At 45.9% G+C, this 71413-nt stretch overlaps 2 protein-coding genes, 1 long non-coding RNA gene and 1 other non-coding gene across 4 annotated transcripts; 1 reads left to right on the top strand and 3 right to left on the bottom strand.

Annotated features, from left to right (window-relative positions):
* Nucleotides 1–8734: 8734 nt before the first annotated feature.
* Nucleotides 8735–9627, bottom strand: LOC115083211 (zinc finger protein 84-like). The gene is made up of 2 exons (XM_029587017.1): nucleotides 9565–9627; nucleotides 8735–9436 (listed from the first exon to the last, which is right to left on the bottom strand). Exons 1-2 carry the CDS (start codon nucleotides 9625–9627, stop codon nucleotides 8735–8737), a joined length of 765 nt encoding a protein of 254 aa, XP_029442877.1.
* Nucleotides 9628–25659: 16032 nt separating this feature from the next.
* Nucleotides 25660–25794, bottom strand: LOC115086377. The gene has a single exon (XR_003855257.1). It is a non-coding gene; the product is annotated as a small nucleolar RNA SNORA50 (small nucleolar RNA).
* Nucleotides 25795–25827: 33 nt separating this feature from the next.
* On the bottom strand, nucleotides 25828–30228 carry LOC115083967. The gene is made up of 4 exons (XR_003854433.1): nucleotides 30072–30228; nucleotides 28595–28825; nucleotides 26851–26883; nucleotides 25828–25985 (listed from the first exon to the last, which is right to left on the bottom strand). It is a non-coding gene; the product is annotated as an uncharacterized LOC115083967 (long non-coding RNA).
* Nucleotides 30229–32790: 2562 nt separating this feature from the next.
* LOC115083962 (gastrula zinc finger protein XlCGF26.1-like) lies at nucleotides 32791–56722 on the top strand. Its single transcript, XM_029588145.1, has 3 exons — nucleotides 32791–33020; nucleotides 39268–39363; nucleotides 52741–56722. The coding sequence occupies exons 2-3, from the start codon at nucleotides 39291–39293 to the stop codon at nucleotides 54084–54086; spliced, it is 1419 nt and encodes a 472-aa protein (XP_029444005.1). The 5' UTR covers nucleotides 32791–33020; nucleotides 39268–39290; the 3' UTR covers nucleotides 54087–56722.
* Nucleotides 56723–71413: the final 14691 nt, after the last annotated feature.

Below are 71413 nucleotides of genomic sequence, written 5' to 3'. Positions count from 1 at the left end.
TGGCTGTGCGTGCATTAGGAAAACAAGCACTCAATACGAGGGCCCATTTTAATGCATCAGCCCCTGTGAGTTCTCTGGGGATAGGGAAATATCTACAGTACCTGAAAGTAGTCTGCTTTGAAGAAGCTGAAAGGTGGAATATAAATCAAAAAAAAATTGTAAGGGTCTATATGTGGCTGAGGTGAGGTTTAGTAAAGTGTAGTTTCTGCATAGGGCTTTCCACTTTCCCAATAGGTGGTGTACTAGATATGCAGTATGGTGTGTTTTTTTTTGCAGGGTATTTTGTTACTTCACAGAGTGCTTGGTAATGAGAGAAAATGCTCCGTTTTCAATTCATTGGCACCTATTAACCCATCTTTGAGAATTATTTGTTTTCTGTTATTCTCCACAAATACTAATTTGTCTTGTCTGCTCCTTGGAGCAGCTGTCTCTTATGTGCATCTGTAAAGTGCTGCATATCTCTTAGCATTATATACGGTAACTTTAACAGTATGTAATTCTGCAGTGTTGCCTTTTCGGGGGTAGAATTGTTCCTTTGTTACTTCATTAAGTGCCTGGTAATGTTGCTGAATGTTGGAGTGGCATCTGTAGGTCATAGTGGTACAGTGATGGCTGCTCCAGGGGTGGGAGAACTGATTCAGCTGACCATAGGGAACAAGAGAGAGAGATGGTGCTGCAAACATCAGGGCTGCCTGGGCTGTTAGCCTGTCCTCACCTGTCCAGGATAATGAGGTAAGAGAAGACTGCATTGAAGACTCCCTAAATGATTACTGTCAAGGAGATATTGAAGGCCATTCTCAAATTAGACCTAGCAGTATCTTCTAGAGTCCAACATATTTCCACTTCTCTGTAGTTAATGGAGACCAAGACCGATGGACAGACTCAAATTCTGGAGGATCTTTCCAAAAGGATTTCAGGGTCTGAAGGGTAGGTATCTACCTTGCAAACTGTAAATAAAATTATTATCAAAGATAAATCTCATTCTCCACCATCAGATCGAAAAGCTGAAAAATGCAGTGAAAAGGAAAAACCTCCAATTTCTTGTTTTTGCTAGTCCATATCAAAGTGTTATTTATTGTAGATTCAACTACTGCCTAAAGAAGCTACTCCTCTCAGCTCACATGTATTTTTGCCGTCGGAGTTGATAGCGGATTTCGCAAGATGTAATCTGGGACCCAACCGAGGAGTTGCCAGAAGCTGGAAAGATTACGGTATTGGACAGAAATCAATTACTTTTTTTCATAAAAAAGACTGTGTTTATGGGACAAAAGATTTACAATTTTTCTTGATGTTTCATGCATTGCTCAAGCCAAGCATAAAAGGTTTTGAACCTTTGCCAGCAGGCAGGCAGTGTAATTAGGTGCTGATTTTGTGAGGTTAGTATCCTTGTAAATAAATGCCTGCTAAAATAACAGAGAAAACAGTCACCTCCTTTTTAATCATAACCAGCTTTCAGCTTTCCTAAAGGAGAAAATAAACAAAGGTAGAGTCCTTTAATGAGTGCCACACCCCTTTGCTGGTAACTTAAATTTGGGATTCTACATTCTAAATATTTTGCTGGTTCTTTGTTTTACATATTTAAAAGATTTATAGCCCACTAAAATCAGTTGTAATGTAAACCTGTCCAATGATGTGGAGTTCTTTGAGATTTCTGAGCGCAGACATCTTGCTTACTCTTGGGTTTGATTTTCTCATGGGTTTCTTTGTTGTAGACTTTTAGGCAAGAGGAAGAACAATGACTTTTTTTTTTTCAAAAATGACGGTGGGGGAAAAAAGAGCATGTACGAAGGTAGAGTCACTCCCTGACCTCCCCCAGGAACTCCCCTTTTTCTCCACTGAGAATAGACACCACATGTACTGGGCCCAGCGGGCAACGCATACTTTTACCAGCAGAGATACCGGACATGAGCTTGGTCTGCATGCACACACATGCACACCCACGGGAAATGCCTTGAAAGTGAAACACATTTTAATTTAATTGGCATTTCAGGAAACCCCCTTACCTGGCTGAAATCATACCTCAACAACAGAAACTACAAAGTCAAAATAGGGAATAGAGACTCCAAATCTATCAACCTATCCAGAGGCGTTCCCCAAGGCTCTTTACTCTCCTTCACACTCTTTAACATCTATCTTCTCCCCCTCTGCCAACTCCTCTCCGATCTTGGTCTCACCCACTTCATTTACGCGGATGATGTCCAAATACTCATCCCCATCACTAATTCATTATCCAACTCTCTCAAAACCTGGGAAAACGCTCTCTCTCCGCAATCAATGATCTCCTTACCAACCTCCACCTCGACTCAATGCATCCAAGACTGAACTCCTCATCATCTCGCCCCAACACAACTCTACTACCATCTCCGTTATAAACGCACATCCCACCTCAACAGCCATATCGCAACATGTACATGACCTTGGAGTCACCATAGACAGTCATCTAAACCTCAAAAAATGTATCAGCTCAACCCTGAGAGTGTTTTTTCAAACTAAACACTCTCAAAAAACTAAGACCCCTTTTATACCCTAATGACTTCCGCCCGGTCCTGCAAGCCACCATTTTCACCAAACTTGATTACTGCAACACCCTATTACTAGGCCTCCCCAAGGCTTCCATCAAACCACTCCAAATGCTCCAAAACTCTGCAGCTAGAATCCTTACCAATACATTACATCTATCCTCAGAGACCTCCACTGGCTCCCGATCTCCTTCAGAATCCTCCACAAAACCCTCACAATCATTCATAAAACCCTTCATAACCAGGACATACACTGGCTCCACGGCTCCTTAGTTTCACACCAACAGACCAACCAGATCCAACTACAAAGGAACCCTCCGCTCACCCTCCCCCAACCTCACCTCCACTGCCTCCAGAAATTAAAAAAAAAAGCTAAAAACCTGGCTCTTCAAGCAGGTTTTCGCATAATCCCTCCTCCTTTCTCTCCTTTCTCTCCTCGCTCTTTAACCTCAAATCCCCTTCTCCCTCCCCCCCTTCGCCTGCTGCACCTCCTTTCCACCTGCCCTCTATGTATCTGTAAACAGCTGTAAATAATTCCACCCCTATTTGATATATTATACTGTTATCTCCTTTTCCCTCCCTGCTCTTGTTTTAAGCTTTACGGTTCAATGTAATTCTATCTCTTTGTTAATTTGTTCTGTGTAAACCAATATAATGTGAAAACAAATATCGGTATAGAAAAAATTCTAAATAAATACATTTGAATTTCTTTTTTAATTAAGAATCCTAAGGGGCAATTTGGGAGAGATGCCGAGAAACAGTCGATGATTAAAGCTCTCAAAAAGGCAGTGCATGCAAATGTTTGGGGGGTTTTTTGAGCGTGATAAGACACACACTGAGACAGGGTCGCATTTGGGCATGAAACAGAGGCAAGTGCCAGGAGTGCCAAATTCTGAAGGCTCCCAAAACCTGGGCCTGTCCCGCTACTCTTTCATTTCCAAGGGTGAAATCCTCCACCCAGTATTCTTCCTATGGGCACCATAGTCTTAAATCCAGTCCTGAAGAGAGGTCAATATTCAGCGAGCCGGTGAGTGGGAATGTTACCAGGATAGTCTGCTGACCTTACCCGGATAAATGTTCCACTGAATAGACCTGGATAAAGTTATCTGGATAACTTTAGGACAGGTGTTTTTTTTTCACTGAATATCAACATCCACCAGCTGACATTTACCTCTGGAATACCTCCACCACTGTCCCTTTGCAGCCAGCTAAATTTTGGGCTAGTAATGAGTTACCCAGACAAAAATTTAGTCTGTCAGCGATGGAGGGGAATATTCAACTGTCCGGTTTTGTCTGACTCCATAGGTTGGTGGGACAAAGCCTGTGAACATCAGCTTCACAGTGACCAACACACAGGCATAGCAGGTTACATACAGACAGACTTCTGTATTTTGTTCATTCTTTATTTACAGGCTCACACCCCTACTGCTGTTTTCAAAACTGTGTCTTGGAACACGTATTCCAAAATTTCAATAAATAACAAGAAAAAAAACCAAAGTGCAATGTCTTGACTCCCATTTTTTTTTTTTTTTTAGAAGTTCAGCCTCCTGCGTTGCTGGGAGGGAATCGGCATAGGCCAAGACACCTTTCAGAGCAGCTGCAATAGAAATCCGTCGTCACCGCCTACGAAAGGCGTCAGCTGCCTCCGGGACCAGTACAGCGGCTTGAGCTCTCCCCACCATCATTCTAATGAAGAAATCTCACCTGTGATATATCACCCTCGAAAGGAGAATTCTGAATCAAATCCACAGTGCTAATACCTTCCTAAAGCCCAAGAAACAAATAGAAGACTCCACACACCGCTCGTCTGACCTTTCCTCCTGCCATGTAACATCAGCATCGTTTTCAATATAATGTTGTATTTTCAGACCTTTATATTTCTTCAGCTCTGTTCTTTTCTGTTCCTTTCTCCTGATCTTTTCTGTATTCTTTTATTTACATTTCATAGCTTCATATTTCTCTTTCCCATATTTATCCATTTTCCTGTTTTTAACATTTCTTCTCCCTTCTGATTTTCTATTTTTTCCTCTTGCCCATTCTATTCTCTCAGTCTTTTGTATTTTTCGGTCCTGATGGCCTTTTCTTCTCTTGCTGATCATTCTTGAGTCCCATTTCTGTTGTTTCTCTTTATCCAACCTTGTGGTATTTCGTCGACTCTTCTCTTCTCCATCCTTCTCTCCCTCCTCATACACTGCGTTCCCTTTTTCCCTCCCACACATCCATTTCTTCCCTCCATCATCTTCTCCACCCATCCTCTCATCTGTCACCTTCTCTGCTCCCCGCCCGCCTTTCAGCCCTCACCTCCTCCCCTCAGCGGCCCTCCCACCTGTGCGGCAGTACTGGTCCCCATTTGTCCCCTCCTCCTCCTATCCATTTGCTTCTGCTCTGAGCAAGAAGCGCACAGGTAGAGGGAGGAAGGTGACTGCAGGGTCAGGCAAGTCCAGGCATGCTTAGATTCCCGGCAAACCCTACTGCTGTTCCCAGCCTGTGGGCTTGGACAAAAACGAGAAGAGGGTTTTCAACTGGCCCCTGCCGCATCCCAGCCCCAGTCTTCCCACATCTGGCAGGAGTTTCCCCAGGAAGAGAGTCACCCAAAAGTGTGAGACTGCCATCTCATGCAGGAGACTTGACAGGTCTGGACAAAGCCAGAGCATCTTCAGCGATGGAGTAGAGAGCAAAACCGAGATCAAGTAAGGTCTACGGGATTGTGACAGATAAGGAAAATAGCAAATGAAAAGGGGCCTTGCAGTCTATCACAGTATTTCTATGTTCAGCCCAGTGGTTCCTAACCCAGCCAAGACATTCTAAATCTTTCTGCCACCTTTTCCCTGCTGCTGACTCCTCTGTAATTAAGCATAGTTGCTTACCCGTAACAGGTGTTTCTCCGTGGACAGCAACACAAACAGCCATACAAGTGGGCTCATCATCCAACTGCACTGGAGTTTGGGCAGGACTTTCCATAGCTGCTCAGAAGCTTCTAGAGTCTCGTTCTGAGAAGCACTTACCTTTCCGCTCCACGTCACCGCGCACGAGCACGTCCGTTCTGATCCAAGACGTAACATCGTAGCTTTCCGGGATTGCGGGGAGCGGGAGGAATTGTTATGGCTGTTTGCATTGCTGTTCACGGATGAACAACCTGTTAACGTGTAAGCAACTTTGCTTTCTCCATGGACAGGCATGCAATACAGTCACACATAGTGAGACTTCCTAGCTTGGGTGTGCTTTTTCTTTTCAGCCACCCAAAAGACTTTGCAGAAAGCTTCACTCTTCTTTTAAGATTATTTGGAATACTGCTCTTCCGAAAGAAGCATTTGTATTTATGCATCTGCCAAGGCAGTAATGATTTATGAAAGTGTCCTTGCTTGTCCATGTTGTAGCTGCAAAATATCCAATACTGATAAACTGTGCTGCTGAGGTAGCCATGGCCCTTAGATGATGTGGTGTTACTGGATGAGGCAGTGTAAGGTCTTTTTGATCTGCAGCAGTATTGCGTACACTGGGTTAACCATCTTGATACGGTTTATCTGGTTATGCTCTGACCTTTTCTTTGTTCTGTATAAGATATGAATAGTTGATTGGGTTTCTGATAACTCTGCGTTCTTTGGGGTACTATAGTAGTGTTCCTTTACAGTCCAGTATGTGATAAGTTTTTGCTTCCTTGGTGTGTGTGGTTTTGGGAAGAATGATCTGATAGAGGTGAAATTCTGATACTACCCTGGGCATATAAACTTGGGATGAGTCCTTAGTAACACCCTGTTGCCATAAAAAAAAAAACAGTGAACAGTCTGAAAGTGACTAATGCTTGTAATTCGCTATTACTGTGATTAGGAACAAAACTTTCCATGTTACAAACCGCAATGGCGCATCTGCTAATGGTTCGGATGGGGACTTGGTTAGTTGTTTTAGAAGTCCCACGTTGGTGCTGGAAGATTTATATTGTTCAGACCCTTCGTGAATTTTTGCATTTCTAGATCTTGAGAAGTTGGTTTGAGTGGCGATCTATCATGGAATGCCGATTATAGGTGTGATTCTTTTGAAGTTTATTATGAGCCCTAACCTGTGAAGAGAGTGGTCAAACAAGGAAAATTTCAAAATGCATTCCCTACAAACAATAATCCCCCTGCTCCAAAGAAAAGACTGGTTAACGAGCATCGCTCTCAAGGACCCTTACACACATAGCCCAATAAGAGAAGATCATCAGGAATATCTCAGATTCACATTCCAACGACATCACTATCAATACAAAGTACTGCCCCTTTTGGGCTAACATCAGCTCCCAGGGTATTAAAAGTACTCGGGGTAGTACAGCAGCGTGTGTGAGAGAGAGAGAAATAATGGTATTCCCATATCTAGACAACTGGCTCATAGCTTCCACATTGAAGCAATCTATTCTCAGTTACAAAATCTTAATTCTTTCAACTTGAGGATTGGTCATAAGGCCCCTGTTTTATTTTGTTTTTTAATTAGAAAGTATTTTGAATAAAATCTAGTCCTTTGTTGAGATATCAGTACTTTTTTGATTGCGTTTGACTGGATTAATGTCCATATTTATTCTTGGAGTTTTAGCTGATTTTATTTGGTATGTTTCTTGTTTTTTGGTATATTTTAAAATATCCTTCTTGAATTATGCTTAAAACCCATTTGTACGTTGTTACCGTGTTCCAGTAAGTATAAATATTCTGGATTCTGCCTCCTGTTGGTAACTGGGAATCAGTTTGATCTATGATTATTGTCAAAAACTTGGTTGTGGCCTCTGTTGAGCTTATCTGGATTGCCCTCTACTTGGATGTTCTAGTTTGTTTGATCCTTTGTTGTTGAACATTTTGTTGTGGAGGATTCGGATAAGATTGTTACTGTCATCTGTAGTAATTATATGGTTGGTATTTTCTTCTGTAGCCTGAGGAGTAATAAGGCCTTCTGTATGGATAAGAACCCTGACGTCTGCTTTGATACTGAGCTGCTGTCGAAGATGTTGACAGGGACTGGAGTGCCATATTTTGGGGGGTTTTAATAGCTTCCACTTTGTTTGCAAAACAGATTTTCTCCTTTGCAGGGCCACATCTGCTAATTTTTCATGCACATCCTCGTGTACATTAGAAGCTCTTAACCAAGCCAGTCTCCTAGTGGCTATGGCTGTTGCTGATGTCCTGGAGGCTACATCAAAGGCATTTTGCACCGCTCAGGTCACATGTTTAGTGCAATCTTCTGCATCTTTAAGCAATTGATTGAATTCTTGTTTTTCTTGTCTCTGGAACACAGAAGTTGTATTCCTTACATTTTGAATAGTATTCTAGAGGACTTAGACAATGTGTATCTGGTGAGCCCTCTATTATAAGGTTGAAGAGGATTTGCTTTGACAATACTTTTACCTATTTTGTATCTACATTTTTCACATCTTTGCCCCGGTGGAGCACTTAATATAATTGATTTCTTTTCTTTCTTTATGGTGGATTCCATTTATAATGACTCATGGGCAGTTGTTACCTTGGTGTGGCCTCTTCATTGCTTAATGTATTTTATTGCTAGAAAATCCTTCCTTCTTTCTGAGTGGCTTTAGCCAATCCAGATAGATCCTGACTAAGTCGCCTAGAAGAAACTGAAATTCATTCAGTTTTTGAATACGATTTCTCTAGTGACTTATGATCACTATGATTTTTAATTTTTCGGTCGAAGATTTCAAATTTAACTCACGGTAAACTCTCGCCCTTGGAGACAGATTTCCACAAGGCTTACAGTTGCGGAATCATGATGAAGTCCCAGGCATCGCAGACAGAATAGGTACGAGGTCTCTGCTTGCCATCTTTCTCTGGCATTTTTGCAAAAGTCTGAAGTGGATTTCCCCTTTTTTAGACATGCTGAAATGCAAGTTCCTTCACCCATCTGGTCGCATTAGCCAGACAAGTAAAAACTGACGTTCGCAGTGGACTGTTGAGCAAGAAGATGCGCGCGTACTCAGAACAAGACTCTGGAAGCTTCTGAGCATATATGGAGAGTCTTGCCCGAACTCAGCTCCATCTGATGACAATCACTCACTTGTGTGGCTGTATTGCATGCATGTCCACGGAGAACATGCTGGTAAAGGAACAGTTGCATGAAAGTGATCCATCTGGTGAGCAAGTCTGTGTTTTGTTTTTTTTTTAGTCTGTTTGACTGTTAAAGCATCTTGCCTGGGTTCAGGTTGCCAAGCCAGGTTTGTCTGGGCACCTGCTGCAACCTCAGCCTTGACCCAGGGACTCTCCTGCATGGATTTTCTGGTGTTTCACGAGGCGGTACTTGCTGCTGAAGCTCTCCTCACATTCGGGACAGGTAAAAGGCAGCCCGCGAGCGTGGATCCTCAGGTGCTTGGCGAGGCTCCCTTTCTGCCTGAAGCTCTTCCTGCATTCTCCGCAGCTGAATGGTCTCTCGCCTGTGTGAATCCTGTGGTGCTGGAGCAGCAGAGACTCCAGGTCAAAGCTCTTCTTGCAGATGATGCAGATGAACGGTTTCTTCTCCCTGTGGACGCGCAGGTGCCTGGCAAAATGTGCCTTCTTGCGAAAGCTCTGCTCGCAGTGCCTGCACTCGTAGGGGACTCCTGTGTGGACTCGCTGGTGCTCCAGGAGACCAGACTTCTGAGTGTAGCTCTTTTCACACTCACTGCACCGAAACGGCTTCTCGCCTCGGTGCGTGCGCCGGTGAACGAGGAGGGCCGACCTGGACAGGAACCGCTTCTCACATTCAGGACACGGGAACGGCCTCTCTCCGGTGTGGATCTTGCAGTGGTTTATCAGCGACGACTTGTAGGTGAAGCACTTCCCGCCACTCCAGCACTCGTAGGGCTTCTCGCCGGTGTGGGTCCTCTGGTGGTTGACCAGCTCGGAGACGCGGAACGAAGGTTTTCTCGCACTCGCTGCACTTGTGGGGTCTTTCTGGCCTGTGGGCTCTCCGGTGGCCCATAGCGTTATCAACAAGCCCTTTCCTCGCAATCATCATCTTTGTGGAGCCTCTCTCCTCGTGTGCTTCCTTTGGTGGGCAACGAGTTCGGAGCTGGTGATATAGCTTTTCTTACATTCCGGGCACTGGTAAGGCCTCTCCCCGTGTGGATTCTTAGGTGATAAATCAGGCCCGTCATTTGGCTAATATCCCGGTCACACTCCGAACATTTGTACGGTTCTCTCCTGTGTGGACTCGCTGGTGTATTGCAAGCCTGCGGCCTGTGTCGGAAGGCATTTCCCGCATTCGCCGCGCAGGGGTACGGCCTCGTCCCCCGTGTGAATTTTCTGGTGCCGCACGAGGGTGCTGGCGGTGCATGAAATCCTTCCCGCACACGGGGCACGCAAAGGGCCTCTCTCCCGTGTGGATTCGGAGGTGCGCCTGGAGGTTGAGCTTCGAGTGAAGCTCTTTCCCACATTCCCGGCACGGGAAGGGCTTCTCCGGCTCATGGATTTCCTGGTGGTATATAGGTCGTACTGGAAGGCGAAAACCGTCCCGCCCTCGCATTCCTCGCAGGCAAACGGCTTCCCCGGCGTCTCTTCCCAGGGTTTTTCACGCCCGGTGGCGTCTCCCACCTCCCGGGGTCGGAACAGCACCGGCCTGCGCGTTTTCCTCCCTCACCGGGACATTTGCGAAGCCTCTGGAGCAGCTTCTTGCTCTTCCGGTTGCAGAGGACATCCCTCGTCGCGCTTCTCTCCACCATTCACCGGCCCGATCACCTGCTCAATATAAAAAAAAATAAAAAATCCACGTATTATTCCACAAGCTGCTAATGTGCAACAGTTTATTCACTATCAGGCACCAGCAGCGTGCCCAGCATTGGTCTCATTAACAATTACAAACATGTTGCTTGTCGCTTCAGGTATTTTTGGAACATCGCTGTGTTGTCAGGATACAGCTGTGTATACGTTAAGATCATACCCCAATTTTTACTGTTAAAGCACATGGGGATAAGGGTACCCTGACAACCCCCCCCCCCCACCCAGGTTTGCCACGATTCTAAAGGAACTCTGCCGCAGGATTTGCCTTCGCTGCAGACATCACGACATGCATTGCCCTCTCCCCGCCACTCCTTGGCTATGACTCCATCCTTTCCCGTGCTGCTTCCCTACCCGCCATGCTGCTGCTGCCGCCGCCGCCACTGCTGTCTCCTCTCTCCTAAACACTGCAGTGCTGGCCTGCTGAAAAGGTCGCAATAAGGACCCGGTGCAGGTGACGGTAGGGAAGCAGAAACAGGAGCAGCCAGAAGGGAAGAGACCCACAGGAGAATTAGGAAGAGAAGAACCTGTGGTAGGAGAGGAAGGGCTGAGACGCCAGAGGAGTAGGAGCCTGACGTGTTGCTCTGGGGAGGAAGATTTGGGAGCAAAGACCGGGGGCATCTCCTAAATCACCTCCCTACCCCTGTAGGCGAGGTTACAGTCGGGGCTGTCACTGGACAAAACGGGGCCCAGGCCAAGGGTTGCTTTCAGCACTCTTTTTTTTTTTCCCTTTTTTGAGCTCACCGGCTCTCATCAAGACTCACAGACTGATAAGGATAAGGCCCGTGGCCCCTCAACGCCTACCAGCTTGCTTTCCAGGAAGTCTTCCTGCTTGTGCGCCCCCCCCCCCCCCCCCCGGCGGCCCCCGGTTACGGTATCCCCTGCAATTATTCTCCTCTTTTCCTTATTGTTCACTTCACACAGAAGGAGTTTCATGTTCTCTCAGAACATCCTTTGATTGTCATTTCAGTGTTAGTTAAAACCCGCTTCCTTTGGGGGGTTTTCTCCCCTGGAGATAAAGGTGGGAGGTGAGGGGGCACCTTTGCCGTCAGGCAGGAGAAGAAGAGAGACAACCTTCTGGATGGGATAGGTTAGAGCAGGGGTGGGCAATTCCAGTCCTCGAGGGCCACAAACCTGTCTGTTTTAGGATATCCTAATGAATATGCATGACATAGATTTGCATACAACTGAGGCAGAGTGCATGCAAATCTCTCTCATGCATATTCATTAGGATATCCTGAAAACCAGACTGGTTTGTGGCCCTCGAGGACCGGAACCGCCCACCCCTGGATTAGAGGGAGAGGCAAGAGAAGAGGACAAGAAAAAAAACCACAAAAGCGACAAGAAAAAACACATATATGTATGCAGGAGACACCTTTCAGGCTGTCTTGCCAGGTCCGTCAGTACTAATTTGGAGCCTTAATATAAGTAATCTCTGGTTGTTTTTTTTTTAATGCCTACCTCGGGGCTCCTCTGATTATAGGCTGAAGCTTGGGTGCAGACTCCTGGGTTTTCTCGGGCAGAGGGAGAGATCCTTATGACAGGCTGGGGGAAAAGGCTGCCGTGTCAGTCCACTTGAAGGCACAGAAATAAAAATGATTTCTTTACAGCCCCTAGTAGATAACTGTGCACGGACACTCCACAGACGAACTGTGGGAGAAACAGACACCTAGTGGGGAAAAATGGGACAAATGTATTTGAGCGAAGTCCCTTAAAGTGCTCCCTTACTACAGGAATGCGCAGTCAGTATCTCCTGGCTCTTGTTATATTAGATCAAACTAAGGCCAAAGCAAAATGTGAAAAACCAAAGACTTTGAAGATTTTATGTCCTTTACTGGGGGATGGGTGGGGGGGGGGGGGGAGGATTCTGTGTTGTGAGAAAGCCCCAGATTCCCCGCCACTCTCACCTCAGACTGTAAACTCTTCACGACAAGGAGCTCCCTGTTGTTTAAATTTTCCTTTGTGTGTTTCTTGTTAGAGGAGTGCCCAGGCTGTCCTCCCTCTAGTAAAAACGCCTGCAGGCTTTCTAAGTGCCGGGCAGGGAGTGGCACACACTCTCTTCTTCTCAAGGCCGATGCTGGGTTAAGGAAGCACCACACTCCCAGGTCCTCCTCCCCATGAAATGGAATATGATGGTAGATAAGGACCATCCAGTCTGCTTCACTTTGTAGTGTCATAGACTCCACTTGGCCTCTGGCTTTCCTGTTACTTCTCCACAACTAAGGATAGTCTGTTGTTATCCCAGACTTCCTTGAATTCTGTTCCTCTTTTTGCCTCCACCACCTACCCTGGGTGGCCATTCCATGCACCAACCAGCTGATAGTACTCCTGCCTCCAAGCCCTCTTCTTGCTCAAGACCTTCCATTCCAGTGAAAAAGATTTGCTCCTTGTGCATTATTTATATCTTTGAGGCAGTTGAAGGAAAGGCCTTTGCTGGAGAGGTCAGCACCCCGGATGAGAGTGGTCATTGGCACTTCCACCCCCATGGGCTGACTGGGCCACTACTGGCCAGCCCAGAGAGAGTTTGCAGTGGGGGAGGGCTACAGGTGGAGGCCAGCGGTGCAGGACTCACCCAACCTTACTCTGCCACCTGCACCTCTTCAGCTTGCTACCCTGGGCAGGTGTCTGTCTTATTCACCCTTAGCGATGGACCTATCTAAAGGTTTCTATCGCATCCTCTCCTCTCCGCTATACATATTTTTAGGTCCATAAATCAAATCTTATAGGGTTTTTGGTACAAGCCATACATCTTGGTAACTTCTCTCTAGACCTCCACCCTGTCACTATTCTTTCAGGGTTCGGCTGCTAGGGTGGCACACATGGCAGCCCCCAGCCATCATTTATATCCAGAGATCATCACAGCATGGCCGGACTCTCTGAACCAGGGCTGGGCATCCTCACAGAAATCCATTCATCATGGAGAGAGGAGATCGTGGCAGCATCTGAGAGAATGATAGGGGGGGAGGGGGATGGCTGGGAAATTATTGAAATGCATTAGCGAGAGGGAAGGGAGGTTTGAAAAGGAGAAGGAAGAAAAATAGCATTTGACTTCTTTTACTTTAAAATGACCAGTTTTGCTCCCGTAAGAGAACTAGTGTATATAGGGCACTAAACTGCAGGCTTCCCCACGGGCTGTGACAGAAAGGCTGTGCCTTACCCGAGCAGACAGCGCCCCCTGCAGGCATCCTCCAGCCTCTCCCCTCTCTCTTTATGGATCGCGTTCTCCTGCTGCAGATAATTCGGTTTTCCTCACTGCAGGCAGTCGAGGTGAGGGCTGAGCCGGTTCCCTGGAGCTGATACAGCCTAACAGTTTCTTCCGATTGCGTGCAGGAAATATACAGTGCAACCTCCAAGCTCCCGTGCCCGTTGCCTAAAGAAAGATTTTCTGATTTGTTGCCTGGTCCTGCCTCCCTCTGTCTATCTAATGAATGAGAGGGATTCTGGGTACAGGGGCGGGAAATGGGAATGGGGAGGGGAGGGGATTGGGTGCAGAAGTAACTATCTCACCCTTTATTCCTCTATATGAAGGGCTACAGGGAATCAGTCTGAACTGTGCTGCTTTCAGGGTTAAATCTCACCCGCTTTCTGTGAATCAGTGCCGGGACTCCCCAAATCTGTTCTGGACCCGGTTGGTCACCACCTACACTAAATCGAGTTTTCACAGTTCTATATGCATGAGATTAAAACGTGCATGCATTAGAGAGCCTGCAAATGTAAATTGTTCTTATGCCTATTCATGTCCTGAAATCCTACATAAGAACATGACATACTGGGGCAGACCAAGGGACCATCAAGCCCAGCATGCTGTTTCCAACAGTGGCCAATCCAGGCCATAAGAACCTGGCAAGTACCCAAAAACTAAGTCTATTTCATATTACCGTTGCTAGTAATAGCAGTGGCTGTTGTCTAAGTCAACTTAATTGACACTGGCTATCAGGAAGGGCCATCAGGACAAGGCTGGGATGTCCTGGATTAGTGGGAGCTGCTGACCTGGCACTTGTCCAGTTTTTTCCTTTCTTGTCCTAGGGAATCTAAAACTACAGCTCCCATCAGCACCTGGGGCTAGTATTACATTACTTGCATATCTTTTACGATTTGCCTCCTTGCCTTCCTAGTTTCCAAGCTGTAATTGAACAATTTGTCTCTGACTTTTATAAATATTATTAACCTGCTTATTTAGACGTTTGCTGTTCCTTAGTTATTTATTTATTTATTTATTTTAAGTTTTTCTATACCGGCATTCGCGATGGGTATCGCATCATGTCGGTTTACAATTAACAAGTGAAGAGGTAACAAGAGGTCATAAATAACAATAAATAACAAAAATTAAAAAAGGTAGTAGTAATAGTAACAATATACAAGTGAAAGTTAAGGGTTGCAGTTACAATAAAACAGGGTAGTAATAACTTGGAACAGAGAAAAGAAGCTGGGGTTTTTAACTAGATACATATGATACATATATGCATATCAATGCATTTGAGGTAATAACGAATTACCCTAATGCTGTGGAGTTCACAGTTACTGTTCCATGTAAAGGCAATGCCTAAAAGTTTTTAGTTATCTGTAAACCGATACGATGTGCAAACGGTTGTCGGTATATAAAAGTTTCTAAATAAATAAATTACAGTTGTTCTTGCTTTACACTGGGATTTGCACCCATAACTTGATGTTTATGGTTGATAATGGTTCCCTGGGCACCAGCTGTGCCATAAGTACATCTAGACACTCTAGCAGGGGTGCCAAGAGAGACAGCACAGGCTCCGGCACTGGCATGGGGACCGGTGCCGACAGCGGCTCGATAGCCCTCAGGTCTCAGAGCACCGCCTGCTGAACCCTGTGGTCCAACTCCTCCTGAAAATCTGCTGTAGTTAAAATGGATGGAGGAGGAAGAAGAGGAGGCATCACCAGAGCTTCCTTGGAGCCCCCGAGGCGGCTAGATGCCCATCACCGCAACCAGTGGGGAAAGCCTTGGACTCCCGGGTCTGATAAAGGATGGTGCCTCTTCCCTATGGGGTCGCTTCGGTGGCAGCACGGCAGCCGCCGATGCTGCACCGGTCCCAGAGCCGTGTGTCGACGGCTACTGGTGATGATGCTTGCAGGACTTCCCTCGGTGCATGGCCCTGTCTTTCCCCAGAGCCGTGGAAGATGAAGATCCTGACGTCCTTGAGTGTGACGACATCGGAGACAGCCTATCACCAGCTCCTCTCTCACGAGAGGGACCTGCCGGAGGGGTAAAGAGGGACGGCGTATCTAACGGTCTAGGTGTCGACACCCCCGATGCTGGAGTAGATGGATCACACTTTCTGGCAAAAAAGTTTTCCATCTTATCCAGCCGGGCACGAAGGCCTTTTGGGGGTCATTTGGTCACACAGTTGGCACCCTCGGACGTTGTGTGAACCCCCAGGCAGAGGATACAGACCTCAAGCGGATCAGTAATCAACATGATCCGCGGGCACTGGGGGTATCGGCGAAAACCGGGCGATGCCATGAAAAATAGCCGCTGAGCAGTCAATGACTGTCAGTCACTGAGAGGCAATTCGCCAGGAATCGACCCCATGAAGGGAAAATTTAAACACCTACCGCACGCCGGATGGTACTGACCGAAGAAGAGGGACCCGGCGCCGAGAACATCGAAAATGACCAGGAAAATACTTTGAAAAGGATGAGCTAAAAGCAGAGCTCCGCTACCGCAAGCCAACTACTTCGCGGAAAAGAAGAGACTGAAGAGAGACCCTGTGTGGATGCATGGATAGTGGCAAGCTGGGCATACTCAGTGTGCCAAAGCTCTAGAAACTTTGAAAAAAGTGTTCTCTGCCAGGCATGTCACCCATCTGTGAGGACTAACATCCTGCTTGTGCTAGGAGAACCTTACTAGTCACACAGGCACGGAGCGTCCATCACATAAGACCACACCATCATTCTATCTTGCACACATGGCATTCTCTCACAGTGTTCATGATAAAACACTCACACAGGTTCAAACCAGCCAATCACAGTGACAGACCAACTTAAAGCTATTCACCCCTCAATTTAATGCTAATAAAAATTAAAGGAATACTCCCCATTTGATTTTATTATTCAAACCAGCAGGACTGACAGCAGGGATTTGCAATTCCCATCCTCGAGGGTTGCAAACCTATCTGGTTTTCAGGATATCCCTAATGAATATGCATAAGAGATTTTCATGCATTCTTCCTCAGTTGTATGCAAATCTATTTCATGCATATTCATTAGGGATATCCTGAAAACCCGATTAGATGAAAGCTATGATAGCGCAAAAGACTATTCCTATCTGTGGGTTTGGTATACAATAGTGGCTCCCTACCCTGTCCTGGTGACCCCCAAGCCAGTCGGGCTTTCAGGATATTTACAATGAATATGCATGAGAGAAAATTTGCATGCACTGCCTCCATAACATGCACATTTTCTCTCGTGCATATTCATTGCGGATAGCCTGAAAACCCGACTGGCTGGGGGGGGTGGTCCCAAGGACCTTGTAAAACACCTATCCCCCACACTGACCCACATATCCAAAGAAGAGACTTGCCTGTCCATTATGTATGTAAATGTTAAATTTGGATAACTACTATTTAGCATATTTTATTTTATTTATTTGGATGTTTTTTTATACTGAAGTTTGGTGTCAGCCTTCACTCCGGTTTACAATTATAACAACGATTTACATTGAAAACATCAGAGAACCAATTAATGTTAGGTAACAAAGGAGGTTGCTAGATAACATTGCTAACAGAAGAACATTGAGTAACATTGAGGTTGATTGATAAATAATATATAAATAATAATAAATAATAATCATTAACATTGAATGACATTGAAGGTTGAGTGATAAGTTAGGTAGTATTTTATGGGCAGTTTAGTTATAGGCGATAGTTATCAAATAGGTTTTCCCGGATAGGTTTAGGAATACATTGAGGGTGATATACATGTGGTGGGTTACTGGTTACAATGAGGATGGAATGTTAAAATGGTAGGGTTGATGTGTAGTGATAGTTATTAGGTGGCTGGTTGTCTAGCGGGGCTTATTGTCTTTAAGGGGGTATTGTCATCTTGATTGGTTTATCCTATCTCATCCTTGTAGGCTTGTTTGAAAAGCCATGTTTTTAGTAGCTTTTTTAATATTTTTGTGTTGCTTTTTAGTCTTAAGACTGTCAGGTAGGGTGTTCCAAAGATGTGGTCCAGCTATTGAGAATGCTCTTTTTCTTACAGTGGTAAGTTTGGCGGTTGTGACTGATGGGTATGAAATATGGCATATGAAAGAATAATCTAAAATGTCACTTCCAAATGGAAGAATTGGTTGAATGATGCTTTCAAATAATTTTAATGGTGGTTTTACTGGGTGGTGGAAACTGGCCCAGGGATTTCTTTATTACAGAGAGGACCATGACAACTTCTTGTAGTGTTTTTCCTAGCCAGTTTAAAGGCAGGGGGCTCTGCTGGGTTGCTGTGATGTGTGGATTTAAATATCATTTTGGCTTCTCCCCCTCTATACTTGCCCCCCGCCATCACCTCCTCAAATAATTCTGTCTAGAAAATCCACTTTGCTGCTGTTTCTTGGGTGGGGGATGGGGAGGGCAGGCATTGGGAAACTGCTGATACTACCATTTTTACTGTAAACATGATAGAAAACCCCTTGGATAATGGGTACGATGTTAATTAAATTAATTAACATAGTGCTGACAGTACCTCAGCAGTGGCAAACAGCAGATTCATAGAATACTCCTTTAAATGCGCTTTATTTTATGGGGGGGGGGGGGGGGCGGGTGTCATTATTTACTTCCTGTTTGATATGTTTATCTTGAAAATATTTTGCAAATAAATAAATATTATTTGGGGGGTTTCATCAGGGGGAGAGGGCACTTTGATCTTGTGTATTCCTTGAGATGCCTAAAACACATATGATAGCTGTCACTGAGACCTCCACGGCTCAGACGGCTGTGATTATGACCCGGCTACGCTCCCAAAATTTATGAATTGCCCCACAATCCCAGAGGCAATGTAATAGGGGAGCATTATTACCTTGACATTGTGCGGATTCTATTGGTACAAGCCATACATCTTGGTAACTTCTCTCTAGACCTCCACCCTGACACTATTCTTCAGGGTACGGCTGTAGAACGGAACAGTTGTGTAGATGGGAAGACTAGATAGGCTGTGTGCTCCTGTTCTGCTGTCAGGTTTCTACCTAATTCCTCTTCTCAAGTCACTGAATTGGCTTTATCTGCTTCCGCATACAATTCAAGCACCTCTTATTCACCTCCAAGTACATTCACGCTGCAGCTCCTCATCTCTCTTCACTTCTCTCTCCTTACAGCTTTCCCAATCAGGCAAGTCGCTCTTAATCTGTGGCCCTCTCTCCCACCACCAATTCCTGACTCTGTACTTTCCACCTTGCTGCACTATATGCCTGGAATAGACTCCCCGAGGCAATCCGTCCTGCTTCTTCTCTGGCCAAATTCAAATCCAGTCTAACAGTACTGGAGGCTGCTTTTGACACCTAACAAATTCTCTACGATAAATACAGATTCCATTGATGCTCGTTTTGACAAGTAGATAGTAAGCTCTGTTATGTATATGGGTATAGTGCTGTGCATGTCTTATAGTGCTTCATAAATAATAATGGAAAAGAGAGACTGAAGGTACACAAAATAAAGTGGATTAAAGTAGGAAAGATGACACTGGGGAGTTGGGCAAGAATGGGGTTAGAGGGACACATACAGGTCGATCCAGTAAGGCCGCGGCAGTGTCAGGCGCACCCTTCCTCCCCGCACCCACAGTTCTCTTCACTAACTCCCCGATACTCTCCTCTAATCGCATGCAAATGCATGCCGCGGCTTTAAAGCGGTAGGGAAGGGTTATGGCCGCGTAACCCATTTTACTGTATAGGCGCTTAATACAGCGCCTATACAGTAACCAGGGTGCAACGGTACCTGTCATTTCAAATGTCATTTGGAATGACAGGAACCAGGAAGTGTAAAAAAACACGAAAAGTCTTTGTTGCTTCGTCGCTGTGTCTCTCCTCCCGGAGCAGGGCGCGAAAGCAGCCTTGCTCCGGGAGGAGGTGAGGCACAGCGGCGAAGACAGACGGGAGAGGAGAAAAAGCAGAGCCGAGCAAAGCGAAAGCGTGCAGCAAGCTGGCGAAATAGACCTGCGAGCAGAGGCAATAGCAGCGGTTCGGTAAGCCTGGCACCCTCCTTGATGTAGTACGTCCCGGATGCCCCCCCCTCCCCAGCGCGCCCGCCACTACCCCTTTCATCAGCTGCATCCACTGCGACCCGGCAGTCCCGTGAGGCCTACAAAAAAAAAAAAAAATCCCCAGCTCCCGCGCCCCCGCACTGGCCCGACTCTACCCCCCCTCCTCCCGATCGGGCAGGTAGGCGGCGGCGACGAAAACCAAAGCAATTTTTTTTTTTTTTCAAAAAGCAACATCACACATTGCATAAAATAATTTCTCCAGCCTTAAAGCGACTTACTTTTGGGATCTGTCAAGTAAGTCGCAAAAGTAACTTACTTTTCTGAAGCCATCACGATCGTAGCTCAAGACGAAGATGGCCGCCTGCACGGGGGAAAGCGTGCAATTGGCCGCTGAAGACGTGACGTGACGTCACGTCTTCAGCGGCCAATTGCACGCTTTCCCCGTGCAGGCGACCATCTTCGTCTTCGTCCGGAGGAGCTAAGATCGTGTTCCTGATGGCTTCAGAAAAGTAAGTTACTTTTGCGACTTACTTTTGGGATCTTGACAGATCCCAAAAGTAAGTCGCTTTAAGGCTGGAGAAATTATTTTATGCAATGTGTGATGTCGCTTTTTGAAAAAAAAAAATTGCTTTGGTTTTCGTCGCCGCCACCGCCTACCTGCCCGATCGGGAGGAGAGGGGGGGTAGAGTCGGCGGGCCAGTGCGGGGGCGCGGGAGCCGGGGATTTTTTTTTTTTGTAGGCCTCACGGGACTGCCGGGTCGCAGTGGATGCAGCTGATGAAAGGGGTAGTGGCGGGCGCACTGGGGAGGGGGGGGCATCCGGGACGTACTACATCAAGGAGGGTGCCAGGCTTACCGAACCGCTGCTATTGCCTCTGCTCGCAGGTCTATTTCGCCGGCTTGCTGCACGCTTTCGCTTTGCTCGGCTCTGCTTTTTCTCCTCTCCCGTCTGTCTTCGCCGCTGTGCCTCACCTCCTCCGGGTCGCAGTGGTAGCATGGCGCTGTGAGGGGGGCGAAAGGGTATATACCCATGAACGGATTTGAGTGGGAGCGCTCTGTGAAGCGGGACATGCCCATGAGGGGCATAATGGGTGGATGCAGCTGATGAAAGGGGTAGTGGCGGGCACGCTGGGGAGGTGGGGGGGGGGCATCCGGGACGTACTACATCAAGGAAGGTGCCAGGCTTATTGTTTTATTGTGTTTGAGTATCTTAAGCGGTGTCGATGGATTTGTTGCACAGTCCTAACTCCTACTAGGGGGAGGCGGTAAACTAACAGGTTAAGGCCGCGGCAAAACAGCACGTTCCTAAGGAGATAATATCAGCGCCCGTTACAGTATCGGAGGGGAATAGCTAATTCCTTCATTATACAGCTTTTTCGTTCATTTACATGCTGGGTGCGGAAAGGGTTAGGTGTTTATTTTAGGAAGCGCTAAGGACGCGTGAAACTGGAGACTGTATGGCTGGATGGCCTTACTCGCCTGTATTGTGCGCTCCCAGCACGTTACAGACGGGCAATCTTTAACTGCACGTTACTGGATCGACCTGATAGTTTGAAAGAGAAAACATGAACTGCTTCCTTCTCCACTCAAAGAATGATGGGTAGCGAACTGCAGCAAAGGGGTAGTGGACAGTTCATATGTTCTCTCACTCCAAGTTATTGATTTCCTTGTTATATGTAACTGCTTTTCTGCACTATTGTTCAAATTGTAAAGTTTTATTATAACTGCACCCCTGTTTCTTGTGAACCAGCATGATGGGACTACTGTCTTGAATGTTGGTATATAAAAAACTTAAATAAATAAAAATAAATAAATAATTCAGGTAGAAGTCCCTGCCCCAAAGAGCTTACAATCTAAGTAGGTACCTAAAGCAATGGATGATAAAGCTACATGCCCAAAGTCACAAGCAGCAGTAGGAAAAGCAGGATTTGAACCACTAAGACACACCTCCCGTTCATTGGTGTGTATTTGGCGGGATCTAGGATATAATGGGGTGAATTTTAAGAGTTGCTCATGTTAAAAAGCATCTATATGAGTATATGGGTTGAGCGCAACATGCGTCTACGAGTAACAGAACGCACGAAAAAAGGGGTGGATTTGGGGCTGGGCTGTTACCAGCATTTATGCATGTAAATCCCAATTTTAAAATCTGCAAATGCAGCATGTATCAAGCAGCCACCTGTGCATAGTTACTTGTTTTTAAGTCTGAATAAAACGTGTTATAGCCAAAAAGTGACTGGGGGAGGGGTCTGGGTAAACTGGGGGGGGGGGGGGGGGGGGGCATGCAGGCTGAAAGGCCAGAAGGGGCTTGATGACCTAGAGCAGGGCTTCCCAAACCTGTCCTGGGGACCCCCACAGCTAGTTGGGCTCTCAGGATATCCACAATGAATATGCATGAGGTAAATTTGTATATACTGAGTCTCCATGGTATGCAAGTGTATCTCATGCATATTCATTGTGGATATCCTGAAAACCCGACTGGCTGTGGGGGTCCCCAGGACAGGTTTGGGAAGCCCTGACCTAGAGATAGACTGGGCAAACTGGTTATTTCCTTCACACACAGGTTTTAAAAAGTACTCACTTGCGCATATAAAAGCCAAATCCTGAGGACGCGCTAATATTTCCTCACATAACTGCTTAAAATTGCAAGCATGCCTAGGCACAATAGGCTTATTTTAAATAAGTGTAACATGGCAGGAGGGAATACCGTGAAGTAGCTGACACCCATGTGGCAGGCAGGGCAAGAGTGGTCCAGACAAGGTCAGAGTCTTGTCCAAGGTCAGCCATCGAAGACCAAAGCCAAGGCAAGAGGCACTGGGCGGTGGTACTGAGCTTTCTTATATACTAGAGCAGTGACAGGGAAAAGGCCAGCACCGTTTTGGAGAACACCCACTGGCCTGGAGCTGGGGGGCACTGAGCCACCACTGGATCACCAGTGTACCTTTTAAAGGGGGGGGGGGGGGCGCACTAGATTACCAGGGAATGCTTTGTGTATATATGGGCTGGGGGGTGTTCAAGTGGGTGGGCATCACCATAGGATACAAATAGGAATTTAAAAAAAATATATATATTTTTTAATCATTGGTGCCACCTCTATAGGCATTGGGTGGGGTCTTCTCCCACTTCCAGGAAGAGGGGATGCTTTGTTAGGCTACACGGCTGCTAGAAAATGGCAACACCATGTAAAGTGGGATGCTATCATGCATTTTTTGCCTTTTCCCACAATATATTTTCTGAGGTTTTTTTAGAAGAAAAAAAATAGTTAAAACCACCCCCCTATTTCTCCCTTCCCACCGTAAAATATCACAGCAATGCAAGGTGAAGTGACTTCAAAAGCAACGCAACACTGATTTTTAAAATGAGATCCAGGGCTGAACTGCCAAATTACAGCCCTGTGAGCCCATCTCTGCCAGGCAAACCAGTAGGAGCCATTCTTAAAAACAAAGTCACTGGCCCTATCTAGCAGAGACAGCTTTGGCAAAGGGAAGTCTGGGCTTGCCTCTCTTTTAGAATATTTTGAAGATATACACTTGTAGGTAAAGGTGGGCCAGTTACGTTAGTGTAGCTGGATTTCCAGAGGCATCTAATCAAAGCCCCCATGAGAGACTCCTCAGGAAATTTCAAAATCAGAGGCTAGGAGGCAGTGTTCTATTATGGACTAGTAAATAGTTAAACGGCTGCAAACCAGGGGTAGGACTACATGATCAGTTTTTTCCAAATGGAGGAAGGTCATTAGCAGCACACCACAGCGCTCAGTACTAGGACCCGTGCTGTTTAACACATCCATCAATGAGCTGGAAACGAGACATGCAAGATAATCAAATTTGTAGACAACACAATTATTCAAAGCTGTTAAAACAGCAGTGGATTGCAAGGAACCACAGCAGGAGCCCGTGAGAGACTAGGAGACCGGGCACGTGAATGACAGATTGAAATTTTAGATGGAAAATTAATCCCAACTACCGGTATACAATGCTGGCCTCTGCAGTGGGAGGCACCTCCCAGCCAAAGGACCTTGGAGTCCGTGTGGACAACACCGTGAAAGCGGAGCTTGGGGTGGAGCAGTGGCTCAGAAAACAAACAGTATCAGGCCGGTGGAGCGCACTGTTAACCCGCGATTGACGCGCTAGCTTCACACCTTATTCAGTAAGGGGTAATAGCGCATCAAAAACACACATCCAGCCCCCCCACCACACCTAATAGCACCCACAACATGCAAATGCATGTTGATGGCCGTATTAGCTATTCCCACGCGATTCAGAAAGCAAAATGTGCAACCAAGCTGCACATTTTACTTTCAGAAGTTAGCATCTACCCAAAAGCTAGGCATTAATTTCTCAGGGGCTGGGAAAGTGCACAGCAAAGCAGTAAGAAACTGCTTTTCTGTGCACCCTCCCACTTAATACCATGGTGATATTAAGTCAGTGGTCCCGAAAGTTTACTAGAACAGGTGCAGAGGAGGGTAAGGAAAATGATAAAGGGGACAGAACTCCTCTCTCTCCTACGATGGGAGGCTAGGCAGGGTAGAGGTCTTCAGGTTGGAAAAGAGGCTGCTGCGAGGGGACATGCTATATAAAGGCATGAGACGTGTGGAATAGGTAACTAAAAGATAGTTATTTAGCCTGTCACCTAATACCAAAACAAGGGGACACTCCCTGAAACCAGTAAATTCAAAACAAATCCAACTTTATTCACTCAGCACCTTATCAAGCTGTAGAATCTGTTTAAGTACATACTAGAGAAAAATTGTGGATGTAGATTGTGATGTGCATCCAGATTTGTTTTTTTACATTAACCAATTAAATTACACCTTTATTTTTAAGCACCAATGAGAATATTGTTGCAACACTAAGGAGGAACCATAGAGGACAGAAATTTTTAATTTATCATGAACTCTTGACTCAACATCAACTCCAGGGCTAGAGTTAAGTTTGCCATGTTAAAAAGTGTGTTGGGCACCTGGCTATTTTCTGCAAGGGGGGGGGGGGGGGGGGGGGAGTAGTTAATAGCCTCATCTACAGGACATTCACATAAGCACCATCAGATCAGCTATACAGTTATTCAGGCACACCGTTTAGATGAGCTTATCTCTTTACTGGCTTGAGTACTAGTCTGGCACATCCAAACACACCTCTTCCAACTGCACATAAACCTCCAACAAGGATGACGTGTCAAAGCGTGGCCTACAAGGCAAGAAAGGAATAGCAGCCCGAAGCATCAAGTCATTCTTTTCAGCTAACTGAGCAGCCAAAAAGATCCACTGCTTCCTATACAAATATTGACTGCATCAGATGAGCAGAGGCTCTATCCCAATAGTTTGTTGGGACAGAATAAAAACTTGATTTACATCCCCTCCACACCATGATTACACCTCTCCAAAGCACTCTTCTCCCTACCCACTCCTTCTAGGGATTGTGTTTAAAAGTAGTGCTGCATACCATTCACTGTTTGTGAAGTTAAGAGTACAAAAATCAAATTGCCAGACTGTTAAAGTAAAAATAATCCTCCATTGGCAAAAGCAGCATTGTGCACTAGAGCTTAATGCTGTTTACTTACTGTAGGGAAGAAAACAGATCTGTCCTGTATAATTTTTTTTTCACATTAAGTCAGATTGCAAGCTTTGCACCTCCACAATCTGCTGGAGACAAATACTGAGGGACTGCAGGTGGCACCTTAGCGTGAGCAACAGTGTCCATAAAACTGTCTCCACCTGCTGGAGGAGAAGCAAGAAGCAGGAGTCTGGACTGACCTGGGTATGTTCAGGGAAAAATTATTTTGTTACAGAATGAGGAAGCTTTAACCTTCCAGCACTGCTTTTAACTTAAGACCACCCATGGTACTTTCTACTAGAAAGTAAAGCTATGCTTAAGCAGTAGTTTTCAAAGGAGTTACATGAATGTAACATACAAACATAGCAATGTTCAGAGAGCCATTTCCACAAACTATACTTGCACATTTAAAATGCAGGTTTGAGCATGTAAATGCTTTTGAAAATTATACCCCTGATGTGCAAACCAATGCAACCTTAAATAGACAGGGCATGATTTAATTAACTGATGTAATGTCATTGTGTTGACTTTACATTTAAAGTACTCCCCATAGTATAGGATTAGTTTATGCAATAGTCACTACATTAATCCTTAACTGGAATTTCTTTAACATCTTACAACGTACCCTACAGGTTGTTTGCAGGAGAATATCACATGTAACTTGTTTTTAAAAGAACAGCTAAGTTTGACTTAGAAGTTCCAGTTATAAACAAGCTGATACTCTTGCACTGGTGCTTGGCCACTAAAGTCATGGACTAGACAGTTCAGAGGTTCAAAGCCAGTGCTCATAAAACACAAGAATCTCACACAGAAGGCAAAAACCATTTAAAACCACAACTTCTCCCGTTTATTTAGGTCACCACCAGAAGCATAGCTGTTTCAATACTAAAAACAATCGTATTCCTTTCTTTCCAAAGCTGGAATCCCACGTGTCTCACTGCTCCAATGTGAACTTGCTCTGACACTGTAGCTCAGACTCTGAAAATGAAGAGGATAGTGTCACTTCAATATTGTCTTTCATCCACTTGAAACCATGGAGAGCCACCTGCAGATCAGCTTTACAAGTTTCACTAGTGCTTTTCAGAAACTATTATCTACACTGTTCCAGGTTTATAAGGCTCACTTATTTTCGTTTGATATGGCACCTGTTCCTCCTAGAAGAGGCACAAGGTGGTTACGAGGATGTGAACTGCAGTACATGTGGTAGGGGACAAAACCCTAAGTGGGAACTGAACAATGCAAAAAACTAGATAGGTAGCAACACTGCACACTGTCACAGGATAGGGAGGAGAGCTAGCAATAAGATTAGCAGAAATCCCTGCCAGCCTCACTGCTATGTTTTGCAAGAGTTAAGTGCTTGACACAGGAACACTGGCAAGTCAATGCAGATCTTTTTTTCTGAAGTTCAGCCTGCTAAAGAGTACTAGGACTTGGGCAGCAGGTGTAGTCAGCCTCAGCTTCTCACCACTTCTCTACCAGAATCAGAAAGGAAATACAGAAAGTTACAAGGCAGTGGGGCAGTTGAGTTGACCGACACTACCTTTCATTAAGAGATTCTGATCCAAACCACCCTTTTACATTTTTAAAGTTATCAGCTAAATCATTGAAATTTATTCTTACCCTAAAATATATATGCATTAGGAGAGGAAAGGTATGCAATGTTTTCCAATACAAGTTTAGCAGTGGAAGCTTGATTTTTAAACTTCATTTTGGAAAAGTGCCAGAGAACTTGCCCTACCAAGAACAGTTTACTGCTCTCAAAACTAGTGCATACAAGTAGACATTTTCTAGTTTTAAAGCCTCTTATTGGTAAAGAATTAAAAAAAAAAAGCCACAAACTTACCAAATGGAGTTCTATTAGAAACCACTTTTCTTTCTGCATATTGGGGGGGTAAGAAGAAAAAAAAAAAGAGGTTATATGCTGCAGTAAAGAATGTTCAAAATTTAACAGGACATGCTGTCCTGGCGAGCCAATCAGATTCTGGAGTGACTTCATCAGCTTCAGAAGTCTAACGCACAAAGAATCATCATAATGTGGCAATGCCAAGACCTCTTCCATGCAGAGTTAAGCACAGGTTTTGTATCTGTAGCAGTGTAAAATCCCAGCACAAAAAAAAAAAAGGGGGGTGGACATGTTAGTGACATCAAGACACCAACTGAAAGCATGACAACTAAAATCGGATACTCGAGCTTTTTCTAATCTGCATTAGCAATGTGTTAAATGTCAAATTCAAGATCCAATGCAAGAGTGTTATCAGCACCATTTGTGCATATATAAAAAGGCAGCTCAACACCAAGAAAAATGTTAAAGAGTTATGTTGCACACAAATGCTAGCGATGCAGCTCATTAAGAGTACCCATGGATCACGCTGATCAAGTCCTGGGGCAGGAGTGAAGGAAAATGGTTCAACCCAAGCAGCACCGTCATCCTCCACTGCCTCAGGTACAGATTTAGAGTAAGCCCTCTGGGAATGAGAAGATACTGCTGTACCTGAATGTAACTCACCTCAACTACAAATGAAAAGCCAGAGCTAAAAAAAAAATGGCACCCCCCTTTTCCCCCTTCACAGGGGGTCTCAGATTAGCTAGCACCACTTTGAATGGCACCAGCAGTGCAGGAGCAATCCAGTACAGAGGCTTTGTACTTTCCTTTATCTCCAAAGTAGGGACACTTTTTTTTGGGGGGGGGGGGGGGGGGAAGGGGAAGAACCTCTCAACCATTATGGAAAGCCAGTGCGAACACTACCTTACACACAGGCCGATACAGTACAGTGCGCTCCAACAGAGCACACTGTTAACCTGCCCTTAGACACTAAGTCGGAGGGTGCTTTTCTGTGCACCCTCTGACTTAATATCATGGCGATATTAAGTCAGGTACCAAAGGGTAAAAAAAAGTAAAAAAAAAATTTAAAATGGGCCCGTGGCTGCTGGGCTGAAAACCGGATGCTCAATTTTGCCGGCGTCCGGTTTCCGAGCCCGTGGCTGTCAGCGGGCTCAAGAACCGGACGCCGGGAAAATTGAGCATCTGTCAAACCCGCTACTCTGGGTCGAGGCAGCTAGGAACGTGCTAGTGTCCCTAGTGCTTCCTTTTGCCCGTTTTTACCACACCACCTAATTTAAATACAGAATTGCACGCACAGTTGAGTGGCCTGTGCGCACGCCAGGAGAGCGGGCGTTCATCCGCTCTCCCGCAGACTTTACTGAATTGGCCCGTAAGTGTGCCTGCCAGACAGGGCCAGCTGTTCCCACATAATCAAGTCTGAAACTTGAGATTTAATACAAAACACCATTAAAAAAACAGTCAGGCTTGCAGTGTGACAGTGGTTGAAGTTGTTAACTCCAGATTAGATTTCAGTTCACCATTTATAATGTCTATTCTGACCCCACTTACTAGTCAACTGCATCAGACCAGGGTAAAGCAAAGAGGCATTACATAAAATGCTGTAGATCAGAAGCAATTTATTTGAACTCCTAGCACAACAGACACATGATAGTCTCAGGATTCAGTATCTTTTTGTAGTTGCTCTACAAAAAAAACCCACACAGCTGTGCAATCCACCATGGTAAAATACTGCAGCAGATCTTACCAGGATGGCTCAAGACCGACAAATAGTGGGCGGGACACATTCCCTAGGTGCTTGGGTCCACTGCACTAAGGGACCAGACCACAGGACAAGAACCAGTACTCATTCTCTGTCCCACATAAAGAGTCACATAGCTGAAGGCTGCTGAAGGCTGCAGCAGTCCTGCCACAATTCTCCTCATGCCTCCCTCTCCAGCTCATTCTCCAGAGGCCAAGCCCATCAGGGCTGCCAGATCTGAAATATAAAGACATGGTACCCTCAATCATTGTTTAACAAAATATAATCACAGATACAGAAAAGTGTGCTTTACTAACAGTTGAGACAGAAAAATAAGACAAGTCTAGGACTACAAAGCAATTTTTAAAGCGTGCTTTTAATGAAAGGGTTTGGATTAATACTGTTCGTTTGTGCAGATGGGAGTCCTGGTTCAAATGGGAAACTGGTGCAGCCACAAACCTGGCCTTGCTCCTGTCCTTCAACTCAAGTCTTAAAATTTAAACACACCAAAGTTTCTTTTTTTTTTTCCATAAGACACACTTAAGATGCCATAGTTATACACGTTTGTTACTTTTTCAGAGTTGTGAATTCTTTGCTCTCCCTTTTCCTCCTGCTTCTGGTCCCACCTTCTTGGAAAACGAGTCTTCCCCTCCTTAAGCCTTCATCTCTCCCTCCAGCTTTGAAGATTGTTAGGACAGAGTGCTAAACTCTATGGCTCCTGGAACTAGCAACACCGATTTCTGGCATAGGATTAAGGCGGTGTCACAAAGAGCAGCATTAGGATGACAGCAGTGCTTTCTTCAAGAGAACCACGTCTGCAAAACTGCGAAGAAACCATCGACTTCTGTTTGCTTGCTTAGGGCCTGCTTTACTAAGGCTTTTCTCCCTCTCTGTGTCTATGGGAATGGGAAAAATGCATTGTAAGAAGCCCTTACTCTGATCTATTTTTATTCAAAAGATTTCTATGTGGTGCTCATAGCACCTCCCTTAACACTGCTACACTTATTTTTGTTTGCTTTATATTTTTACTTTGTTATCTCAAAGCGAATTACGTTCAGGTATTGTAGGTACCTGAATTTAAAGAAAAACCACGACATTGCCTACTTGGTAGAATCCTCTTCTTTTCGTCCCTTAACCCACAAGTTAGACTAATGACAGCGTTAACTTTCGTTTCTGTATATTAATAACGCAGTCCGCGTCTGCCCGAGCCCTTCCTACATGTTGCTGAAAATACTGGCCTAATCCCGATTTAGTTCATAAACCAATTCGAGCTACCTTTGTTTTCACTGCTTTCATTTGGTTTCATTGCCTATGATGTCGGGCCTCCAAGCCTTTTATTACAATATTATTTTGCTAATTTCCAGCAATTCGTGCAGCTCCCTTAAGTTTAACTGCACTCTAAAATAATAGTTATAAAAAAAAAAAAAAAGCAACCCTTAAATTCAAACATTAAAGCCATAGGTATGCCCAGTGCTGTACTGACCTGACCAAGGGAGCCAACCCGAAAGACTAGGTGATCCCCGCTGCCGTGCGGCCATGCTGCCTGACCCACGCGCTCACACGCACCACCCCAGGAAACGCAGGACAAAGAGAGCCGCCCTCCGGCGCCCAGGCTTTTAAGCGCCTACAGGGGTGGGAGGCTGTAGTCCCGCCCACAAAAAAGCCGATTGGCCCGCTGAGAGCCGCGAGAAACCCCCCTCCCCTCCCCTCCAAGGGAGCCGCAGGGCCTGTCGGGAGTACGCGAGGTTGTTCTTCTTTAATCTTTTCCCTTCGCCATTTTGTTCAGGAACCCGGTAAAGATAGAAAAATACATTTAACGACGGGCAGGGTTCAAAAGGATCCCACGAAACCATTTGCGCAGCTGCTGCTGCTGCCCGCGCGATCCCTGCTGCTTCCGTTCTGCAGGCTGTTGGCAGGAGACTTCCTTCCCTGCCCCATTCTTTTCTTTCAGCCAAGTCAGCAGACAGGGAACCCCCCTTTTTTTTTTTTAATGAATAAAATGACATCCGATAATTCAAATTTTTAAAAAAAATAACAAAAAATATTTCAAAACAACAGGCACATCAAATAAAATCCAATAATTACAACAAATAGGAGTAAGAACCCCCCCCCCCCCCCCCAAGCTCTCCAGACCTGAGAACTTTTACATTTCCGGTCACCCTGAGATTGTCATGGATTAGTGGGTGAGAGGGAAGGTGCACTCTTTCAGGCAGATCTAATAAAGCCGTGAGGAAAACGGGCGTTCAGTGTTGAGTGTTTCCTAACGCCGCTCAGCCACCTCTCCTGGGCGCGCAATTAAATATAAGTGAGGGGGGGTCGCGCTGCCAAGGAGGCGCTAGGGACAAATGTGCACTCCTAGCACCTCCTCGGCAGCGGGCGCCCAGGAGAGGTGGCTGCCAGCACCAGCACCTTCTGAAATGTTTAAAAAAACCTTTTGGTTCCTCCGATTTAATATTGCCACAATATTAAGTTGGAGGAAAAGCAGTATGTTCTGCTTTTCTGTACACTTTTTTGGGCTGCTCAGAAATTAACGCCTACTCTGGGCAGGTGTTAATTTCTGAGTGTAAAAATGTGAGTCGGGTGCATTTTCTTTTTTTTTTGAACTGGGGAGAATAGCTAATAGCCTCATCAGCATGTATTTGCAAGTAATAAGCGTTATTAGTTTCGCGAGGAGGTTGGACACTCGTTTTGGATGCGCTAATGCCCTTATGGAATAAGGGGTGGTGGACGCACGTCCAAAATCCGCATCCAACCGAGGGCCAAACAGTGCGCTTGGCTGAGAGCACTGTATTGGATTGGCCTGTATATCTTCTCGCTCATATACACAAACTCCCAAACAAACAGATATTCCTTCTCTCTCACACATGTTCACTCTCATGCACATTCCCTATTTCTCATACACACAAACACACAGGCTCTCTCACACTCACTGACTCTCCCTCCCTCACACACACTGAATCGCTCCCACTCCCCCTCATACACACACACAGGCTCTCTCACACTCACTGTCTCTCTCTTTCCCTCCCTCATACACACACACACAGGCTCTCTCTCCTTCTCTCACATTCACACACTCTCTCCCTCATACACACACACAGGCTCTCACACACTCACTGGTTCTCCCTCCTTCACACACATACACTGGCTCTCATACACTGAGTGGCTCTCTCTCACACCCACACACACACACACACACACACACACGCAGGCTCTCTTCCCCCCCCCCCCCCAATGGTCTCTCATACTCCAGGGCTCTGTTTCAGCATGCCAGCAGCCTCGCTTGGCCTCTTCTTCTTGCTATGGATGGGAAGAAAGATGCTGAAGGCCTAGCTGAGCCTCTTGCTGTTGCATCATGGCAGGAAGGGAGATGTAGACAGCCTTGCTGGGCCTGTTCTTGTACCGTGGATAGGAGGGTGTCCCTAACAGCAGGGAGAGGGGGCATGTACTGGCAACTTTCCGGTAGTTAAACCTCAGTTCCTTCAGGCTAGGTTTTGAGATGCATCTGCTGGTGGGTGTAAACATAGCTGCTGTGCTGGGCCAGAGAGTTAAAATCCGGACACTGGCTTTAGAGTATGCCTATGTGTGTGTCTGTGTGTCAAGCTTACCTTGCTGCTGCCCATGTTATACCTATTCAGGGATGAGGCACTGCTTCTTGTGTGGTGGGGCACTGTGTATGTCAGAGTCAGAAGCTTACCCTGCTGCTGCTGCTGCTGTACTTGTTTTTTGGCTAGAGGACTTTGGATGCTAGTTCTCGTTCAAAACACTAAATTCAAAAGGAACATTTTGGAATTAAAAGGTATTAGAAGGTATGAAGAACCACAAGACCTTTTTTTTTTTTTTTAAGAGATACAATCCCGGAGAAAGCGGAGTCACTTCTAGCTGCAAATACTGCTTGAGAAGTGACATCAAATCAATTTAGTGGAGAATTACTCAGAGGGCTTGACAGTGGATTTCTTCCAACTGGTGATAGGAAACTGAATATAACCCTGAGAAACATAGTACCCCCCATCCATTTCAGAAAAGACTTCATCTCCCAGCCTGCAGTGGTGGGAAGAGGGAGAGAGAGAAACCAAACAGATCCTCCAAGAACTGCAGTGGAGTTTCTGGCTCTTTTTGCAGGTTGGGTGAGAACTTTTATTTGTTTATTTGTGAGGGTCCCTCCTTCAGACAGAGACGGATGCGGACTACTACGGTACTAGAGCCGCGCCCTGCAAAGCTTGGTGCATCCGTGGGTGGCTGGCGGCCGCCTGGGGTAGGAATCGTAATGTGGAGGCAGACATCCGAGCTCCCCCTCCCTCCTCCCTCCTCCCTCGTCCCTCCCCCTGTATCACATCACAGAGTCCCTCCCAGTCAAAGGAGACGGCGGAGAAGAAAAACTCTGCAGGGCCCAGAGGCCTTGGATCTCGCAGTATCCGCAGGAGAGCGCGCTCAGGTACCTTATGGGAATTTTCTCTTTATGTATCTAAGAGCGCGCTAACACAGGGATGCCGCGCCTTCTGGGCATACTAATACGATACAGCCTAGGGAGTTCCCAGCCCCCATGAGCTTACAGTCTAGGTGGGCATGAATGGAGAGGAACGGGAGGTGTGAGAGAGTGGGGGCAGTTGCAGTTAAGGGGAAAAGATGGTAGGAGAAACCGGAGGAGAATGTGACAGCAGATAAAACCCAGCAAGGCCCATCTCGCCCTTTCTGCTGCTCTACCACAGAGGCTGCCCCCCTCCCCATCATCGCCGAGGGTCCCCAGTGCTTGTGTAATGGAAGGATTGCTGGACCTGGTGGAAGAGTTGCGTTTCCAGGCAGGAACTGCTTTGCAACCAATATTCTCTCTGCATTGATAACGTGCACAGCTCCCTCTCTCTCTCAAAGGCTCCCTGTACCCTGACTTATCTACGTTCATTCTGTCCCTGGTTTGTCAGCTCTCTCTTAACTGGAGGGCCCTATATGCAGCATGACAAAAACGGAGCCCTGGTGCTCCTCACCTCTTCCTTAGCTGGCCTCTCTCTCTCCTCGGTGACAGATTTGGCCAGATGTTGTCCCCTGGGTACTGTCAGTGCTGATGCCATCCCCCCCCCCCCCCCCCCCCCCCCCCGTCAGTTCCAGCCATGCAGTCTTCAGATTGCAGTGAGCTGGAGTCGGTGCCTGCATTCACAGGTCACACCAAACCCATCCCTAACACACACACTCAGATAACTTTATTGGCATGACAGTTTTATGTGTTGAAAAAGTAATATACAGAATAATTAAAATAAAAGGCTGGAAAAGAAAGGAAAACATTACAAAATGATAATAAGCCAAGAAAAGATATATGTTATGGAAAGTACAGCATCAGGGACATGTCTCAGGTTCTGCTGCTGGGCGGTGTTGTCCCTGGTCAGGTTTCATTTCTGGCCTGGAGGCAGGATACCACATATTTTGCTGCTGTAGCTGCGGTTTCTCCTTTTCCCCCCAGGAAGATAACAGTGGTTTTCCTGCTCATTCTTGTGTAGGAAGTCTTTGATTTTCTGTGTCAGCTTTGGGAAATGTGCATTTCTGATCTCTTTGAATTTTGCACAGCACAGGAGGAAATGCATTTCTGTTTCTCTTTCACCAGTGTTGCACTACATGCAGAATCTGGTTTCTTGAGGTTTCCAGTTCAGTTTTCATTTGAATCTTTCCATTTCTAATCTGTGATCACGTACAGTATCCTGCATTTGGTAAGGGTCTATTTGGTTTTTTTTAAATCTGTGACTGAGGTAAGGTATTCTGCTATCATATATTTTCTGTGTAGGGATCTGTAGCAATCCAACTTGTTCTGTTTTTTCAAAAGGAAGTGTATTAGTGTTCTAGGGCACATTCCAATATTTGAATTGCTGACTTTTTGAATGCCGGGTGGTAGTTGTTTTGAGTTCCGGTAATAGTGCTGGATTGGCATGGCAGGTTTGCTGCCTCAGTGTTGAATGTCTTTTTTTCCAGGGTTTTGTGTTACTTTAGAGAGCCTGGAGGTGGAGGGAGTTTGTGTCGCTGTTGTTGAGATAACACCAGAAGCTAAATATTCATTTTTGCATGGTAAGTAGTAAGGGAAATAGGCCTAATTCTGCTCTGCACCCATCATTAGGGGAGGTTTCTGTGGACTTGGAGCATCTGCAGAACTGGAGGTGTAGGATTTCTATCGGGGTCTTATCCCATTCTGTATAGTTTGAGGTTAATGATAGGCCCCAGACCTTACTCTCACCGTATCTCCTTGAAGTTTCCAATAAGATCCTCCCCTGACTCACCAATCGTTTATACTTGTTTTCTGCGTTCCTAGGCCTTTTCTCTTCCAGCAGTCTATGCCTCCAAGTTTTATTTTCCTTGTTGAATGTAACTTTGGTTTTTTCCTGTTTTATACTATTGTCTTCGGTTCAGTCCCCCAGTTCGATGTAAACCGATCTGATATGGTCTTTTAACCTTGAAGGTCGGTATAGAAAAGTGTTAAATAAATAAATAAATAATAGGACTGGTTGAATGATGCTATCAAATAATATTAATAGTAGTTTTTACTGAGGGGGCTGCATTTGTCTAGAGGGTTCTGTGTTGCATATAGGGACATTAGAACTTTTTCTTAGTGTCTGTATAGCCGATGTAAAATGCCCACACGCACTTAGTCTCAAGCCAAGATATAGTCTAGGGTATGGTCAGCTTCTTGTTTATTTAGGAAGAATCTGAATTTGTGTTGGAACTGTTTTGGTCTTTTCTCCAGGTTAACTTGTAAGACCCATGATTTGCAGTAGGTTTCTAGCAGGCTTAGATTCTCCTGTAGACCTTCTGCAGCGAGGGACGGGATGAGCGAATCATTTGCAGAAAGCAGGCCTGCGAGTACAGGTTCAGTTCCCAGTTCACTGCAGTCTGAGGGTCCTCGGTAGAAGTCTGTGCGAGCAGTGGTGGTGCTAAAGGGGTGATCTTGGAGATCTGGGACAGGTCTAACAATCTGTGGGATGTGGGGGGAAATGGGACAGGAAATTTGCTGCCCCCAAAATATTTTTTCCCTAGGCACAGGCAATACCCTTCCCTTTTTTTTTTTTTTTACAGTCTTCAGAGTCCAGCAGCAAGAATCAATTTAATTTCTTGTAAATCTCCATCTGTGACTTTCCTCCTGGTGTATGGCAAGAAGGAATAAATGCCAGAAACAGGGCATAGTACACAGATAGAAAGTACGGCCGTGGAAGGGAGCGAAGGGAGCTAAGAAAGCAGAGGGGGTGGGGAGGTCTGTACTGGGAGAAGAGAGAGGTCTCTCCAGAGGGAAGCGGGATCTGTGCAGAGAAAAGGTAAGAGGAGAGAGAGGTCTGTGCAGAGCGGATGGAGCAGAAGGAGAAGGATTTAGGACCAGAGCCATGGGGACAGGGGCCTGGGATTGGAGTCCCCCCTTCCCAGTTCTGCCCTGCACCCTAGCATGTTTAACACTGGCCTTGTCACACAGTACTGGAGAGATGGTGAGACCGCACCTTGAATACTGTGTACAATTCTGGTCGCCGCATCTCAAAAAAGATATAATTGCGATGGAGAAGGTACAGAGAAGGCCGACCAGAATGAAAAAGGGGATGGAATAGCTCCCCTATGAGGAAAGACTAAAGAGGTTAGGACTTTTCAGCTTGGAGAAGAGACGACTGAGGGGGGATATGATAGAGGTGTTTAAAATCATGAGAGGTCTAGAATGGGTAGATGTGAATCGGTTATTTACTCTTTCAGATAATAGAAAGACTAGGGGGCACTCCATGAAGTTAGCACTGGGCACATTTAAAACTAATCGGAGAAAATTCTTTTTTACTCAACGCACAATTAAACTCTGGAATTTGTTGCCAGAGGATGTGGTTAGTGCAGTTAGTGTAGCTGTGTTTAGAAAAGGATTGGATAAGTTCTTGGAGGAGAAGTCCATTACCTGCTATTAAGTTCACTTAGGGGCGGATTTTCAGAGCCCTGCTCGCGTAAATCCGCCCAAAACCGGGCGGATTTACGCGAGCAGGGCCCTGCGCGCCGGGAAGCCTATTTTACATAGGCCTACCGGCGCGCGCAGAGCCCCGGGACTTGCGTAAGTCCCGGGGTTTTCGGAGGGGGCGTGTCGGGGGGCGGGCCCGAACCGCGCGGCGTTTTTGGGGCGTGTCGGGAGCGTTCAGGGGGCGTGGCTACGGCCCGGGGCGGCCCGGGGGCGTGGCCGCGCCCTCCGGACCCGCCCCCAGGTTGCGTCCCGGCGGCGTGGCCGCGCCCTCCGGACCCGCCCCCAGGTCGCGTCCTGGCGCGCAGGAGGCCCGCTGACACGCGGGGATTTACGCCTCCCAGAGGGAGGCGTAAATCCCCCGACAAAGGTAAGGGGGGGTTTAGACAGGGCCGGGCGGGTGGGTTAGGTAGGGGAAGGGAGGGGAAGGTGAGGGGAGGGCAAAGGAAAGTTCCCTCCGAGGCCGCTCCAATTTCAGAGCGGCCTTGGAGGGAACGGGGGTAGGCTGCGCGGCTCGGCGAGCGCCGGCTATACGAAATCGATAGCCTTGCGCGCGCCGATCCAGGATTTTAGCGGATACGTGCGGCTCCGCGCGTATCTACTAAAATCCAGCGTACTTTTGTTTGCGCCTGGAGCGCAAACAAAAGTAGGCTATTCGCGCTCGTTTTAAAATCCGCCCCTTAGAGAATAGCCACTGCCATTAGCAATGGTAACATGGAATAGACTAAGGGGCGGATTTTCAGAGCCCTGCTCGCGTAAATCCGCCCAAAACCGGGCGGATTTACGTGAGCAGGGCCCTGCGCGCCGGGAAGCCTATTTTACATAGGCCTCCCGGCGCGCGCAGAGCCCCGGGACTCGCATAAGTCCCGGGGTTCTCCGAGGGGGGCGTGTCGGGGGGCGGGCCCGGTCGTCGCGGCGTTTCGGGGGCGTGTCAGCGTTTTGGGGGCGGGTACGGGGGCGTGGCTACGGCCAGGGGCGGTCTGGGGGCGTGGCTGCGCCCTCCGTACCCGCCCCCAGGTCACGGCCTGGCGCGCAGGAGGCCCGCTCGCGCGCGGGGATTTACGCCTCCCTCTGGGAGGCGTAAATCCCCCGACAAAGGTAAGGGGGGGGTTTAGACAGGGCCGGGCGGGTGGGTTAGGTAGGGGAAGGGAGGGGAAGGTGAGGGGAGGGCAAAGGAAAGTTCCCTCTGAGGCCGCTCCGATTTCGGAGCGGCCTCGGAGGGAACGGGGGTAGGCTGCGCGGCTCGGCGCGCGCCGGCTATACAAAATCCATAGCCTTGCGCGCGCCGATCCAGGTTTTTAGCAGATACGCGCGGCTCCGCGCGTATCTACTAAAATCCAGCGTACTTTTGTTTGCGCCTGGAGCACAAACAAAAGTAGGCTATTTGCGCGCCTTTTAAAATCCGCCCCTTAGGTTTTGGGTACTTGCCAGGTTCTTATGGCCTGGATTGGCCACTGTTGGAAACAGGATGCTGGGCTTGATGGACCCTTGGTCTGACCCAGTAAGGCATTTTCTTATGTTCTTATGAACAGAACTAGGGTCTCCACTTTCAGAGCTCTGTGCTGTGACCCATTACACCGCCAGCCCCCGGGCAGGCCTCTTCAGTAACTCCTTGCTTGTTATCAGCCGATGATACATCTTGTAAGGTGACTCTTGAGATTCAGGGTTGCCAAAACCTCCTGCCATAGGCACATCAGGGCACTAAGGTGTGCGCTCTAACAAATGCGTAACCCATAGCACCCATCACACGTGAACTGCACGTAGATGAGGGCATCAGCTATTACCTCCCCCTCCCCAATGCAGGAGAGCTCTGGGCGCCCAACGTAACACTTTTTAACACAGGGAATTTAACTCCATCCCTGGGGGTGGAGTAAAGTCAGCTCGCAGTCAAGGGCTCATGAGAAATTAAAAAAAAAAACAAAAAAAACCGCTTCTCTGTGTTATAATGAACGTGACCTCCTCCTTAGTATCCTTCTGACACTTTCATTTACTGCTTGCAGTGGAAAAAAACCTCCCTTTTCTTTATGGCCACACAATTTAGCCGTCCGTAGCAAGGGGCACCTAATATAATACACTTCAGCAACCTCAGCAAAATAACCAAAAAAAAAAATAAAATGAAGCAGGATCAGAACGGACGCCCGTTGCAATAAACTAATGAGCGCTACAGACGCACAATTCGCCGTTTTTAATGCTGCTCTCTCGTTTAAATACAGGAAAAAAAAATGCGAGGTAGAGCTGTCGCCTCAGGTTGAGGAAACTTTATTCGCACGGTCGTTAAAAAAGCCCAACTCTGGCCGAGTTTCGCAAAAGCGGCTGCATCAGGGGCTGGTCAGAAGGAAGGCACAAAAATCATATTATAACCCAATAATATGGTGAAAGTAGGTAAACAGTGTCTTATAAGATGAAATGCTTCTACTGATCAGCAAAACTCATAAGTATATGTATCAGTATAGATCAGTTAATGGCGCGATGGAAGCCAGAAACACTGTCACTGGGGTGGCTCTGTAAAACGAATAACGTTTCCTCAAGCTAAAGCAACAGGCCTCTCTCGCATTTTTTCTGCCTTCTGGCTTTGATAGACCATCTTACGGTTTATTTCTTGGGACCTCCTCGTTAAATACTGCATCAGGCGCCCAGGGGATGCGGCTGCGCGCACGTTAAGACAACGGGCAGCCTGATACCAGCACCCGTTTTACTGCATCGGCCCCTGAGTGTCTCCTTTCTGTTTCAGGTCTCTGTGAAGAGCAGGGGGAAATGTTAGAAGAATGGCAGAAGGAACTTTACAAGGAGACCTCGAAGGAGAATTATGAGACTGTGCCCTCAATAGGTAAAGATCAATTTTGATTCTTTTACTAGCAGAGACCAGCAAACCATTTGTGGACAAATTAATATTTTTATTTCAACAATTTGTCTGTAAATACATAAGAAGATAAGAACATTCCATACTGGGTCAGACCAAGGGTCCATCAAGCCCAGCATCCTGTTTCCAACAGAGGCCAAACCAGGCCACAAGAACCTGGCAAGTACCCAAAAACTAAGTCTATTCCATGTTACCATTGCTAATGGCAGTGGCTATTCTCTAAGTCAACTTAATTAATAGCAGGTAATGGACTTCTCCTCCAAGAACTTATCCAATCCTTTTTTAAACACAGCTACACTAACTGCACTAACCACATCCCCTGGCAACAAATTCCAGAGTTTAATTGTGCGTTGAGTAAAAAAGAACTTTCTCCGATTAGTTTTAAATGTGCCACATGTTAACTTCATGGAGTGCCCCCTAGTCCTTCTAGTATCCGAAAGACAGGCCGATACAGTACAGTGCGCTCTTTAACCTGCGTTTGGATGTGCATTTTCGACGCGCTAGCTTTACCTCTTATTCAGTAAGGGGTAATTGTGCGTCGAAAACGCGTGTCCAAACCCCCCCCCCCCAAAAAAAAAACTAATAGTGCCCGCAACATGCAAATGCTTTTCAATATATATATAAATGATCTGGAAAGGAATACGATAAGTGAGATTATCAAATTTGCGGATGATACAAAATTATTCAGAGTAGTTAAATCACAAGCGGACTGTGATACATTACAGGAGGACCTTGCAAGACTGGAAGATTGGGCATCGAAATGGCAGATGAAATTTAATGTGGACAAGTGCAAGGTGTTGCATATTGACTCGGCCCACTTAGTGCCCTGATGTGCCTATGCAGATGACATTCAATTTCTGGTACCCTATAAAACTTCCTGGTCTGACACCCTTTCATTAGTTTCACTCTACCTATCTACCATTAATTCTTGGCTATCTCATAATCGTTTAAAATTAAATCCATCAAAAACTGAATTGGTTCATTTAACATCCATTACAGATTCCTCTATAGGTCCGCCATCCCATTTCACATTCAATGGTTCAACCATCCCAATTAATTGTCACGCCATAAATCTAGGAGTAACCATAAATACAGATTTATCCATGAAACAACAAATTTCCTCCCTAACAAAGAAATCATTCTATAAATTACAGCTTCTGAAACGTCTTCGTCCTCTTCTTTTCTATCGTGATTTCAGGACTATCCTTCAATCTCTCATTTTCTCTGGTCTAGACTATTGTAATGCTCTCTATCTAGGTCTATCTGATTCATCAATTCATCCGCTACAACTAGTTCAAAATAGTGCTGCTCGCTTATTATCCGGTACCTCCATTCGCAATCATATTACACCCATCCTACATTCTCTTCATTGGCTACCCATAAAGTACAGGATAAAATATAAAGTAATCTCAATCATTCACAGTCTAATTAATAATTCCTCATCCACCTGGCTTTGCACCTTACTCCGTATTTACAGACCCACCCGACACTTAAGATCACTTACTCAAAATCTCTTAGACATTCCATCACCACGACAGGCCAGATTAGACATCACCAGGAAAAGAGCTTTTTCAGTAGCAGGACCATCACTCTGGAACTCACTACCCAACCCTCTTCGCTTAATATCAAATCCTCATCATTTCAAAAAAGCTCTAAAAACATTCCTCTTTCAACAAGCATTTAATACTTCCACTAAGCAACCCCCCTGATCATAAATGAAACTTCATCTCCCAAATTTCTCTCATCAGTTACATGTCACTTTAACTTCTCCCTTCCCCTATCTTCCCATCAGTGTTCTTTAAGGATATTACGATTCGTCCCCTCTCGTTCCCCCTTTTTACCCTCCCTGCCCTCCTTGCTCAAGGCACGCTACCTTTATTTTATTTTAATTTTAATTAATAATTTGTTTTTAGCTAGTTATCATCTAGCTATTTAGTCAAATTTATGTATTTAAGTTTATTTTAGTTATATTTTATTTTTATTTTTAACATGTTGTAAACCGTTTTGATAAAATTTTATTTTAAAAAACGGTATATAATGTGTGTACAGATGTTGATTAGATGGTTTGTCCTAATGGGTGTGTTATTCCCTTGTTTGAAAAGCTAATAAACTTTAAATTGAAAAAAAAAAAAAAAAAAACGGTATATAAATACCTTTAAATAAATAAATAAATAAATAAAATAAATATAGGGAAAAATAACCCTTGCTGTAGTTACATGATGTGAGGTTCCATATTAGGAGCTACCACCCAGGAAAAAGATCTAGGCATCATAGTGGATAATACTTTAAAATCGTCGGCTCAGGGTGCTGCAGCAGTAAAAAACAAACAAACAGGATGTTAGGAATTATTAGGAAGAGAATGGTTAATAAAACGGAAAATGTCATAATGCCTCTATATCGCTCCATGGTGAGACCGCACCTTGAATACTGTGTACAGTTCTGGTCATCGCATCTCAAAAAAGATATAATTGCGATGGAGAAGGTACAGAGAAGGGCTACCAAAATGATAAAGGGGATGAAACAGCTCCCCTGTGAGGAAAGGCTGAAGAGGTTAGGGCTGTTCAGCTTGGAGAAGAGACGGCTGAGGGGGGATATGATAGAGGTCTTTAAGATCATGAGAGGTCTTGAATGAGTAGATGTGACTCGGTTATTTACAATTTCGAATAATAGAAGGACTAGGGGGCATTCCATGAAGTTAGCAAGTAGCACATTTCAGACTAATCAGAGAAAATACTTTTTCACTCAATGCACAATAAAGCTCTGGAATTTGTTGCCAGTGGATGTTGTTAGTGCAGTTAGTGTAGCTGGGTTCAAAAAAGGTTTGGATAAGTTCTTGGAGAAGTTCATTAATGGCTATTAATCAAGTTGACTTAGGGAATAGCCACTGCTATTAATTGCATCAGTAGCATGGGATCTTCTTAGTGTTTGGGTAATTGCCAGGTTCTTGTGGCCTGGTTTGGCCTCTGTTGGAAACAGGATGCTGGGCTTGATGGACCCTTGGTCTGACCCAGCATGGCAATTTCTTATGTTCTTATGATGGCCCTATTAGTTATTCCCGTATGATTCAGTAAGTAAAATGTGCAACCAAGCCGCACATTTTACTTTCAGAAATAAGCGCCTACCCAAAGGTAGGCGCTAATTTCTGCCGGCACCGGGAAAGTGTACAGAAGAGCAGTAAAAACTGCTTTTCTGTACACCTTCCAACTTAATATCATGGCGATATTAAGTCCGAGGTCTCAAAAGGAAAAATAATAAAAAAAAAAAAAAAATTTAAATCACCCCGCGGCTCGCCGGTTGAAAACCGGACGCTCAATTTTTACGGCGTCCGGTTTCCGAACCCGTGGCTGTCAGCGGGTTTGAGAACCAATGCCGGCACAATTGCGCGTCAGCTGACAAACCCGCTGACAGCCACCGCTCCTGTCAAAAAAGAGGCGCTAGGGACGCACTAGTGTCACTAGCGCCTCTTTTTACCTTGGGCCCTCATTTGAATACTGAATTGCGCGCACAGGAGAGTGGCCTGTGCGCGCACTGGGAGAGCGGGCGCTCGCCCGCTCTCCCACAGCTTTTATTGTATCGGCCTGAGAGTAAATAACCGATTCACATCTACCCGTTCTAGACTTCTCATGATTTTAAACACCTCTATCATATCCCCCCTCAGTCGTCTCTTCTCCAAGCTGAACAGCCCTAACCTCTTTAGTCTTTCCTCATAGGGGAGCTGTTCCATTCCCTTTATCATTTTGTTCGCCCTTCTCTGTACCTTCTCCATCGCAATTATATCTTTTTTGAGATGTGGCAACCAGAATTGTACACAGTATTCAAGGTGCGGTCTCACCATGGAGCGATACAGGATTTGTATTATTCTTTCACTAAGGGCTTTATCCAAATCAAAACTTCAGGAGAGGATCCAGATGGAAAGGGAAGGGAAGACCAGGCTGGGGGAAGGATCTCTACTTCCTGTGGCATCAGTCCTGCTTCCTCCTCCTTCTTCACATCTTCTCCTCCCTCCTACACCTTTCTTTCCCAGTTCCCATCTCTGATGTCTCCTATCACTCACCACCCACACCCCCAGTACCCTTTCGAGTACACACACACTCCTCTGGCATTGATCCCCCTTCTCACGCACACACCCGTGGTACCAAGTTCTCTCTCTCTCTCTCTCTCTCACCGTACACTGAGGCAATCTCCTCTCAACCTCCCCCCCACCTGATCCTCTCTAGCTTTTCCTCCACCCAAACCTCTCTCTCCTCACCATGATAGCTCCTCTAACTCTCCTTTTCCTCACCCCAGTAAATCTCCCAGCCAGTCCCCTCTTTAACACTTCCCCAATCATCTCCAGTCCCTCCGATGCCTGCTTCTGCTGCCCAGCACCTGCAGTCTGCACAATTCTCAGTGCGTCTGCCTCCATGCCTATGGTACGCCGGCCATGACCTCACACTGCCAGTACCACTTTATGTCACCGATCACCACCACCACCACACACAGCTTACAAACCCGATGAAGCCAGCCCTTGCTGGTGCTGCCACCGGTGCAGTCCACCTCCCCAGCAACATAGTCCTCGATGGCATCACTCACTCTCCCTGCCACTCATTGCTGGCGCTCCTGCCTCTGATGCAGCCTGCACCCCCGCAGCTCTACACAGACCAAAGCCACAGCCCGACTCTGTGTGCATGCCCCGTGGTCCGACACTGCATGTGCAATTGTACACGCAGGACAGGCGAAAACGGCCTGTTTATTATACTAGAAGATACTGACACCTTGTGGCCACCTCTGGTACCGCAGCCTCCCACATTTCCCAGAAAGGCAAAAAAAAACTGTCATCATAATAGAGTAACACAAGTCTCTTCATCCTAAAGTTTAAACTGAATCAAGACTTTAGCACCTTCCCAGTGTTTTCGCTGCAGTGTGTCCTCCTTTGACGCACCTCACGCCTTGCACTAGCACGGAATGAGGACGACTCCTGCCTTCCTTGCGCGCCGACGCTGCAGTTCCCTCTTGAGGTACGGCCGCCGCTCCCCTCCCCCCACAGTTCATTCACGACCTCTTCAGGAAGTGATGTGACTCATCTGGCTGGAGAAGCAGATGCCGACACGTTCATTTTGGCTCCATGCTCCTCTGCCACGGCGTCGTGGAGCCACTGGGCCGCCCGGGCATGGTTGTAAATAAACCCTGCTCTCCTTACCCGTTCGTGGAATCCCCTCTCTTGCAGTGCACTAACACCGCATGTAACAGACCGAAGCGAAAAGTAGTTTAGCGCTGGATTTGAAGGCGTTAATAATACCTTGTACGGAAAAGCACGGTGCCTCGTTCTCTGTTGGCAGGAACAGGCTCCCTGACCAACAAGCCAAGTATTATCTCCTTGACTGAAGAAGGCGAGGAGCCACGTGTTAGGGTTCAGCAGGACTCGGAGGAAGGGAGATGTCGTCAACCCTGCCCCCAGGGCCGGTGCAAGCATATTTGTCGCTCTAGGTCAGGGGTGGGCAGTTCCGGTCCTCGAGGGCCACAAACCAGTCTGGTTTCAGGATATCCCTAATGAATATGCATGAGAGAGATTTGCATGCACTCTGCCTCAGTTGTATGCAAATCTATGTCATGCATATTCATTAGGATATCCTAAAACCTCGACAGGTTTGTGGCCCTTGAGGACTGGAATTGCCCACCCCTGATCTAGGTGAACATTTGGTCATTCAGCTCCCCCTCTCCCAACGTAACTTATCGGCGACGGTGGCTCCAGCACAGCGCGGCCTTCTTTGACGGTATGGGCTGTGGTACAGCACCCCCGCTAGACATCACACCGGCAGGATTTTGCCTCCCCCCGAAATCTTGGCGCTCTAGGCGACTGCCTAGTTTGCTTAGTGGAAGCACCGGCCCTCTGTGTAGCTGAGTAGGGAAGAACTAATCCGGTACAAAGGGCGAGGGAGAGAACTGGAGATCTCCGGAAACCTGCCCACATCTTTACACGCGGTGATTCTGCGACTGCAGTTGTGGTTTCCCAACTCCCGTATGTCCCGCAAAGCTCCCAGCACGCACCACCTCCTCCGCTCACCCTGCTTAGTGCTTGCTTGTTGGCACCAGATGTGAAGGAATGTATAACCACAACTGTCCATCGAAACTTTACTCCCAATTTAACAAGGAGATTTGTACACAACGGACACGTAAAAATAATGCATACGCTTTAGCACTGCTAATGAAGGCATTAGCTGTTACTCTCCAGTGCTCGGCTGTGCATTAAAGCCCTGAAGGCTTAACTCACATTTTTTTTAATGCTGGACATTTAACTCCTGGGTCAGAGGTGGAGTAAAGTTAACTCACATTTCTGGGGCTAGGGTTAGTCTGAGGTGCCCTGCCAGCTTGGTTCCAGAGCTGGAGTTCCTGGGTGTAGGGGTTCAGGACTCGGGTCTCCTTTGTCCGGAATGGACCCGAGGCCATGCCGGCGAAGCACCGTAGACTAACCCTAGCCCCGGAAACGTGAGTTAACTTTACTCCACTGCTGACCCAGGAGTAACATTTCCAAGCCTAAAAACAACCAGGTACCCAAGTGTGGGATCCCAAGCCAGAGACTCAGAACTGTGGGATGTACGTGTCCATTGCAGGGAGAGGCAATTACAGTCCTCAAGTGCCTCAAACGGGTCTGGTTTTCAGGATATCCCCAGTGAATATGCATGAGGTAGATTTCCATACAACTGAGGCAGAGCAAGAAATATATCTCAAGTACTGGAAATGCCTACCCCTGGTCTATTGCTGTGTAAATGGAAGAGTAGCCAAGTGGTTAGAGCAATGGGCTAAGAACCAACGGAAACCAGGGTTCAAATCCCTACTGTTGCTCCTTGTGACCTTGGGCAGGTCATTTCACCCTTTGTTTTAGGTACAAGCTAGGAGATCATTTATCAAGTTACAATAGGCATTTACCATGCAGTAAATGCTTCACAGTATCAATAACACTCGGCATTTTGCCCTCAATAATATCAAAATGGAGATAAAATAACGCAACTTGCCTGAAAAATGATAAGCTGTGTTATTTTCATGAAAGACAGCAACAAACCTGGAGCTGTAGCTGTAGCTAACATTTCCTGGGAGCATCAGAATGCTAATGTACATCCAGGTGTCTTAAAAGGCCCGAGCTGCTGGTGCTGAGGGCTGGGGACCCGCCTTCATGCGGCATTTGTGGGCCCAACTAATCTGTGGTACCTCCCCCTGGTATTTTATCACCGGGGGGAAACATCGTGCAGTTTTCTAAGCTGTGGTACCAAGTGCTGCAGTTTGGTAAACCCCACGGTGTTGTCCTCTTCCGGGGCAAAATCCCACGGCTTAGTAAATAGACCCCCTGGAATTGAAAGCCCTCTGGTGAAGGCCGGTGCTTCCATTAGGCAAACTAGGAAGTCACCTAGAGCGCCAAGATTTGGGGGGCGGCAAAATCCTGCCAAGACAAGGCCCAGAAGGGGCTACGCCAGAGCCAATACTGCCAAAGAAGGGAGCGCTGTGCTGGAGCCTCTGCCACCAAGAGGAGGAAGCGCTGTACTAAGTTGGGGAAGTGGGGTGCATGACTGAAGATTCGCCTAGGATGGCAAATACTCTTGCAACCAGCCCTGCCTCTTGGTACAGGGAAATAAACTGTCCTACCTGAATGTAATTGACCTTGAGCTACCAATGAAAAGTTCTGGGCTAAATCTAAATTTAAAAAAAAGCTCTTTGGGGCATGCATGATCGTCACTATTGTGCAGCGCTCACTGTATGTAAAGCTGTCTTATTGCTGTTGCCTTGTGCTTTTCTAGATGTGCGTAAGACCTGGGAGAACAGCCGAAAGCAAGACTGTTGGGCCAGGCAGGAGCTGCATGATAGCAGCATGACCAGGGGGTGGGGCAGGCCTTATGCGGTGAACCAGAGAAGACTGAGGCAACATCGACAGACAGTTGTGTATACAGTAAACAGAGCATGATGGAGACATTATGTTACCATAAGAGCCTGCCCCAAAGAGCTTATATTACGATAGCCAGTTACACATACAATAGGTTTGTGCTGTGTGGTGACAACTGTGCTAATAAGTGCCTGCTCCAAGAGAATCACTTCTTAAAAATGTTACTCCTGTCTAGTGGACATTTTCAGTAGTTTTATGTTCACAAACCAACCCCTAGATTCATCGAAAAATGTTAATAACGCATTGATAACTCGCGCGTTAAGAAAAAGAGAGAGAGAGAGAAAGAGAAGTATTTATATCTACGTTATGGCCATTTCGGGCATCTCGCACAGCCTAACGCCAGGAACAAAGGTGTAGTCATTTCCGGCATTAAAACTGTGCGATAGCATGCGTTACGCTATCGCACGGTGCAGTATTGCCCCTCATTTAACTAAATCCCACCCAAACCCCTCCCCGATCCCCGCCCCTCCCAAAAATTTGCATTTGCGCCGTGCATTACAGTTCTTTTCGTGTGTGTTATGGTGTTAATGCACGCCTTAACCCCATAACGCATTTTGATGAATGGCCCGGTATGTTTTTTGTACTTAAAACATGATTTATGTGTGTAAATAATGTTTTATATGTGCAATGCAAATTTTCATGCACACGTTTTAGTATTAATGCCACAGCAGTTCTCATGCCATTAGTTTACTGCATCAGGAGTAAAAACTTTTTAGCAGGTGCATACATTTCAGTGCATATTTTTTTACGCCCGTCATATTACAGCATTCCCGGAGGGTTAGGGTTTGAACAAAAAGTTTAAATGGCCTTCTGAATAAAGACTATGCCAGCAGATACAGAATGCAGGAGCTATCCAGTCTGCCTCCTCTCCCTTCTTGTTGTAGCAGCTCAGATCTTGCTTCATCTCTGGCCTTATTTTTGCTTCCCACCAGCAAAGGGATTGTCTTTCTTTGTTCCAGGCCTTGTTTAAATCGGATAGCATTTTTGCCCCCATTGGGAGGCTGTTCCGTGTATCTGCTATTATTTTCTGTGAAGAAATGCTTCTTTACATAGCCCCAGTCTGATGACCACTTGGTCTAGAACTTTCCATCAAAAGCTGAACATCTCCATCCTATGCCCTGTTCCTCTCGGGTATGAGTATTTAGGCCCTTGACTCTCAACCTCATTGAGCTTATGAAGCAGACTTTGCAGCATTTTCTGTGGATTTCCTCTACGCTGTTTATGTCCTTTTGGAGGTTTGGCCTCCAGAACTGGGCTCAGTATCCCAGGTGAGGTCTCCCTAATGATCCATAAAGAGGCAGTATCACCACATTTGTGGGTTTTTTTCTACTGGTTATACCTCCCCCTGAGGATCCTACCATCCCTCTGACTCTCCCTTATCAGATCGATTGGCCAACTTGTGATCCTTAGGCAAGATCACCCTGAGATGTCTCTCCTGTCTCCTGCTCATTGCTACCTCACTCCTCTCATGAGCTGCTCTCCTGAGATCCTGCTAGGGGCATGCGGAAAAGTCAAGGTCAGACACCAACCAGGCAAATGTCAGGTAGGTTCGGGTTTGATGGAAGTTTTCAGATTTTCCCCAGATTGACTGGGGATAATGTTCTCAAAATTTCCCATTGAATTTGAGGAAAGTCTGAACAGATTCAATATGGATTTGAAATTCATGGGTACCTGCATCGAATCTCCTTATCGTATGCCCATCAGTTCATGGGAAACCTCTCAGGCTCCTATGCAGAGTCACCAAATCGAAAGTCTGTATCAAATTATTATTTTATTTTAACTTAAACTGAAGGCCTGATTCATCTAGGCATTTTCCTATTGACAGAATGGGAGAAATGCCTTAAGGAATCAGGCCCTAATTCAGAAACTCTGTGAGCTCATGTAGATGGACTCAACACCCAGGGTCTCTGGTCCACTCCAGAATGCTCTTGTCAAATCAACTTCCTGGAGCTTCGGGCAATCAGGTACGCTCTATGGGCTTTCAGAGATTGGCTGTCCAACAAAGTTGTCCTGATCCAAACCATCAACCAGGTAGCCATATGGTATGTCAACAAACAGGGAGGCACGGGATCGTACCTCTTGTGTCAGGAAATGGTCCAGATTTGGTCCTGGGCCCTGTCCCACGGGATGGTACTCAGGGCCATGTCCCTAGCTGGGACAGAGAACATGGAGGTGGACAGACTCAGTCATGCCTTCAGACCCCATGAGTGGACCCTGGACCAGGGAGTAGCAAATTGGATATTCCGCCTTTGGGGGACCCCGGGCATGGATCTGTTTGCGTCCCTGTGCTTCAGGGGCGTCCAAGGCCAACCAGCCTTGGATGCCCTTTCCCTGGAATTGGGGTAAGGGTCTTCTGTACGTGTATCACTGATTCCCTTAGTAGTGAAGACACTCTTGAAGCTTTGCAAGACGAGACAGGTCTGGTTTCCATGCCCTCGGGAGTTATCCATCTGGAAATTGATCCGTCTGAGCACTTCCCCAGTTCTTATCACACAAAATCAAGGCAGGTTGCGGCATCCCAATCTCCAGGCCCTGTCGCTCACAGCTTGGATATTGAGAGATTAATCCTGCAACCTCTTGATCTATCATATGATGTGTATCAGGTCCTGGTGGCTTCCAAAAAGACTTCCACTAGAAAGTCCTAAGGACTGAAGTGGAGGAGGTTTTTCATGTGGTGTAAGCAGAAGGCCCTGGATCTCTTCCCCTGCCCCCACATAAAAACTGCTTGCTTATCTTCTATACCTTTCGGAGGCTGGATTAAAAGCCAACTCTGTTAGAGTCCACCTGAGTGCGATTGGCGCATACCACCAGGGTATAGATGGTACACCCATCTCTGTACAGCCTATAGTTGTACAATTCATGCGGGGCCTACATCAGCTGAAGCCTCCCCTAAGGCCTCCTGCTGTGTCTTGGGACCTCAACGTGGTATTAGCTCAGCTGATGAAAGCTCCTTTTGAGCCGCTGTGCTCCTCTGACCTGAAGTACCTGACCTGGAAGGTCATATTTTTGGTGGCGGTCACCTCAGCGTGCAGGGACAGCAAACTCCAGGCCTTAGTGACTTATCCACCTTACACTAAGTTTTATCATGGCGGTGTGGTCTTGCATCTTAACCAGTCCATCGTCCTGCCAACATTCTTTCCCAGGCCCCATTCGCACCAAGGTGAACAAGCTCTGTAGTTTGGACTGCAAGTGAGCCTTAGCCTTCAACCTGGAGTGGACAGAAGCCCATAGACAGTCCACCTAACTTTTTATTTTTTTTGATAAAAATAGGTTGGGCGTTCCATTGCCAAATAGACACTATCCAGTTGGCTAGCAGATTGCATCTCCTTCTGTAATGCCCAGACGGGACTGCATCTTGAGAGTCACGATAAGGCTCATTCTGTCAGAGTCATGGCAGCTTTGGTGGCTCACTTGCAAGCAGTTCCAGTGGAGGAGATCTCCAAGGCTGTGACATGGAGTTCTCTCCACACATTCGCATCCCACTACTGTCTGGATAGGGATGGCTGACACGACAGTAGATTCGGCCAGTCTGTCCTTCTGAACTTGTTTAAGGTGAAGAACCCAACTGTCCCAACTTGGGACCTGTTATTTGGGTTCAAGCTGTCTCCTCCCTCTGTTACCAACAGCACAGTTGTTGTTATGCCTGTTGGCACCTGGTTGGGTTTCTGTTGGTCCCCTTTTTTGTTGGGGACCGCCTGTAGTTAGAGATTCATCCATGTGTGAGGACTACCATCCTGCTTGTCCTCTGAGAAAGCAGAGTTGCTTACCTGTAACAGGTGTTCTCACAGGACAGCAGGATGTTAGTCCTCACAAAATCCACCCATCACCCCTTGGAGTTGAGTTTCTTCCATTTGCTATTTTAAATTTAATTCTATGATACAAGACTAGAGAGAGACCCCATGTGGATGCATGGTATAGGGCATGCTGGGCATGCTCAGTGTGCCTAATCAAAGTTCTAAAAAGTTTAATATAAGTTTTCCACATCAGGGCTCCATCCGATGATGTCCCCCATGTGTGAGGACTGCAATCCTGCTGTCCTCAGAGAACACCTGTTACAGGTAAGCAACTCTGCTTTCTAGACTTTCTCCAGGATCTTGCCCAAACCTTTTTCAAACCCATCTACGCTAGATATCTTGACCACATGCTCTGCCAACAAATTCCACATCCTGATTTTGTGTTGGGTGAAAAGAAATGTCTCTAATTTGTTTTCAGCCTGCTACCTGTAAGATTCATGGAGTGTCCCCCTAGTCTTAATATTATTTGAAAGGATAAATAACTGTCCCCTGTTTACTTGTTCCATCATTGTACTCCAGAAATTCTAAGAACCAATGGATTATACGCTGACAAGCTAGGGAAACTAATCATTTTTCTGACCTGCCATATCTTTCTTTTGCATGGCTGAATCCTGCCCATATAGGAACGATTTTTTTCATGCACGGCAGAGGCAGGAAAGGCTGTCACGGTTTCCCAGGCTCCATCGGAAGCAGAAGACAAGCACCTGGTGGCAGTGATAAGTGAAAGGCCTAGGGGCTCTCCCAGGCTCCCCCAGCACTGGTGCTCATTGAGAGCTGCCGGCCAGGACCGTTGGCCAAAGATGAATAAGATGCACTGTTGAGGGAGGGGAGTGAGAGGGAAGAGAAGGGGGAAGAGTGAAGGGAAGGCAAGGGAGGGGAGGGGAGTGAATGAGAGTGAGGGGAAAGGAAGTGGAGAGGGGTGAATGAGAATAAAAGGAGGGGAGAGGAAGGAGGGAGAAGAGGAGGGGGTACGTTTTGCGGCATTTTAAGAAGGTCTTTTTTTGCTGTTATCATGTTTAACTATTTGGTGAGTGGCGTCTCTAGAGTGTTTTTTTCGTTCACCGTGATTAAAGCATATGACTGCCTCTTGCAGTCGGTATCAGCTAGTTTATTTTTCACTCTCATAAGGATTTATTTGTGGCTGTGGGTATAATTGATGATTTAAGTAGGAAAGATTTTTGTGTGTATAATGTAATCCACAGAGGGGTTCTTTGCATTTTTTTTTTTTTGTATTTTACACTGTGGACATCTCCTCCAATTTTTCTGCTTTATTTGTATTTTTTTTACCGAAGGAGGGAGTACGCCACATTCATTAGTGGGCAGGGTTCCCTACTTCCTAGAAATCTGGAAATATTATTGCAGACACTCTCTGACAATCGGCCACACCCATGGGAACCCTGAGCCTGCCCCCCCCCCCCCACACACACACACCTTTTCCCAGCATTTAAGATCATCCAAAGGACCAGACATGTCCCCCTCCCTAGCCTGCTCAACCCCCAGCCATTCCCTTCCAAAGTTGTGGAATCCCTGGCCTGTAATCACAGATAGCTGCTTTACGAGTAAAGTCTTGGCTAAACACTAGTTATTGTTCCTACTTCCATGAGCTTATGACCCACCTTTCCCTTTTGTCTATTGCAGCAGAGGATGGACGTAGAGTGGAAAAAGAGAGGAAGAGCGAGATGGAGTGTGCCGGGAAGCCGGGTCTAGAGAAAACGGCAGCAGGAAGAGAGAGTGGAGAGCAGCTTTCACAATGTCCTCATATGGAAAGCCTGAACATGAATCAGGATGTCCTGGAAGAGCACCAAAGAGCCACTGCAGGGAAGTCCCTGAGAAAATACAGCAGTTTTCGTCAAGTGATAGAGCCCATCATGGAGCAGAGAAACGTACCAAACATCTCACCATACACGTGCACAGATTGTGCCAAAAACTTCCATGTGAAATCCAAATTTATAAATCACCTGAGAATCCACACGGGCGAAAAACCTTTTACGTGTCCCGAGTGCAGGAAAAGCTTCAATGTCAGGAGTAATCTTGTGATGCACCAGCGAATCCATACAGGACTGAAGCCTTTTACGTGTAGCGAATGTGGGAAAAGCTTCAGTGTCCGGGGCAATCTGACCATGCACCAGAGAATTCACACGGGAGAGAAACCATTTACCTGCCCTGAGTGTGGGAAAAGTTTCAACCACAGGAGTAATTTTATAACGCACCGGAGAATCCACACCGGAGCGAAACCTTTCACATGTACCGAATGTGAGAAATGCTACAACTGGATGAGAAACCTTGTAATGCACATGAAGAGCCACACAGGAGAGCAACTGTTTACATGCACGGAGTGTGGGAAGAAGTTTACTTTGAAGAGGAATCTTTTCAGACATCAAAAGATTCACACAGGAGCGAAGTCATGCAAATGTGCCGAATGCGAGAAAAGGTTTACCGATCGGAGAGATCTTAAATCTCATCAGAGGACACATATGGAAGAAAAACCATTGACGTGTATAGAATGCGGGAAAAGATTTTCGGCTGAGAGAGATCTTAAAAGCCACCAGAAAACCCATAAAGGAGAAAAGCTGTTTACATGCACCGAATGCAGGAAAAGCTTCAATCATAGGAGTAATCTTGTAACCCACATGAGAATCCACACGGGAGAAAAACCATTTGCATGCGCCGAGTGTGGGAAAACATTCAATCACAGGAGCAATTTCATAACGCACCAGAGAATCCACACGGGAGCCAAACCTTTTGCATGCGCTGAGTGTGGGAAGAGCTTCAATCACAGGAGCAATTTTGTCACTCACCAGAGAATCCATACAGGAACAAAACCATTTGTATGCACTGAGTGTGGTAAATGCTTCAACAGGATGGGAAGTCTTATAGTCCACATGAAGGTTCACACAGGAGAGACCGGCAAAGAAAGAAAGCAGAGCAGGGAGATCGCTAATACGGTGGAAAATGCAAAGATTTACTGTATCAGCCTCATGTAGGCCCAAGACCTGACACAGGAAAGGCTAAAGGGAGGTGAACTTCAGCCTACAGATGGGAGATTGGTAATTGCAGTGCAGGACGGTGGACTATACACAAAGCACAGAACAAAAAAAATCTAGAAAAAACAACAGACAAAGGCAGATTCTATAACCCGGGACTGGAGACAGACAGTTTTCCATCTTGTGGCTGGGTGCGCCGGGCTGATGTCAGAAGGCAGGGTGTGGTGGCAGATAAAGACTGCAAGCCACATCTAATCTACCTTTCTTTCTATTCTTACTGCACTGCTGCAGCCCCTTTTTCATTTCTAGCTTTTTTTTCTCACTTCTTCAGCCCTGAGAATCCTCTGTGCACATCCAGTCGTAGGCTTTCTCGAATTGTCGCGATTTCTACCCCCACTGGTAGACTGTTTCTCGCTCTGACCTAGCACGGCTCATCCGCCAGGATCTCCGTGAAACCGCGTGACATCCTAGAGCCCAGGTCTTCCCACTGGCTTGGCTGGGAGTGGGGATGCTGCGGAGGTAGCATTCACAGCCCTTGGGTGGTGCTGAGGGTTGGAGAAATCTTAGCTATTCTCCAATGGTTGTCACCTGGTGGCCTGATTCAGGGAGCCAGCTGAGGGCTGTCACTGTATGATTTTTGCACATAAAATCCCAGAACCCCAGCTTTCCCCTTAGATTAACTATAACCCTGGAAACTTTACTTGGACTCGAAGTCAAGTTTCCAGCTCTGAGAAAACACAAGGTAAGCCAGTGCACCTCTGTGCATTGGGGGAGGAAAGGTAATGGTTAATGCCATCGCTATTTATTTATCTGTCTCACACCTTTTCATTGGTGGCTCAAAGCGTGGGGTTTGCATGAGAGAGGGCGCTGGCCTCTGCACATATTGCTGTGCCTGTGGGTTTTTTTGTGTGTAAAACTCCTTGCCTCTTCGGCAGTAGATCTTGTGCACAAAAAATTGGGGTTAAACTGTATGCCGTGCCGGGCACATCTTATTGCATCGGCCTCACAGAGACCAAATGCCTACTGTTGGCAGATAACCTGGTCACTGAATCCCCTAGTCCAGCAAGAAAACCGAAAGCTGCTAGAGACCCACGGCATATCAGGGGCCCTACAGGAGAACCTGGGACGACGAGCATTACGATTTTTCAGAGAGAGTCTATAAACCTCCTACACAAATTCACATTTTACCTAAGTAACCAGGATTATGTGTCCCTTGACACAACACTAACTGCATCTGGGAGTTCATCATTGGCTATGAAGATAGTACAAGAAGAACACTCTAAGGGCCCTGTACGCAATAAAGAAACACCTGGCCAGTTACAACCTCCCAGTAAAACTACTGTTAATTTAATTTATTTATTTAGGTTAGTTTGAAAACCCAGATGTGTCTTTAACATGGACCAATTTCATACAACAGTTCAGTCGTTGGTACTGAGTGCAAATGACTATTGTAACTCGCTATACGTGGATCTTCCCAATTACCTTCAACTCCTGCAAAACTCTGCTTCCCAGCCAATCACATTAGTCCCAGATGGTGAGAGCTGCATTGTCTCCCAGTAGGGCACAAGGCCCTTATAGGAGATGGGCCACAATACCTTGCTGACCTATTGCAACAGTACTTTCCCTAATGATCATTCTGTTCTACAGAGAAAATCGTGGTGGTGGTGCCTTCCTTCAAAAATGCCTACTTGCAGGAAATGCGTAAGCCAGCAATTTTTTGTCACACTGTCGGTTCCATGTTATGGAACTGAACTTCCCCTGGGGCCGATGCAATAAAATTTTGCAGAAAATGGGGGTGCCATGCAATAAACAAATTAGGGGGTCGCGACCCCGCAGTTACCGGCGGTCTGCCGGTTATGAACACCGATGCCGATAAACTCGGTGTTGGTTTTGATAACTGCAGCTGGCTGGTTATGAAAACCAACGCCGAGCGTATCGGCATCGGTCTTCAAAGCGGCCGGCAGAGGGTTTTTTTCTTTATTTTTAACTTTAAAATAAGTAGAGAAAAGCATTTTTTTCTGCTTTTCTGTACTTTTTTTCAGTGCGCTCAGCTATTAACGCCTGCCCCAGACAGGCGTTGATACCTGAGCGATAAATGTACGTCTGAGAGGCACATTTATCTTTTTGCATTGGGAGTGAATGAGTAATAGGCTCATTCACGTGCATTTGCATGTGACGAGCGCTATTACCTTCACTCCACGTCGGACGCGTGTTAAATAGGCGCTGATCCCCCTATTGCATTAGGGGGTGGATTAGCGCCTATTTAACCCGCGTCCAACAGCAGGTTAAACAGTGCGCTCGGCTGAGCGCACTGTATTGCATCGGCCCCCCTGGAAGTCAGAGAAGAACCAGACTATAAGATATTTAAAAGAAGCTGAAGACTTTCTATTTTTTTTTGCAGGCCTTCGTTGCAGTCACCTAGCCCCCTCTGCTTATTTCCTCTGTGCTTTTCTTTGATTGATGATGTGGATTAAGGTTTTTTTTTGTTTTATCTCTAAAGCTGCTTTGTAAATTTGTCTTGTTTGCCTGTTATCTTGATGGTATGTGTTTTATAGTGTAATCTGCTTAGTACAATTTGTGCGAATTAGGTGGAACAAAAGAACATTTAAATAAATAAATACATACATACATAGGTACTCTGGTATAAAAATGTTTTAATAAATAACCATCTCTGAATGGTTCAGTCTACAGCGTAATCTAATGAATGCAAACTTTGCACCCATTAAGCCAGCATCCTTTGAAGATACCTCACTCTGAGCCATGTGCTCTTGAGCCACTGTTGGCCTTCCCTCAGACTAAACAATCACTCAGGAGTGTATGGTTTGGAGTGAGGTTAGAAAATCCCAATAGAAAAGGGGTGATAAAGGCAGAAGTATCCTGGCTGCATTTAAATAAAGAAGAGACAGAGACAAATGAGTCTATGCTATCCATTTCAACTACAACTAAACCAGTCTGTAGTTTCCTGGATCATCCCTGGAACCCTTTTTCAAAAACTGGCATTACATTGGGCACCCTCCAGTCCTCAGGTACCACAGCTGATTTGAAAGAAAATTTTGAGATTACTAGTAATAAGTCTGCAGTTTTGTTTTTCAGTTCTTTCAGAGTGTATACCATCGAAATGTAAAAATGTACGACTGTAGAGATCGATCCTTTGTAAACCTTTGTGATGGCAAAACCGAACGACGGTATATAAAACTCGATAAATAAATAAAAAAATCTAGTCCCAGATTGTCAGCTTGCCCTGTTACAATTTCCTGGCTCACTGCTTTGCTTCAGCTCCTCTGAATCATCACTCCTCAAAGAATGTGTTCGGCATAGGTGTCTCCCCAATAGCCTCCTCTGTAAAGGCTGAAGCAAAGAATTAATTTTGTTTTTCTGTTATGGCCTTGTCTTCCACACTACCTGCAGGATCTGGTGTGCAAGGGAACAGTGATGGGACCATTTGGCAACAGTGATCATACCCTTATCAAATTAACTAAGGAACTTCATCTTCAGTTTTTCATTATATTTTTCCTGAGAATTTCAATGTTGTAACAAAAATAACTTTTCCACTGATTTTTTTATTATAATATTGAAATTCCTAGGAAAAATAAAATAAAAAATGAAAACAAAGGTCCCTAAATTTAACATAACCATTGATGGGAAGACATTAAGAAAACTACTGCGGTAGCATTTAATTTTGAGCAAGGAGATTATGATAAAATGAGGAACTTAGTTAGAATAAAAACTAAAAGGAGAAGTTGCAAATGTTAAAAGTTTGCATGAAGCATGGATGCTGCTCAAAACACTGCCTTGGAAGCCAAGGCAAGATGTATTCTTGCATTAGAAAAGGTATGATGAAGACCAAATTACTGACAAATTACTGACTGAGGTGAAAAAGGCTTAAAAGCCAAAAGGAGCACAAGGCTCCAGTTCATGTCGACTGCTGCAGCACAAAAGTCATTTACTGGCCCTACGTGTGATACTGCGACGCTGGCTATCATCATCTCCACCGTCCCTGACGGAATGGTTGGACTCTATGTTGGATTTATATCTATTAGCTCAAAGAAGAAACAACTACAGTTCAAAGCCACTTGGTCTAATTTTGTGCGGACTTTATGCCTTGGTGTGGACACTACCTGCACTTCATTCTTGAAGTTTAATGGCGATAGGATATAGTAGCCTTATCTCTGCCTTATATTTCTGTTAATTCCAAGCCGCAGGGGACGTGAGGTTGAAAAGATACGATTGCACGGGAATAAAGAATATTCTATAGAATTACATTATATTCATGTTTTGCTTTATTACCTATGCTGTTCATGTTGTATTTGTAAAGTTTATATGCGAAAACCAATAAAAATCATTACAAAAAAAAAAAAAAAAAGCCAAAAGAGCATCTCTCAGGAAATAGAATTGGATCCACATGAAGAAAACAGGAAAGATCATAAGCACTGGAAAGTTAGATGTAAAACACTGATAAGGCAGGCCAAAAGAGAATTTGAAAAGAAGCTTGCCAGAAAGGCAAAAATCCAAAATAAAACCTTTCTCATATATACATATTCAAAGCAATAAGTTTGGGGGGGGGGGGGGGAATCTTTTGGACCAGGTGAAAGGGGCGCTCGGGGAAGACAAAACCATAACAGAAAACCAAAATGAATTCCTTGCTTCAGCCTTTACAGAAAAGGGTATCGGAACACATTCTTTGAGGAGTGATGATTCAGAGGAACCGAAGCAAATCACAGTGAGCCAGGAAGTTGTAACAGGGCAAACTGACCATCTAAAGCAGTGGTTCTCAACCTTTCTAATGCCGTGACCCCGCAATACAGTTCCTCATGTTGCGGTGACCCCAAACCAAAAAATAATTTTGGTGGCTACTTCAAAACTGTAATTTTGCTAGTTATGATTCGGAATGTAAATACCTGATATGCATTATGTATTCTCATTGCTACAAATCAAACATAATTTAAACATAGTGATTAATCACAAAAACAATATTTAATTATATGTTGAGAAATATTTATTACTAATTCCAATAAATAACATTTCACCATGGCATAGCATGGGTTTAAATATAACAACAGTAATATAACAGTAAACAACAGTGCAATATTTTGCAACAGTATGCTGCCAAATTCAGTGAGATGGTTGTGGTTGCTTCTTGCTTACCAATTCAGAAATGATTACACACAAAGCACCTTACACTTACACAGTATTGTGTGTATGGTGTGTGTACTGTTTTTACATTATTAACCTTTTTTACACCAGCAGGCTGTCTCGCAGGCTCTCTTGGCTCTCCGCCTCTTGCCTCTCCGCCTCCTAGGCTTCTGTCCTCCGGCGCTTGCTGCGTCTGCCCACTGATGACGTCAGCAAGCGCCGGACACATGTAATGCGCTGCTATGGACTATGGAGCGTTCCCCCCGCTTCCCCCGCCCCTTAGGCCCTGGACGGATGATGCAATCACGTCTGCGCATGCGCGCAGGCATTCAGTTTGGAACGCGCATCCATAACGGCGTGCGTTCCAGCTGTATAGCGCTGCTGCAGACGGTAGCGCGACTTCTCAGCGGCTAAAGCCATCAGAAATATGTATTTTCCGATGGCTTTAGGCGACCCCTGTGTTTTGGTCGTTCGACCCCCGCCGGGGTCGCGACCCACAGGTTGAGAACCGCTGATCTAAAGAGTGACAGATCTCTGGGACAAGATGGAATGGAATACACTCCAGAGTTCTGAAAGACCTGAAAAAAAAAAACGAAACTGCAGACCTATTACTAGCAATCTCAAAATTTTCTTTCAAATCGGCTATGGTACCCGAGGACTGGAGGGTGGCCAATGTAATGCCAGTTCTTATAAAGGCTTCCAGGTACGATCCAGGAAATTGCAGTTTGACGTCGGTACCGGGCAAAATGGTAGAAGCTATTCTGAAGAACAAAATTACTTTCCATTTGGATAGGAATAGATTAATGCACAGAGCCAACATGGATTTAGCAAAGGGAAGTCCTGTCTTGCAAATCTATTAGATTCTTTTTGGAAGGGGTTAATAAACACATTGACAAATGTTAGTCGGTTGCAGGGCTGGTGTGATCATTAGGCGGGACTAGGCAGTTGCCTAGGGCGGCATCAGTGGGTGGGGCGCCACTGGGTACTCTAGGGCACCATTTTCAAAATGAGAAAATGGGTCGATAGCAGTCATGGAGCAATCGCCAGGAGAGAGAGAGTTTGGGGGGGGTGGGGGGGGGTGGGGGGGGGGCGGAGTGTTACATTGCTCTGCCTAGGGTGCTTCAGACCCTCGCACCTGCCCTGGTGGGTTGATAAAGTGTATCTGGATTTTCAAAAGGCATTTGACAAAGTCCCTCATGACAGACTCTTCAGGAAATTAAAGAGTCATGGAATAGGAGGCAATATCCTATTGTTTCTGGATAAAAGATAGGAAACAGTAATACTGAATGTTCATTTTTTCTCAATAGAGAAAGGTAAACAGTGGAGTGGCCCAGGGATCTGTACTGCACTTTTTAATATATTTACAAATGATCTGGAAAAAGGAGTGATGAGTGAGGTGATCAGATTTGCAGATAACACAAAATTATTCAAAATAGTAAAATCGCAAGCCAATTGTGAGTAATTGTAAGACTGAGGGTTTGGGCATCTAAGTGGTAGATTAAATTTAATGTAGACAAGCGCAAAGCAATGCATAAAGGGAAGAATAATACAGACTGGTCACATGATGATGGGATCCGTAGTAGACACAGCTCTGGATTTGTCAGTAGGCGACCATTATGCCTGTGCTTAGGGCAGCAAATATTTACAGGCAGCAGGTTGGCTAAGATTTGCTGCCTTTCAGCTCTGCCTAGAGGTGGAAAATCCCGAATCCATCCCTGATTAGGCATCGCCACCCAGGAAAAGGATCTTGGCGTCGCAATGGACATTGATAATACTTTGAAACGCTCAGCTCAGGGTGCAGTAGTGGTCAAAAAAGCAATAGAATGTTTGGTGCTATAAGGAAAGAAATGGAAAATAAATCAGAAGGTATCATAATGCCTCTGTATCGCTCCATGGTGGGACCGCACCTTGAGTACTGTGTGCAGTTCTAGTTGCCCCATCTAAAAAAAAATAAAAAAAAAATAGCTAAATTATAAAAGGTATAAAGAAGGTGACCAAAATGATAAAGGGGATGGAAAGGCTCCCCTATGAGGAAAGGCTAAAAAAATCAGGGCTCTTCAGCTTAGATAAAAGACAGCTGAGAGGGGGAGATATGATAGGGGTCTATAAAATCTTGAGTGCGGTGGAACGGATAAAAAGGAAACGGCTATTCATCCTTTCCAACAGTACAAGGATCAGGGAACACTTCATGAAGCTAATAGGCAGAACATTTAAAACAAATTGGAAAAAGTATTTTTTTTTCAACTCAGTGCATAAACTGAGGATTTAGTGAAAGCAATTAGTGTAGCTGGGCTTAAGATGGGTTTAGACAAGTTCCTGGAGAAAAAAAAGTCCATAAATCGCTGTTAGCCATGTCGAAATTTATTTTATTTATTTTATTTATTTATTTAAGGTTTTTATATACCGGCAATCATGAGCACATATCTTGCTGGTTTACATGGAACGGGAGTGCATTAATACAACAACTAGAACTGTGGTGATCGAAGGAGCAGTTACAAATAACAAGGGTAGCAGAACTTGGACAAGAAGGAAGAGATAGGAAAGAATAAACGGTTAAACGGTATACAAATAAATTAAATGCTATGTAAAAATGGCATGATTAATGGCTGAATATTTGAAGTCCTTGGTTTGTATCTATAACGTGATATTAGATTGTGTCTGGGAAAGCTTGCTTGAATAACCAAGTCTTAAGTCCTTTCCTAAAAGTTAAGAGGCAGGGTTCCAGTCTGAGATCTGTGGGAATGGAATTCCACAGAGAAGGGCCAGCAGTGGAGGTGGCACGATCTCTTAGAGTGATGTGTTTGGTCATTTTCGCAGGGGGAACTTTGAGGGCGCCTCGGTAGACATTTCTGGTAGGTCTTGTCGAGTTGTATGCTTGGAGGGGGATTTGTAGATCGAGGGAGATGCGTTGATGAATAGTTTTGAAGATGACACAAATGGCTTTGTACATGATACGGAAGTGTACGGGTAGCCAATGTAACTCTTTCAGAATGGGGGATATGTGGTCTCTCTTTCTTGCGCCTGTTAGTAATCGAGCTGCTGAGTTTTGAACCATCTGTAGTGGTTTGGAGTAGGAAGAGGGCAGACCTAGCAATAGGGAATTGCAGTAGTCTAATTTTGCAAAAATGACTGCTTGGATGATCGTTCTGAAGTCTTGGGCATGAAAGACGTCTTATCCTCTTCAGAACCTGGAGTTTATAGAAGCAGTCTTTGGTTGTTTTGTTGATATGGGCCTTGAGGTTTAGCCGGTTGTCTATTATCACTCCTAAGTCTCGAACTTGTGTGGTAGGTGGGTTGGTGGGAAGAGTAGTGTTGGAGATGTTGGTTTCCGGAGAAATGAGAAGGATTTCTGTCTTAGAAGAGTTTAAGATGAGGTGTAGGTTGTTTAGTAGTTGTTTGATTTTCAGGTGGCATGATTCCCAGTAGTCAAGAGTTTCAGAGTATGTATCTTTGATGGGGATGATGATTTGGATATCGTCTGCATAAAGGAAGTACTTTAGATTGAGGTTGGTGAGAAGTTGGCAGAGAGGAAGAAGATAGATATTAAATAGGGTCGGAGATAATGAAGAACCTTGAGGGACTCCTATGACAGAGTCAAATCTAGAGGATTCCTTGTTTTGGATTTTAACTTTGTAACCTCTGTTATTGAGAAACGTTTTGAACCAGGATAGGACGGTGCCGCTGATTCCTATAGATGAGAGTTGGTTTAGGAGGATGGCGTGGTTGACCGTGTCGAACGCTGCTGAGAGGTCTAACAGGATCAATAGGAATGAGTTTCCTTTGTCAAGGCCCATTAAGATATAATCTGTCAACGAGGAGAGGAGGGATTCTGTGCCTCGATTTTTTCTGAAGCCGTGTTGTGGGCTGAAGAGAAGATTGTTGTCTTCGATGAAATCTGAGAGTTGAGAGTTCACTAGTTTTTCCATGATCTTGGCGATGAATGGGAGGTTAGCTATGGGGCGGAAGTTGTTGGGTTCCTTCGGGTCAAGGTTAGGTTTCTTTAAGAGCGGTGAGATTGAGGCCATTTTGAGGTCATCAGGGCAGATTCCTTGGGCTAGAGAGCAGTTGATGATATTTGTCAAAGATGAGGCTATTGTGTCTGGAATAGATAGAAGTAATTTGGAGGGGATGTGGTCTGCAGGATGAGATGAAGGTTTCATTTTTCTCAGGATGGCTTGTATCTCAGTGGAGGCTACAGGTTCAAAGGTGTTTAAGCTGGCATTTTTGTGTGCAGGTTGTTGATATGTCTGGAGGGCTGCTGTGTCGGGAGGCAGTTGTGTTAGGAGATTGGAAATTTTATTTTGGAAAAACTGAGCGAGTTCTTCGGCTTTGGACTGAGCCATATTGCCGGGGATTTCTCGCAGTATGGTTTGAGTGAGGCTGGAGACATAGGTGAAGAGGGCTTTAGCGTCAAAGACCAGGTTGTGAATCTTGGATGCGTAAAAATCTTTTTTTGATTTTGAGGTGAGGGATTTGTACTGGTAAAGTGTGGATTTGTATGATGAGATGGTGGTGTCGCAAGGGGTTTTACGCCAGGTCGCTTCTTTTTTTCTTAAAGTTTGTTTAAGTTTTCTGAGTTCGTTGGTGAACCAAGGTTGTCTGTTGGCTGCATTGGTGTGAGATTTTTTTGTAATTGAAGGACAGAGCTTGTTGGCTATGTTTTCTGTTATGTTGTTCCATGAACGAATGGCAGCGTTAGGGTCGGATAAGTCTAATAGGGGGAGCTGGGAGACTAATTGGGTGTTGAGGTCTTCTGGAGAACATCGCTTTTTGTAATGGAATGAAGGTGAGGGGATGTTAGGGGTGTTGGTTTCTTCCAGTGCAAAAGAGGTGGAAATAAGAGTGTGGTCTGACCAAGGGACCTTTTGTTCTTCAAGTTGTACGTGTTCGTAATCCCTTTGTTGAAGAAAATCAAGTCCAGGGTGTGACCCCGCTTTGTGTGTGGGTTCATTGACTATTTGTTGGAATCCCATGGCAGATAGGGCTGTGAGGAGGGTTAAACAGCTGTTGGATGGTGAGGGGTTGTCAATATGTAGATTGAAGTCTCCTAAGATGATTGCTGGAGAATCCAGGTTGATGAGCATGGTGGAGATTTCAAGGATAGGGGAGACATTGGATTCAAGGAACCCTGGGGGGGCGTAGACAAGAAGGATTTGAAGATGTTGTGAGGTGAAGAAGCCGACTTCCAGTTTTGAGTTAGAGCTGAATGGATGTTGGGAGAAGTTCAGACTTTTTTTGGTAGCCAAAAGGATTCCACCTCCTCTTTTTTTCAGTCTCGGGAGTGAGAAGACTTCATAGGTATGTGTAGGTAGTTGGTTTATTAACGCTGTATCTGAGGGCTTGAGCCATGTTTCAGTTACTCCACAGATATCTGGCTTGGCGTCGTTGAGATAATCATTAAAGATTAGGGATTTTTTTGTTAGGGGTTGTGCATTGAAGAGTGAGAGTGAGAAGAGGGAGAGGCCTAAAAGCTGTGTGATTGGAGTAATCGAGATGGGGGTGAGGGTTTTTAAGTTCTTGAGGAGGGCTCGTCTGGCAGATAATCTTTTAGGTGGGAGGCGGTGTTGTAAAGTTGGTATTGGGAATACTAGAGACATTGTGAATGGTTAGCTGGCTGGTGCCGTGGAAAGGCGGATGATTGATGGCTGATGCCGTGGATAGGCGGATGACTGATGGCTGGTGCCGTGGATAGGCGGATGACTGATGGGAGGAAAGGCTGGGAATAGGAAGAAATAATTAATTGGTTAGGGCTCTGGATGAGCGTAGAATGGTTGTTTGCTGTATACTTGCTGAATGTTTGCAGTGAGGGTGTTTGCTGAATGCTTGCAGGATGGTTGATAGCTGAATGCTTGCAGGATGGTTGTTTGCTCAAGATGATTGTTTGCTCAAGATGGTTGTTTGCTCAAGATGATGGGAAAATCTCTGCTTATCCCTGGTTATGAGCAAAAAGGACTGGATCTGATCTTTGGGATTCCACCGGGTACTTGGGCCACTGTCAGATACAGGATGCTAAGCTTGAGGTACTGTACACACTCTGATCTCACCCCGCTATGGCATTCCAAGTATTTTTTTTTCCTTGACCTTTTACCCATTGTAGAATATGCTGATGGAAAAAATACCAGAGATAACACCAAACTCTGAGGAAGAAAACTAGCATGAACTAGTTTTGCAAGAAAACACACACATCAGCAGAATCCAGTCGAAACATAAACAAGTGAGCCACAGGATGAGCATGAGATAACGAGATAACAGATAAGGGTATAAAGGAACTAATCTGTGAAGAAAGTTTGTGCATATGAAGTAAGATAAGACTGCCTACCTATGTTTACCGTTAACTCAGCTTGAATCATTCTAATTGTTACATCTGTGCGTGTGAGCAGAGCCTCCTTTGCTGTTCCCAGGCCTGATCTCATGGCTTTTAATGAGGGGAACGCAGTATCTGTAGCTCAGATGTCCTTATCGCTACCAGCAGACTCTCACTCCCTTCGCTCTCTGATTCTGAAGGTCAAACCAGAGCACTGTAGTGTGTGCTGGAATTCCCCTCTGCTCTGCACAGCTCGGCATGGGGGTGGATCTTTAGATTTGCTGGAGGGAAAGAGACAGGCCCAAGAACCAGAAATGTCAGCCCTTGCCATCAGTAGGAGAGACCACAGTTTATGCAGTTCCCTGGGTAGCTCAGGGATCTTCAGCTTGCATTTCTTTACAACAGACTTTCCGAGTCTCTGGGTCATGCTTCCTCTCTGGCCCCATTCAAATCCAGTTAAAAAAAACCACAACATACAATTTTGAGGCTGCTTTTAAATCTTAACCTCTGGATCTCTATCATATGCTTGATTTTAATAATTTTCCATAATGAATAAAACTTCCTATTTTTTCTAATTTGCCCCGTTTGACCTGAATAGATTCTAAGGTCTGTGGTGAAAGGACCGTCTCTAATGTGTATTTGTACATTGCTTTGTATTTCTAATGATATATAGAAATGCAGTGAGAGGCACGGATCGGAAAACAGAGCAAGCTGGACCGCTTTCGATCCCCCACAGAAAGTACACCCGAGCAGAATACCTCACCTCCTCACACATAAATAAAATAAAATAAACAGACCCTCACCAGAGATAGAATACATGGTCACAGACTAGAAGAAGAAATGTGCTGACAAAAAAACTGAACTGGAAAGCCCCGGAAGCCAAGACTCTGCCTGCAGAGGAATAGAAACAGAAATGCAAAGAGATTAGAGATTCACATTTCCCAGAGCTGACAGATAAAATCCAAGACTTCCCACAAAAAAAGAATCCTCTGCCTAATCCAGGTGGAAACAGGAGAAACAGCATCTACTACAGCAGCAAAATATGTGGCCTCCTGCCACCAGGCTGGAAATGTAATCTGAGCAGGGACATCACCGACCAGCACCAGAACCTGGGAACTGTCCTTGTTGCTAACTCTTTTTTTTTTTTGTTCTCTGTAATTTTATTATACTGTTAATTATTTAATATCACCATTACGTTTTTTTTTAAATTCTTCTTTATTGTAACCACTTTACATATATTACTTGGGCAACACATGCACCAATTGTCATGGCAGTAAACTTGCTGAATTTGTGAGACTGGGGGGAGCACAGACCGCAAGCTGGAGAAATCTCACCAAAAGGCTGGCTGGGGAGGAGGAGGAGCAGCAAGGAGGCTTGGAGTTGAACTTTCCCCCCCTCTGCAGAGAGGAACCAACACCCCCGAGCCTGGTGCTGCCTGTGGTGGGGGAAGGGAGAGGGGGCGATCACAAGTTACTCGAGGCTGGTCTGAATCAGAGAAGCACGGGGAGCCCGGAACAAGGTCAGGAAGGCGAGAGTCAGCGAGTTTTCGGCGGAAAAAGAGGCAGAGGAGCCGGGGGGTGCCGAGCCAGTGCGTGGGGGAACCCGCGGAGACGCCTTTTTTATTGGACTAAGCTGATACCTTTCAGGCTGGCTTTCCAGAGCTGCAAAGGATGATGTGTCCTGAATACGCAGGTAAAAAGCACAGCATGCCTTACATACAAAGTACTTTTAATGAAACTGAACAGTCTAAACAGGCCAAAGGCGATTTAGAATTTTTTTTTTTTTTTTTAATAACAAGAGGATGAGGATCTCTGGCAATGTCTGAGTCTTCCTATATTCATGAGATGTTTAGTTTTACTCGAAAAGTCCCCATTATTCCCTTCGCTTTTCCTCTGCCCCCCAGTCAGACGATTCCCCTGCAGGCCTCCCTTCTCCTGTGGGGGGATCGCACTGTCAGGTCTTGAGCGAGTCCACAACCCTTTTCGGTCTCAGCATGGAGTGAGTGCATCTTAGGGCTGACATTTATTTTTTCGTAAGGTAATTGAACGATGAATGTATACGATGGATGCATGAATGGACAGTAGCCAGGGCTGAAGGACCCCGAGGATCGGGGGCTACCGCGAGACATGGCCCTAGCCTAGGTGTTGCTGTTTCAGTAAATCCGGTGAGAGATCCCAATGATTGCCTTCAGGCTGTTAAATCTTTTATGTAGCTGTAGCTAAGAGCCAAACACAGACAGCTTGAACCTTCACTTCCCCCTTCTTATTTTTGTGTTTATTACGAAACCACAAACTGCGACTGCTACAGAACATTTCATCTCTCCTTCCAGTTTTTGCACAAACGTTTTACAAAATACAGAAAAACAAAGAAAAACCGCAATCTAGAAACGGCAAAAAAACAGGGTGGGAAAAGTGAAAAGAGCAAGGGGGCTTTTACCATGAGGGCAGGAACAGGGGAACTAAAAGGGGGGCGTGAAAGCTGGGGTAAAAGGTATATAATGTACTGCAGAGTGATGTAAAGGTGTCGCCCGCTCTCCTACGACCCCCGTGCTTGCAAGCCCGTGAAATAAACCCTCTTAAGATGTTTCACTGAAATGTTGTGTTCCACGTACTGATTATTTATTCCCAGAGAGGGATCTGATAGTTTCTTACATTACTGCTCACAAGTTTCGGCCTCGGTGCCGCTCCCGCCCCCTCGTGTATCTGGTGGGCACCTGTTTCTCCGCGTACTCACAGTGGTGGTGGGGGAGGAGTGGCGGGGGTGGGGGAGGGGGGCGAGGTGTTTCGCACAGCGGTGAGAAAGCTGGCGGAGTGGCGGCGGGACTGTGGCTGCAGTGGCAGCGGATTTCTCTCGATCCGTCCCAGTCACAAACTGGTGGGTGATGGGGGGGGGGGCAACAGAATTCTCCCCTAGGAATCTGCCAGGAGGCTGCAAAGTGACGCTTCTGCCCTGCTGTTACCGTATGAACAAAGACCCCAGAAAATAACCGGTCCGTAGAAGATAGACTTTATTAGCTAGCAAGATGCAGTCCTGGCTAGTGCTCAGAACAACTGCATGCCACTCCTCCTAGGGAGCTGACTTTTATACAGTAATGCTGGTAAAGAGGCGTAGCTTACAGTCAGAGTATATCACACGTCAGAAAGCAGAAATGAAACTAATGTAACAAAAACGAAACTTAAGGCAGGCAGTATACAGCTGCAAGCATCTTATTAATACAGTACATGATTAAAAAGGCCCACTAGATGGCAGTACAGTTCAGTGTTTCTTATTACTACAGTACATGACTAAAAAGGCCCACTAGATGGCAGTACAGTTCAGTGCTGGCTTAGATGGCAGTACAGTTCAGTGCTGGCTCAGGTAAACAGGAATTTCCAGCCAACGCCGCAGCTGGATATCTGGTGCTAGGCAGTGCTCAGAACACCTACAATCCCCCCTTTGACACTTCAACTTCGCAGAGAAGGCGTAAGTATCAATACACGAGGTAGAATCTGTAAGGCAAGCGTAGACAAGTTAGAACAAGGCAGATAGTCGGACCCTAAGGTGCCATCAGGCCGTAGGTTGCTTCACCGGTTTGAGACGAGGGGTCCCTAGAGGAGCCCCCCCCCTTTGTAGCCGGGCTTAACCATGATGGCACAGTGGTCCGTCCTAAGTAATGAACGTAATCAGGGAGATGTATCAGTGTCTTCACAGTCGGAGTCTGGGGGCTCGGATCCTGGGGGCTCGTCGGTAGGAATCGCAGTGTAACTGTTGAGCATCATGATATGAGCTGCAGCCCTCCTGTCAGCGATCGATTCCATCATGGAACGGAGGTGTCTGAGAAATAGAGGGAGACAAATAGGAATAATAATACAGGAGGCGAAGAACAAAAGTAGAGGGACCAGTAAGTCCTTGATACCCGGAATGGAGGAGAACCAAGAGGAAAAGGGTGAAGTCCAGTCGAAGTTGCCAGACCAGGTCTGCACCGGAACGTGAGCTAGGCGTACCATACGATCGGTAATGTCTTTAATGACTAGACTTTGGTCATCAATCTGTAAACAACAATTAGAAAGGTTAAACTTCCCACAGACACCACCTTCTTGGGCAAGGAGGTAGTCAAGAGCTAAACGATTCTGATATACAGCAGTAATTAGCTTAGTATTTTGCTTGGCTAAAATGTTAAGTGCCATTACGGAATCATTGGTTAAAAATTCAAGGACGGCCTGCAGGCGGATTATACGGTTTAACATATAAACAGGGGTCCTGTATCCATAGGACCCATCTTCCGCCCAGGTAGCAGGTCCGTAGTAGTGAACGATCCGTTCAGGAGGCCAGTCGGCATCTGACCAATCGCCGATGGCAACCTTCGAGTCTCTGCGGCGTTTGTTGGGTTTCAGTGATGTATAAACCGGAATACCAAGTGTTTCCCCCGCAGATATGGGCAGGAGGAAAAAGCTAGGGCGTATAGAGGCTAAGAAACAGGAACCGTACCATGCCCTGGGTAATGTTTCATACGCCCTCCGGCCGCAGACGAAATAATAACCATCCGGTGCGACAAATTCTGTAGAGATGTCAGATGCCAATTCCCATGTCCGGTTAAGGCGGGGCTCAGTCCAGAATGAAGAAGGGGCCCGGAGATTATCTGTTTGCCACCAGATGGAACCGTTGCTAGATACGGTAAGAACACCTGTACAGGGTGAGTCCCCTACCGGGACTCTATATAACTGTGAAAGCTCACGAGAAAGGCAATGGGCACCAATAACATCTGTTTGGAGGGCCCATTCATAGGGTTTATGGGTGCGTAGGTAAGTAATATTGGTGGTGTTCAAAACATCCCAATCCAATTGGAAGATCTCCTTGGCTTCCCATGGCCATTGCTCTCCCATGTTGGTTCCCCCGCACACAAAGCAGTTCGAGACCCCGAGAGTGATTGCAATGTTTTCAGCCAGATTGAGGAACATATTTTTAGCCTGGTGGGATGAGGCGTGTTCGAGAAGATGGTCTGACAATTTGGAAACCTCATCGAAAAAGGACTGGTAGCCCAGCACAGAAGTGGTATAAATAGGTGGGGATAAAGGCTCTATTGTCTGACGAATTGTTATGAAGGTTTTGGGATCTTTCCCAGTTCCATCAATCCCGATTGCCCACGTACCTTCCCAAGTGGTTCCGCCACCCCGGACAGGTAGCTGTGCTGGGGGAGAAGATGAAGTTCGGAGAGGCCAGGTAATGGAGACCTCGTTCCCCGTCTCACGGCGGAACTGTGTCAGCCCTTGACACCCTGAAAACCCACCTCCAGTATAGTCACAAATTCTATCCCAACCACTACTGCCAGAGCAAGGGAACCAGTGAGGGCCCCAGTTGCCGCGGGAATACTTGGGCCAGCACAACCATTTGTGATTGAACTGGTAGGTTTTTCGCCAGGACTTCGTCCCACAGGCCTGGCGGGATAAGGGATGGAGGTCCATGGCTTGACAAACATCAAAGGTTAGGATTGCAGCAGGGTCTTCTTCTGTATGAAGGATTCTGACGGAAGTAACATAGTATAAGAGCCCTTCACCGTCTGGGGTGGTTGGTCGCATGCCAGGAATCTTAGGGAGCCCCACATAGAGTGTGACATTATAATAGCGAGGACTAGCCGGGGTGTGACATACTGTTTGATTGGCTTGCTGGCATCGGGAGAAGGTTTGCAGTCCCTGGCTGGTATTGACAGAACAGGGCTGAAGGGGAGTGCATAAGGCAGGTGGAAGCGACTGGTGAATGATGGCGGACGTGAGGTTATAACCCCCTGGGATAGGAAACCGCACGTTCTTGATGCACTCGGAGCAATTCGCACTTAGGCTGGACCCATGACATTTGGGAAATACTTCAAAGGAGAGCAGTAGTACCATGAAAGTCAGGAGGTGGTACCCATCGG

Source organism: Rhinatrema bivittatum, chromosome 2 (assembly GCF_901001135.1).
Source record: "Rhinatrema bivittatum chromosome 2, aRhiBiv1.1, whole genome shotgun sequence".
NCBI lineage: Eukaryota > Metazoa > Chordata > Amphibia > Gymnophiona > Rhinatrematidae > Rhinatrema > Rhinatrema bivittatum.
This window is presented reverse-complemented; position numbering and strand designations above follow the sequence as displayed.

Bases quoted from the DNA above. Each gene is read 5' to 3' on its own strand.
- LOC115083211 (XM_029587017.1), bottom strand. From the start codon at position 9,627: ATGACGGGCCTGATTTATCACCTAAGAATCCACACGGGGAGAGGCCTT. The intron at 9,437-9,564 runs GTAAGAAAAGCT...GCCACCGGAGAG, and splicing joins GCCTTACCAGTGCCCGGAAT to CCCACAGGCCAGAAAGACCC.
- LOC115083962 (XM_029588145.1), top strand. From the start codon at position 39,291: ATGTTAGAAGAATGGCAGAAGGAACTTTACAAGGAGACCTCGAAGGAG. The intron at 39,364-52,740 runs GTAAAGATCAAT...TGTCTATTGCAG, and splicing joins TGAGACTGTGCCCTCAATAG to CAGAGGATGGACGTAGAGTG.